The sequence below is a fragment of the Lacerta agilis genome, chromosome 17, assembly GCF_009819535.1.
Source record: "Lacerta agilis isolate rLacAgi1 chromosome 17, rLacAgi1.pri, whole genome shotgun sequence".
Classification (NCBI taxonomy): Eukaryota; Metazoa; Chordata; class Lepidosauria; order Squamata; family Lacertidae; genus Lacerta; species Lacerta agilis.
In genome coordinates this window covers 37,794,168-37,861,968 of record NC_046328.1, presented here as the reverse complement: position 1 = coordinate 37,861,968, position 67,801 = coordinate 37,794,168, and the positions used below count along the sequence as shown (strand labels likewise).

Sequence of the window (67,801 nt, the reverse complement as noted above, 5' to 3'; positions counted from 1 at the left end):
CACAGCGACACACAAGTCCCAATACTGATCCATGGGGGATCTCCACCTTTGGAATCTCTACATACAGAGAACTGTGCGCTTATTTTACTCCTATCTGCTTCTTGCAGCCTAACCAATTCCTGATCCACAAGAGGCCCTCTCCTCTTATTCCCAGCTTACTCAGGAATCTTTGGTGAGGGACTTTGTCCAACGCTTTTTCAAAGACCAAGTGAGCTTGCCCTTTCGTACTACAGTCACACCACATGTTGCGAACGCGTTTTTGGGTTGCACTCGAGCCGAACCCGAAAGTACTGGAATGGGTTACTTCCGGGTTTCAGCGCTCACGCATGTGCAGCACTAAATTACTCTTCATGGATGCGCAGAAGTGCCAAATTGCGACCCGCGCATGCGCAGAAGCAGCGTTGCAGGTTGCGAACATGCCTCCCGCATGGATCATGTTCACAACCCGAGCATCCACTGTACAGTGGTACCTCGGTTTTCGAACGTCTTGGAAGTCGGACCTTTCAGTTTTCGAACACCGAAAACCAGGAAGTAATTTGTTTGGTTTCCAAACACTTTTTCGGAAGTCGAACGTACCATGCGGCTTCCGTATTGAGTTTTCCAGAATTAAATGCTTCCGGAAGTAAATGCTTTGGTTTTCGAACGTTCCAGAAGTCGAACGGTCTTCCAGAACGGATTACGTTTGAAAACCGAGGTACCACTGTACCAGTTAGGAAAAAAGCTGGTTTTAGTTCCACAACATCTTATATATGGTCAGTTTAGAGGGAACATTCTGCTGTCCCTTGTGGCCAAAAATAGGCACAGGCTAAATTTGAAGCAAGATTTCAGGTGCTGCAAAGAAGGTTTGTTCAAACCGTATCTGCCACCCTGAAAGCGATTGGTGCGCAGGTCAGCCACTGGGGGGCGCTGCCGTGCCTACGAATCAGCCAGCCAAAGCTCTCCGTGGCAGAAAGCCAAATTCTTAAGTGCCATTTGCATTCCTGCCTAATCTGATCCAACACAAACAGTCCAGCTCACTCTGCTCTACCCAGCCTCCGGGGATTTAGGGGGGTTGCAGTCCGACGCGATGGGACTATGACCCATTCATAGGGAATGCTGGGCTCCTTTGCAAAAGGAGAACTCCCAAGGTACGCTGAGAGAATCCATGGCACTCTGCTGAGTTTCAGAGTCGCAGGGCGTGAGCTGCATTTGGGGGGGGGGGTGAAAGCAGATACCAGTTATGGCGCAGACAGGGAAGCCTCTTGCCCACCAGATGTTGCTGGACTACAGATCCCATCAGCCTCGGTAAACCAGCCTAGTCTATAGCCGGGGGAAGGATGGGATTTGGAGTCCAACAACCTATGAAGGCCCACAGGTCCACCTAGGGCGGGGCAGGGGGACGTGTGGCCCTCTGAACATTGATGGATTACAACTCCCATGTTTCTTTAGGGATGGCAGGGGGTGGGGGTTCAATTCAGGTCACATTTAATGGTGGACCTACAAAATTCACACTTTACAACACAACGTGCGAACCGAAAAGCTGCCTTCCTTCAAAACCTGCACCTCTCTGAATTTTGCGATGCAGTGTGAGCAAAGGGTATGCAAAATGTATATACTAGGGCAGGGTTCCCCCAAATGCAGCCCGAGGGACTCAGTTATTCAGCCCGTGGTGACCCCCGCTGCCCACTCTTACCGGCGCAGCTGCCCCCTTCCGGGTCAGAGGAGCACCAGAAATAGCTTGTGCACATGCGCGAACGTCATTTCCGGCGCAGTTCTGGGTCTGAGAAGGCCCCTGCGCACATGCACAAGCTATTTCCGGTGCTCCACTGACCCGGAAGTACACCAGAAATAGCGTGTGCGCACATGTATGTGTGTGCACACGCGCACCCTCCGGCCTGCCGCGCGATCGGCGCTGGAGGAACCAGCCCGAGGCCAGGTGAGTTTGTTGACCCCTGTACTAGGGTAACCAGTGCAAAAAAAAAAATGCATATATTTGTGAAAACTGCACACAAGTAAGTCATTATAGCAGTGGAAATTGCTTTGCAAAAGTGTGTGACATGGGCAAAACCGCAGAGGAAAGTTGTGCCTTTGGGGGGGGGGGGAATCCATGATAAAATGCTTCCAACACATAGCTGTCAACTTTCCCCCTTTTTAAAGGGAAATTCCCTTATTTCGAATAGGATTCCTTGCAAGAAAAGTGAAAAGTTGACAGCTATGTTCCAACAACATAAAACAAGCTTGCTGGATTGGGCCCATGGCCTGGAGTGGCTTAATGGTCAGTCCCTCTTCCCACGGAACTCTGGGAATTGTAGTTCTGGGAGGGGAATGGGGGGGTCTCCTAACACAGTGATAGCCAAACGTGGCCCTCCAGCTGTTTTGGGACTACAACTCCCATCACCCCTAGCTAACAGGACCAGCGGTCAGGGATGATGGGAACTGTAGTCCCAAAACAGCTGGAGGGCCAAGTTTGGCCATCACTGCCCTAACAGCTCCCAGCACCCTTAACAAACTACAGATCCCAGAATTCTTCGGGGGGAAGCCGTGACTGCTTGAAGTGGTATCACGGTGCTCTAAACATTTGGTGTGAAGGTGGCCAATGTTTCACAAACATCTGCTGAACCTCACACTGACTCCGGCGGTATTCATGGGCCAAGCGGGTGGTCCATGCCCCGCTCAGGATGGGTGGCTTGTTATTGCTGCTGAATAATAGCTGCGCTGCATCTTGCCAGCAGCTGGAAGAATCAGGCCCCCCCTTTCCCCCCCCAAGAGCCTGGCAAAGCTTCCCTCCAGCAGACACCCACCTCTGCCAAATCAGGTTGCAGGAACCTCCAAGTGAGGTCCACAGGGTTGCAGCCCAGCCAGAATATCATCTCCTGCTGGAAGTAGAGGCTGCAAAAGCCGGACAAGGAAAAATATCTAGCCCCGGCAGTTTGGGTGCCTTTGTTTAGTTTTAGTAAGCATTTGTTTAAAATCCGGGTTTAGTATATTTGTTTAAAGCACAGTTAAAGCAGCCGTAAACGGAAGCAGTTCTTAATCAAACAGAAAAAAAGAGGCAGCAAATTCTCTGTGCAAACAAGATAGGGCTTGATCTGGCTGAAGGAAAGTCATTAAAAACAAGCAAAGATTGGGGCTGGCCCAAGGTCTCCCAGGGGGTTCCTATGACCGAGTGGAAATTTGAACCCTGCCCTCCTAGGTCGTAATCCAGCACTCTAACCACTCCACCCCACTGGCCCCCAAAGTACTAGGATACCTCTTTAAATAATCATGGCTTCCCCTAAAGGATCCTGGGAGTTGTGGTTTGTTAAGGGTGCTCAGGGGAAGCGGGGGGCGCTGTGGGAATTTTAGCTCTTGTGAGGAGAGTGCACAACAGCTCTCAGCACCCTTAACATACTACAACTCCCAGAATCCTTTGGGGGGGGGGAAGCCATGATTCTTTAAAGGAGCACCACAGAGCTTTGAATGCATGGGTGTGGATGTGGCCTTTATCTCAACAGGGAAGACGTTACAGTTCCAAAACTAGAATTACTTGGCTCTTGTCCTAACCCTTCTCCCAAAGAATTCTGGGAGCTGTAGTTTGCTGCGGTTGCCGAGAGCTGTTCAGAGACTGCTCCCTGCATTCCCCTCACAAGAGCTAAATTTTCCAAAATGGACAAAACAAAATCGGAAATTCTTTCTAGTAGCACCTTAGAGACCAACTGAGTTTGTTCCTGGTATGAGCTTTCGTGTGCATGCACACTTCTTCAGATACACACGAAAGCTCATACCAGGAACAAACTCAGTTGGTCTCTAAGGTGCTACTAGAAAGAATTTCCGATTTTGTTTTGACTATGGCAGACCAACACGGCTACCCACCTGTAACTTTCCAAAATGGGTTAACGGTCGATCCCTTTTCCCAGGGAACTTCAGAAATTGCAGCTTCTGTGAGAAAAATGGCTTAACAATTCTCAGCATCCGAACAACAGACTGCTCCCAGAATCCTTTGCGGGGAAGCCATGCCTGTTCAAAGTGGTATCGCCCCTATGGACTTGACTGCGTTGCTTAGATCAACTCGATCTACTCTGGTCTTAGTTAGGATGCAGGTAAATCTGTAAACCCTTCCCCCCCCACACACACAAACCACATGATCTCAACTGGTCCTTTTTTATAAGGAAGGAAACTTTTCTGAGGCAACTACCCTCTGTTGATACACACCGTGTGCCGCCAACATCCTCCCGTCAGGGAACACGCAAAAACCCACAAAACTGTGCAACCAGTTCGAAGGTTGGCAACGGAAAGTTGCTTGTTTTCTCAGAAATGCCGGGGGGAGGGGCAGGAAGGTGGAGTTGTTTTTGCAAGCGTACGTGTTCTCAAATAAAGGAACTGCTCCCCAACAGGGAAGAGATCAGGAGGGGACATGTTCTACGGGCAGCATCTCCAACGGAGGACTCAGCTACGTGGCTGCAAATATAACGTTTTAAGTGTGTTTTAAGTGCATTACACAAAGGTGACACCAGATGGCGATGGTGAGCTAATGGCAAATTGCATATGTATTTTAAAACCTTAAAAAAAATTCACAGCGTTTTTTTAAAATATGTGTAGATTCAGCCTTAGAGAAGACTATTAGCCACAATGGCTATGCTCTGCCCTCCATAGCCAAAGGCAAATACGCTTCCTGAATACCAGTTGCTGAAAACCATAGCTCCAATCCTGATTTCTGGTTTCCCACAGGAACCTGGGTATCTTCTGCAGTTGCCGGAAGTAGCTCTCCGGTGTTTTACAGAATCGTAGAATTGCAGGAGGTCATCTAGCCCAACCCTCTGCAATTTCAGGCAGGGGACATTGCCAGCCCTTCCAGCACATGCTGGGGATCGAACATGGGACATTTTGCATGCAAAGTGGGCGCATGAGCCACAGCCCTTTCCCTAACAATAAACGACAATTCTAGTCCTCATGGTTATGAAGGGCTGGTTTAAAAAGTATCAGGGGAAGCTGCCTTGCAGCAACTCAGGCCATTGTCCAAGAAGCTCAGTACTGTCTACACTGACTGGCAGCGGCCCAGTATACCTGAAGGAGCGTCTCCACCCCCATCGTCCAGCCCGGACACTGAGGTCCAGCTCCGAGGGCCTTCTGGCAGTTCCTTCTCTGTGAGAAGTGAGGTTACAGGGAACCAGGCAGAGGGCCTTCTCGGTAGTGGCACTGTGGAACGCCCTCCCATCAGATGTCAAGGAAATAAACAACTACCTGACTTTTAGAAGACATCTGAAGTCAGCCCTGTTTAGGGAAGTTTTTAATGACTGAGGTTTTAATGTATTTTTAATCTTTTGTTGGAAGCTGCCCAGTGGCTGGGGAAACCCAGCCAGATGGGCGGGGTATAAGTAATAAATTATTATTACTATTACTAGCTAACCCAGCCACGCGTTGCTGCGGCTCATTTTGTGAAATTGAAGAAGTTCCCCTGTTCAACTTCCGTCTGCCCCTTCTCCCCACCCCCCTTTTCAATTACCGGTTTGCGATCTTGCAAATGGCCGATGGAGCTCTGCCAGGGGAAAGATGTATTAGCCACAGTATCAGTATAGAGGGCAATGTTTTGCTGGGGGTGTCTAATGTTTGCAACAATTGTTTTGGCGTTTATTCTTTATTTTAGGTATTACGGGTGTGGTTTTTTAAAAAATTTTATTATGCCAGATCCTTTTGCCATCGTAATGGAACGCTGTGCCCTAATTTGATGCGATTTGGTCCAGTGGTTACGCAGCAAGGGTGTTTCGGACAAACACGCAATAGGAACATTTTATATATATATAGATTGTTGTTGTTGTTATTTCTCAGCTTTCAGCCAGAGGGGTTTCCTTCCCTCAGCCCTACCTGGAGATGCTAAGGACCTGGGACTTGCTACGTGTACAGCAGTCTGTCCAGAGCAGGGGTCAGCAACCTTTTTCAGCCATGGGCCGGTCCACCATGTGGTGGGCCAGACTATATATATATATATATATATACACACACACACACACACACACACACATATATACGCACACATATATAAATATATACATATACACACACACACATATATATATATATATACACATATACATATATATATACACACATATACATATATATATATAGGAATGAACGAATTCCTATGTCCCACAAATGGATGCATTTTAAATCAAAGGGCACATTCTACTCATGTTAAAACACACAGATTCCCGAACCGTCCACGGGCCAGATTGAGAAGGGACTTGGGCCGCATCCAGCCCCCAGGCCTTAGGTTGCCTACCCCTGGTCCAGAGTGTTGGCAAAAAGCAGGGGTGCTTCCTCCAAAGCTAACTTTCCAGCGAAGTCCACCCCTCACCTTTGCTGGTCTCCTTTCCCATTGCGTGGCTCCTCCGGCCCCTCTTCCAGGTGGACTCCAATGGGCTGTCGTCAGTAAAGGCCCATTAGCCACTATCGCCCCAGCCATCGCTTCCTGCTTCCTGCTCGCTTGGCAGCCTCCCAGGGAATGCTGAGGTTTCTTCGCCTGTGGGAAACTCAGAGAACAGCTTATTCACTCTCTCCTCTCTCTCTCTCTCTCTTTCAATCTCTCTCGCTGCATTGCCTCATCTGTGCCTGGCAAGGTGTCCTACTTCGAAGGGTCGTCGCCGCTCTCTCTGAAGGTGTTCTTTGTTGGCAGAGCTATTTGGTACAAGTCTGGCTCAAGGGGGGGGGGAGAATCTTAAGAAAGGAAAGCCACAGTATGTACCGACAGCAGCTAGAATTCTCAATGCGCAAACATGGAATAAGAAGTTCCCAGCAAAGAAGAAAGGATGATTAAAGCGATGGAGTATGAGGAATTGGTGAAAGCTAACAGGCAAAATAAGAGAACCTAATGATGCTTGTTTAGTAAAAGAACAGAAGCCTTTTTCGGACTATTTAAAGAAATATTATAGTACAGTGGTACCTCGCAAGACGAATGCCTTGCTAGACGAAAAATTCACTAGACGAAAGGCATTCGCTAACAAAAGGGTGACTCGCAAGACGAATTTCCCTATGGGCTCAACTCGCAAGACGGGGAAAAATCGCTTTTTCTTTTTCTCCCCGTCAAACCACTCTTCCCCCGTTGGTGCTTCACAAGACGAAATTTTCGCTAGACGACAGCACTTGCAGAACGAATTAATTTCGTCTTGCGAGGCACCACTGTACAGTGGTACCTCGGGTTACATATGCTTCAGGTTACATACGCTTCAGGTTACAGACTCCGCTAACCCAGAAATAACCCAAGAATACCTACATAAAAAATTCCTTCCAGTAGCACCTTAGAGACAAACTAAGTTTGTACTTGGTGTGAGCTTTCGTGTGCATGCACACTTCTTCAGATACACTGAAACGGAAGTCACCAGACCCTTAAATATAGTGAGAGGGTGGGGGTGGGTATTACTCAGATGGGTGGTGGGAATGGGAGATCAGCTGATAGGTGTGGGAAACATGTAGACGACTGTTAACGACTGCAATTGGTCTTACAGGGAAAGGCAAGGGGTGAGATGGCTAAAGATAGCTTTGTCATGTATAATGAGATAAGAATCCAATGTCTTTGTTCAGACCAGGTCTCTCCATGACACTATTCCTATTTAAATCAGCCAGAGCCATGAGGATCTGCCCTGGGGGAGCTACTGCCAGTCCATGGGGCAATATTGGGATAGGTGGATCCCCCCGCCACCGGCCTGACTCAGGGTAAAGCCACTTCCTTCGTCATCTGATCTAGGGACGATCCAGTCGAACAAGCTGGGGCGGTTCCGCCAGTGTTTGGTAGGTGGGCTACTCAAGACGGCTCTCCCACTTTATTCTGTTTTTTCAGACAGAAATGGGATTAACAGGTGAGGCGCAGCCTCACCGCAGCAGCAAAACAGCAAAGGAAACATTGAACCTCTGTGTGGCAGCAGCCGCACTACGCCCTTCAGGAGAACAATGAGGCTCACATTTGGGAGGGGGGAAACACCACCGATCGCATTCTTCCCAAAGCAATTTTGCACCATAAATCAACACGCAAGAATGCAAAGCGGCAGATATCAGTTTGAAAGGCACTCCTCAACATTTCGTGGAGGGAAAGGGTACCGAAAGCTACCAGCAACCTGGCTGTGCTTCTATTTTGATAGATTTTCTGTTTTGCAATTTAAAGTACTCATTTTTACATCCTTAAAATATCAACGAATTCCCTTCTTCTTGTGCATGCACATGAAAGCTCAGACCGAGAACAAACTTAGTTGGTCTCCAAGGTGCTACTGGAAGGAATTTTATTTTATTTTATTTTGTTTCGACTGCGGCTGACCAACACGGCTACCTACCTGTAACTGTCTCTTTCCATGGTTCATTTTACATATCATAAATCCCTGCATATTTTACAGAAACTACACCATTCAGTATTCCATTGTTACATCCATCAAAACTTGTTTACACTGTTGAATTTATCTCAATGCTGCCAACGTTTCCAGCTGTACACAGTTATTTCCCATATATTCAATAAACGTTTTCCAACCTTCTCTAAATGTATGTTCATCTTGTTCTCTCATTCTATATGTTAAGTCTGCGAGCTCCACATATTCTGTCAACTTGAGTTGCCGTTCTTCTTTGGAATTTAGGGGGGAGCCTACATTCAAGACAGACACAGGCAAACTCCGGCCCTCCAGATGTTTGGGACTACAATTCCCATCATCCCTAGCTAATAGGACCAGTGGTCGGGGATGGTGGGCATCGTAGTCCCAAAAATCTGAAGGGCCGGAGTTTGCCCATGCATGATTTAAAACATCTCAAGTCATTGCATCCCAACCCATAATACTCAGCAAGGTCATGATTCTACACACACCTAGGCCCGCAGTTCCAGTCCGTTGAGGAAGACCCTCCCCACCACTGCAAAAACAAAAAGAAGAAGAAACCAACCACGTTTGAGTGGAGGCGTTTGCAAGAAGCAACACAGGGAGGGCAGCCAAAAACAACATGCAAGTCTTGTGCCGATCGTCTGCCAGTGGAATTTTAAGAGCACAGGGGAGGGGAAAGGTGGGGGGCGGGCTGGGGTTATCTATCTTGATGGAAAAAGAAACATCAGTGCAACAGGGTGGGCCGACAGCTCAGTGGGTGGGGTCCTTGCTGTGCACCCAGATGACCCCCAATTCAATCCTGGGTGGAGCCACCCTTTCCCTTTTTGCGTGCTGAAATACACTCAGAGTCAAGTGTGAATTTCATGCTCTTCATTCAGCTCATAACAAAATAGAAAATTCTTTCCAGTAGCACCTTAGAGACCAACTGAGTTTGTTCTTGGTATGAGCTTTCGTGTGCATGCACACTTCTTCAGATACACTGAAACAGATACACCTGTAACATTCAGCTCACAGTAGCAATGAATGAATCTTTTCCCAAAACGTCGTGTCGTGGGGCCGTGGAGACCTGAGGCTGCGTTTCTCGTGAGTAGGAAATGGCGACCCGTGCCGCCGTCTCGATCTAGCCAACCTTCTTGCTTCCCGGTGGCGGAGAGACCTCCTTTCAGCACTTCCGGCCGGGATGAGGAGCCAAAAGGAGACGGGATTCAGCCCTCCGGGGAGAATACGGTTTCTGGCGAGAAAAGGGGAGTTTGCAGGGTGCCGCAACCCCCTATAAACCCCAAAAGGATTGTTTTGGGGACTGGGTACCCAGCAGATGACCCCCAATTCAATCCTGGGTGGAGCCACCCTTTCCCTTTTCGCATACTGAAATACACTCGGAGTCAAGTGTGAATTTCATGCTCTTCATTCAGCTCATACGGTAGTAGCAATGAATGAATCTTTCCCCAAAACATCTGCTATATATACAGTGGTACCTCTGGTTAAGTACTTAATTCGCTTAAGTACTTAATCCGTTCTTAACCAGAAACTGTTCTTAACCTGAAGCACCGCTTTAGCTAATGGGACCTCCCGCTGCTGCTGCGCCACCAGAGCATGATTTCAGTTCTTATCCTTAAGCAAAGTTCTTCACCTGAAGCGTTATTTCTTGGTTAGCGGAGTCTGTAACCTAAAGCATCTGTAACCTGAAGTGCATGTAACCAGAGGTACCACTGAACATCATTTACACAATGGGCCCCATGTGATTGGCTAATTCCGGGCTACTCCTGTAGGCCAATCAGGTTGCAGATTCACTTCCTCCAGGAGCCTGATTGGCTGTTCTTGCAGGCCATTTCTAAGTGGCGTCCATAAAAAGCAACCCAGGCGGCAAAAGGAAACAATAAAAATTTATCGTAAAACCAAACCCTACCTTAAAATCCCTGCTGGAACAACAACAACAAAAAAGGCTTAGTCATGCTCTGAAGTTCAGCAAGGAGGGTGGCTCTCCTAATCTCAGGTGGGTGGGAGTTCCAAAGGCTTTGGCACCTATTATACTGCGTCAGTAGCAGGAACTCCCCCAGAGATCTCAGTGGAATACGAGGGATCAGGCAGTTTTGGGTTATTGTTGTGTTTTTCTTATATTTTGATTACTTACCTGCACTTCACCATAAGGTCCCAGTGTGGGCTGGAACTATTTAAAAATGCCACATTAAAATCACTTTACACAGCACTCTACAGTCAAGAGAACGAGATGAGTCCTTGAATGTAGAACTTGGTTGTCAAAATTTAAGGTAAAGAAGGGCAACTCCACCATTTGAAGGGCAGCCAGAGGACAGAAGATTACCAGCAGATCCCTGGCGTTGGATCAGGCCAAACGCCCACATCGCCCTATTAATTATCACAATGGCCCAATGCCCCAATGAATCTAAGAGCCAGTATACCTGAAAGAGCATCTCCACCCTCATTGTGGTGAGGGGGGGTGTCCCAACAAAGTCTTGCTCAGAGGAGACCCGTTGCAATTAAAATGGACCAAAATCAGCCACATTGTTTCATCGTTCTGCCCAGACACTGAGGTCCAGCACCGAGGGCCTTCTGGCGGTTCCCTCCCTACGAGAAGCGAAGTTACGGTGAACCAGGCAGAGGGCCTTCTTGGTAGTGGTGCCCGCCCTGTGGAACGCCCTCTCACCAGATGTCAAAGAAATAAACAAGTATCTGACGTTTAGAAGGCAGCCCTGTTTAGGGAAGTTTTTAATGACTGATGTTTTAATGTATTTTTAATCTTTTGTTGGAAGCCACCCAGAGTGGCTGGGGAAACCCAGCCAGATGGGCGGGATATAAGTAATATATATTTTTAAATTATTATTATTATTATTATTATTATTATTATTATTATTATAGATAGACTGTCCCTAGATCTGGAGGTGTCATCAGAATATCAGAAAAGCCCTGTGGTTAGCCAATGGCCCACCTAGTCCAGCATCCTTCCTCTCTCTCCCTCTCCCTCTCTCTGCACCTGCTGAATGTCTGCCTTGCGTTTGTTCTGGACAGGCAGAAAAGCCCTTTTGGAAAAGGGACAAAAAGCAAGAAATGTCTAATGCAGTGGTGGCCAACTCTCAAGAGACTGTGATCTACTCACAGAGTTAAAAACTGGCGATGATCTACCCCCTTTTGGGGGGTTCAGGTCAAAGTTGTAGGGCTTTTTTAGGGGGAGGAAAGCCCCGTTTCTTTGGGGTGCAGGGCAAAAATGTTGAGCTTTTTTAAGGGGAGCTAAAGTTGTTGAGCTTCTTTGGGGGGAGCCAGTGATCTACCACAGGCGTCCAGTAATCTACCGGTAGATCACGATCTACCTGTTGGATGTGCCTGGTCGAATGGATCATGTCAAACGGCGCGCTGGGCTCCTTCTGGTAACCCCACGTGGCTCCTCTCTCCAAGAGGCCGGTCCTCTCTCGCTCTCCCCCGGCGGGGCTGGAGCTGCCGGCCTCCGTCTCCGCCCCTCTTGCCCAGCCCAGCCCAGCCTGGCGAGGGTTGCGGAGGCGTTGGCCGGGAGGCCTCACTCTGCCTCTTGCCAGCCGTCGCTCCAGGCTCCTCTCGCTCGCTCTGCAGCTCCTCCGCGGTGAGTCTCTTTGGGGCGTTACAGCCGCGCGTAACGGGGACTTTTTGGAGAGGCGCAGAAAAAGACGCGCGCGTCGCTTGCGCGCTCGCTTGCTAAAAGAGGATAGAGAAATGGGGGGGATGGGGGACTGGAAGAAACATTCAGAAAAGTGGGGTTCTTCTCCCCATTGAAATGGAGCACCCTCCTCCCTACCCAAAAATATCTGCCCCCTAGGGAGGAGGGGGAAAACTGGACTGAGGTTGCTGCGCAATATTGGAAACGAAATAAGTTTGTTTTTTTGCAAGGGAACCTTTCTTTTTTCTGCAGCGGAAAAGCCTGCAGTTCTGGGAAAGGGTGTGGTCCGCCCTGAGGAATGAGAGCGGGGTGGTCTCCTCTTGAGAAAGTGTGTTGGTTGAATTGGGGCAGGGGGCCTTTTCTCCTGAATCAATCAGTCTCCGCTCAGAATTCATTTTGAGTGGCCTCGTGTGTGTCTGTGTTAATCTGGCTTGCAGAGTATAGAGGCAGGTCCATTGCCGTGAATGGGCATAGCCTAGGGGAGGGGAGGTGCCGTTGATTCCAATAGGTCTACTCTTGAACCGGACCCAGTGGATTGAAACCCTGCGTCCTTTTTCTTGCGTATGGGCTTGCAGTAAAAACAAAAAAACCCTCTGGGTCTGAAAAACATCGCTAAAATTGGGAAGGGCGTATTTATTTTTATGGGGGGGGGTTTAAAATCTGGTGTCCTGAGCAAAAAGGCTGGTTCATTTCCCCCTCCCCAGGGAGGTTGGGTTCTCCAGGAAGACTTTATTTAGGGGGAGGGGGTTGTGGAGAGGGTTAACCCCAAATTTAGTGCTTTGAAGGGGTGGAGGAGCCCACCACCAACACCCCAAAACTAAAACTAGAGGGCATGGGGGTTCCAAAGGCAGAATTTGGGGGACATGGGGCTGGGTAGGTCCTGCCATCATTGGATAGGGTGTGCTCCCAACTAGGAACGTGTCTGGAGTTCCCCACCCAGCCATGTGGCTGACTAATCCCAGTTGTGGGGAGCGGGAAAGTTCAGATCCATGAAATGGGTGCGTTTCTGAAATATGTAGGAATAGAAGAATCTGCTTTAGACCGAGTCGGGTGATTGGTCCATCCATTTCAGTGTTGTCTGCACTGACTGGCAGCGAGTCTCTGGGGTTTCAGATGGGGCGGTGGGCTTGAACCTGCCACCTTCTGGATGCAAAGCACCTGCTTTCCGACCAAGTAAGGATACTTCCACCACCGCTTTTGGGGGTGTCCTGGACCCTTAGCCGAGGGCAGCGTGGCTATTCTGCACTGAGAGAAAGAAATGAAAGAGAAATATATCCAAAATGCATGCCCTGCTCATACCGTGTTTCTCCTAAAATAAGACACCGTCTTATATTTTTTTTCGCTCAACAAAACACAGTATGGCTTATTTTCAGGGGATGTCTTATTTTAACCGTGTCGCATTGGTACGCTGCATATCCACGCCTCTCCAGGCTGTTTTAATGGGAGGTACCACGTCACTATGGCTTATTTTCGGGGTATGGCTTATTTTTGGGGAACGGCTTATATTTCGCAAATGCATAGAAATCCTGCTATGGCTTATTTTATGGCCATGTCTTATTTTAGGAGAAACAGGGTAGTAGGCTCGTTGACCTTAATAGACATGGCTGGTTCGGGGTCATTAATTCCAATGGGTCTACTCTTGAGTAGGGCCTAGCTACTTCTTTAAAAAAAGCTCTGGGACTAGATCACGCCAGTGTCAGTCTAGCGTAGCCTGTTCCTTCGGGGACTGGAATCCCTTGCATTTGCCAAGGGAGCGTGCATAAGAAGGATCCAAAGGTGTGATGGATCTGTATGAAGTTACCTGGCACTGCATTCCACACCCAGAGAGGCCCCAGCCCCTACAGTTTAGGTCAAGGTCCATCTTGCTCAGAGTTAGTCTTGGTTCCTAGGCCAGAGACTGCCAAAGCTATTGCCTTCAGGTGTTGTCAGCCTGACCCCACCTGGCTGCATACACATGCGGCATTTTTAAACACACACACACACACACACACCTCCAAAAGGGGGGGGAGGAATCCTGGAAACTGCACTTGACTCCCTCACTGAGCTACAGTTCCCAGCACCCTTGGCAAACTATGGTTCCCGGGATTCTCTGGGGTGCTGGGGAGAGAGAACGTGTTTTAGATGTACGCTGTGTGGCTCCAAAGTGGAAAGGGGCATTGCTGCCGTCTTGGAAAGAGTGGCTTCGCGAAGTTTGGGTAGCCGGCTCTAACGACAAAAATAATATCTAAGGCGAAGCACTGCAAGCGAATTCAGAAGTAAATTCAGGGAGAACTGGTTGCTCTCTTCAAGAAAATAATCACCTCCCATGAAAGCAAATCCAAGTAGGTTTCGCAGGTTCAGAAGAGATGTTTTGATTTTGCGATCAGTTGTGTTTTCTTGCGGAAGGCTGTGATCTGCAGGCGTTTTTTTCCTGGAGCAGTTTCTTGGGTTTTTGTTAATGATCGATAAATGATTGAATAAATTAAAAGTCAGGGGATGCATGGTATGTAAGTGACCATGGGCTTTGGTGTCTGATCGGAATTCGCATTGGGTGTCAGTCTGGAGTGTGGGTAGGCAAACTAAGGCCCCTCGGTGGCCAGATCCGGCCCAATCGCCTTCTAAATCCGGCCCGCGGACAGTCCGGGAATCAGCGTGTTTTTGCAGGAGTAGAATGTGTCCTTTTATTTAAAATGCATCTCTGGGTTATCTGTGGGGCCTGCCTGGTGTTTTTTTTTTTTTTACACGAGTAGAATGTGTGCTTTTATTTAAAATGCATCTCTGGGTTACTTGTGGGGCATAGGAATTCGTTCGTTTCCCCCCCTCCCCAAATATAGTCCGGCCCCCCACAAGGTCTGAGGGACAGTGGACCGACCCCCCTGCTGAAAAAGTTTGCTGACCCCTGATCTGGAGGGTCATGCTTTGTATGCATCCATTCGGAAAATTGGCCAGCAGTCCTTGATGTAGCTACAAGTTTATGGGGAGAAAGGCCGTGTTTGCTTCCCCCTGTTTCACGCTACAGCTCTCCCCCCCCCCAGGGTGTGGCATGCAGCCTGATTACCCAAGGAGCAGCCTTATTTATAGCAGGGAGGGTCTGTTACAGGACAGGACAAGGATAGAGGATTTTCTTGCTTTCTTCCTAGCTAGGGTGGGCTGGGGATTGGATTTGGGGGGCCACCACTCAGATACAGCCCTTTCCACGGAGCCCTGAATTTCAGTTCTCTGATCTTCCCACCCCTTAAAGTAACAACGAACAGTTTTTGTGTTTGGGTAAAAGGTTTGCTGTTTCGTGTGATAATGCATAGGAAACACAGGAGAGGATAATTGCGGCAACAGACTAAAATGTAAATAAAATAAAATAATAATCAATAATTAAAAAAAATGCAAAACAGGCAAGTTGAAATAAGTTCGGTTGCCTATGGGTTTGGGAACGAATGTCCAAGTCGTGAAAGAAAAGAGCGAGATGTTTTCTTCCCCTAAAGAAAGAATATTTGTGTTATTTCATGGCCATGATTTCGCGGCCTTGCGACAATGGTGGTCTTGGAAAAGGATGTTTCTGCTGTATGGGATGCCACACAGAGCCTGGCGTCGGGATTCGGCCAAAGAGGAGCTATCTCATGCAGCATCCTGTTCTCGCAGCAGCCCAAAGCCCCGAGGAGCCTAGGAATCTAGATAGACTGCCCCTGGAACTGGAGGTTCTATAGAAACATCTGGAGAGCCTGGTAGGGACCACGAGGGCCATCTAGTCCAGCCCTCTGCAGTGCAGGGATCTTTTGCCCAGCATGGGTCTAAGCGTCACCGTAGAGACAGAACAGTCACCCTATTTAAAATGTGCCTGAAGGTTCAAGGCCTGTCGAGATCTCAAACGAAGCCAGCAAACAGTTCGAAAGACTCAGTGTGCCGTTTGTGTGTTGCTGAAAGGCTCTGCCATCTCAGCGTTTTAAAGCCGCTCTTGCAGTTTCTGGGGGGCAAATTGTGGGGACTCTGGCGTTGGGGTTCAGGGTGCGCTAACTGCAACCAGACGCCCCAGTCGGAGAAGACAGACCGCTCCCCTTGTGCGTTTCTGTGACCTACTTAAGGCAGCGTCGGAGACCACATGTTGGCAGGGGGAGAATCCTCCCTGGCCGTGTCACAAGAGTTGGATCCTGGTGAAGAGAATTTCTCTTCCCAAAACTGGAGGGAGGGAGGAAAAGAGAGAGAGGTGGGTGGGGTGCCAAAGTTTCTCAAAAGGATATTTGTTTTCTCAGGGTGGCAAAGCTGTTCGCAGGGTCGTAATAAGATAAGCAGGGAGCCTGTCTGGATCAGACCAAAGGCCAGCTCCTCCTCCTCCTCCTCCTCCTCCTTCCTCGATTCCTCTTGGGAAGCCGCCTCCAAGCTGGTCGTGATACAGCCACGCCTGTCACCCCCATCTGAGCCTCCGAGGTAGACTGCCCCTGTCCCTGGAGGTTCATTTCCTCGCAGTCACAGCTCACGCTGACAAACTGTACATTTAAAGCATTTTCTGCCGCTTTTAATGGTCCTCCACACACAGGCCAAGAATCCCGGGAACCGTAGTTTCACACACACACACACGCTTTGCAGTGCCCTTCACAAACTACAGTTCCCTGGGTTATTTGGGGGGGGCATGTGACTGTAGTTTGGGAGCTGTGGTTTGCTATGGGTGCTGAGACTTGCTATTCCCCTCTCAGAGCTATAGTTCCCTGTGAAAAGGGATTGGCTGTTAAATTGCTCTGGTTTTAATTCAGGACCATGAGGACTAGAAACCTGCTTTAGTTTTTTTTTCATTCAGAAGGTCCCAGGTTCAATCCCCAGTGGCTTCTCCAGGTAGCATGGGGAAAGTGCATGGGCCGGAAACCCTGCAGAGCCGCTGCCAGTCAGTGTAGACAATATTGAGCTAAGTGGACCAATGGAACCGATCCAGGGCAAGATACCTGCCTACCATGCTGCAACAGTTAGATGAAGCATCCTCCTTGGTCCCACCCACTTGGCCCTCGGACGGCTGGCAGACTACGGATCTGGCCCTCGAGCTGGAAAGGATTCCCCAGCCCTCCTCTCCTTGCATTCCGCCGATGACGCCAGCACTCTGCTCTCTTTAAATCCACCCTGAATAAATTAACTGGTTGCCCCGTTGGAAAAGGAGAATCGACCTAGTTCAGAATGCCTGCCGGCTGTGAGCATGACATGTGGGGGAGAAGAACGCTTCCTCTTTATTTATTCCATTTATTTTTCTGCGTTTGCACCCAAGGAGCTCAAAGTAGGGCTCCGTGCTTCTCCCTCTCCTCAATCGATCCCCACAACAACCCTGTGAGGTAGGGCTGTAGGCTCAGAGGGATAGTGGTTGGCCCCCAGGGTCACGCCCAGGGGGCTTCATGTGGCCAAGTGGGGTTTCGAACCCGGGCCAGTCATGAACAAATAAACCACAGCTCCCAGAATTCCCTGGGGGAAGGCGTGTGATTCCAACGTGATTCGGGTGCGCTTTAGATCCGAATCTGAAGCCTGACGCGGTTCTTGCAGCAACTTCTGTGATTTCCCAGCAGCTGGGACTGCAGAGCATACTGCCTCCGACAGGGGAGGTAGACAGAGCCATTTCTGCTAGCAGCCATTGACAGCCTCCACGGTCTTGTCTCGCCCCCTTTTAGCAGGTTTGGCACCTGTCCCAGATCTGAATTGTGTATGAGTTGTTGTTTTTAAACCGTCTCTATGTTTATAATTGCCTCATCATTTTAAAAAACAAAAACAATTGCATGCAGTTGTTTTTTAACCGTTTTCATCTATGCGACGGCTTCCTTGTAAAAATGCTTTGAGCTGCCTCCTGGGGAAGAGATACATAAATGGAATTTAGAGTACAAATTTCAGCCCACAGTTGCAAGCTGTCAGAGGGGGACAGGGGGGGTGTCCCAACAAAGTCCTGCTCAGAGGAGACCCGCTGCAATTAAAATGGACCACAATCAGCCACATTGTTTCATCGTTCTGTCCGGACACTGAAGTCCAGCTCCGAGGGCCTTCTGGCGGTTCTCTCCCTGCGAGAAGTGAGGTTATAGGGAACCAGGCAGAGGGCCTTCTCGGTGGTGGCGCCCTCCCATCAGATGTCAAGGAAATAAACAAATATCTGAATTTTAGAAGACCTCTGAAGGCAGCTCTGTTTAGGGAAGTTTTTAATGTTTGATGTATTTATTGTGTTTTTAATATTCTATTGGGAGGCTCCCAGAGTGGCTGGGGAAACCCTGCCAGATGGGCAGGGTATAAATAATCTTTATTATTATCATTATTATTTCAGTGGGTTCACTCTGAGTAGGGCTAACATTGAATACATTATTATTAAAAAAAAATCCTAAACATATGAGAAGCGTCCCTTTCTTTAAAAACAAAACAAAAAGATCTCGAGAAGAAGGAAGGAGAGGGAATCTGCATTTATACGACAATGCTTTTTGCAAGCCAATCTTAATTGCAAAAGACACTTCACCCTGGCTTTTGGCACTTGAGATTTATATTCTGGGGTAGCTCAGTCAATGAGACTCTTCATCTCAGGGCCGTGGGTTCAAGCCCCAATCTAGTCCAGCCTCCTGCAGTGCAGCCACCTCTTGCCCAACACGAGACTCGACCCCACAACCCCGAGATTAAGACTATAGTAGTGGTTGCAGCAGTGGCAGTAGTTATTAACAACCCTGATCTAAGCATAAAACTTTGGGGTGCTTTTCGCGTAGATGCTCCTTGCATTTTAATGTGTTTTTATTCTTTTGTTGGAAGCCACCCAGAGTGGCTGGGGAAACCCAGCCAGATGGGCGGAGTAGAAATTTATTATTATTATTATTATTATTATTATTATTATTATTATTATTATTATTATTATTATTAGTTTGCTGCTCTTTGCTCCCCTTGGGAGGAAGGGGGGGCAGGTCAATCAGTCCGGCATCCAGAGCACTGAAAAGTCAGTAGCAAAGATAGATAGATAGATAGATAGATAGATAGATAGATAGATAGATAGATAGATGATAGATAGATAGATAGATAGATGATAGAAACATAGATAGATAGATAGATAGATAGATAGATAGATAGATAGATAGATAGATTATAGATAGATGATAGATTATAGGAGAGAGAGAGAGAGGAGAGAAGACAGATAGATAGATAGATAGATAGATAGATAGATAGATGATAGAAACATAGATAGATAGATACATAGATAGATAGATAGTAAAAGGCACATGATAGAAGTTTATAAAATGGTTCACGGCCTGCGGAAAGTGGGCAGGTCAGTGTTTTTCTCCCTCAATAACACTGGACATCCAAGGAAGCCAAGTGTTGGGAGATTAGGGACAGACGGAAGCAAGGACTTCTTCACACAGCATGTAGTTGAACAGTGGAACTCCCTGCCACAGGAGGCAGGGATGTCCACCAACTTGGATGGCTTAGAAAGAGGATTACACAGCCATTCCTGGAGGAGGGGGGGGGCTATCGGTGGCCACTAGTCCTGGTGGCTCTGCTCTGGACGCAGCGGTGCTTCTGAGCATCGGTTGTTGGAAACCAGAGGAGGGAGAAGCGTTCTTGTGCTTTGGAGTTTTCCAAAAAGAGACCTTTTGGTTGGCCAGAAAAGGATGCTGGGCTCGTTGGTGGGCCATTGGCCTGATTCCGGAGGTCTTCCTATGTTCTTATATCTGCACCAATGCCTTTCCATTTAAAGCTGCTATTGCTTGTCGAAACAGCTTTCCAGTGTGCTAGAAAACTAAATTCTATTGCTTGTCGAAACAGTTGCTTTGATATTGGTGGATCAAGTGTGCTGGAAAACTCTGGTGAGCCCAGTGGTTTGTGCACGTTTTGTGCGTGTGCAATGTGCACGTGTGTGCAAATATGTGCGTGTGCAAATACACAGAGAGAGAGAGAGAGAGAGAAAGCTCGCCACGAAGAAGAGCATCTGGGTCTGGCTGTCGAGATCTGAGCAGAATTCTGGGTGGAGCCTGTAAGAAAGGGATTGCTCTTTGAACAAAGGACAGCCCTCAAAATAAACAGGGTTTGGCACTGTGTGGGCGCATGAGCGCATGCCTTCGAAAGCTTCGGACCCCGTTGCCACACTTACTCAGCATGAATGGAATTCCATCTATGAGTTACTTGGGGAGAAAATGAGGCTACTCACACACCCCTCCCTAACCAAAGAGATTAACCCTGGACTCAGGGCACCATCATTCTCTTCGTCCTGTATCAAGAGGTAAGGCAGTATCGTGCAATGGCTAGAGCAGAGCCGGGGGGGGGGGGAGCCTCAGGCCCCAGAACCAGATGTAGTCCCCTGGGGCCTCTCTGACCACATCCACACCATATAATTTAAGAACACGTCTACTCCTTTAACAGTCATGGCTTCCCCCAAAGTGGTTTCCCCCACCACAGAGCTAACATTCCCAGGATCCTTTGCAGGAAGCCTTTGAATGGATGCTGTGGGAGTGGCCTCTGTCTTTTGCTAAGCCACGCCCCCATCCAGGCCACGCCTCCTCCCTGGTCCTGGTCCACACTCTTAGGGCAGGGCGGTTATCTGGTTTTCAACATCCGGATACTGTCCATCGCCAGCTAAACATTGCAATATACTGATATACCACCATGTCTGAAATAAGGATGGAGCTGTCTAGACGAGTCTGGCTTCACGGTTTTCCTTACATTGTGACTTTTGCATAGCATCACACATTTGTTAGGGCTGGGCTCAATACATTGTCAAAAATCGGTTTGAAGACCGCATCGTGGTAATGGTTTCATAATATTCAGCATGGAGAGATATCGCGAATCACGACATGTGCCTGTGCTATGTAAAAAAAACCGCGATGGAGGAAAAACCATGAAGCCAGACATTGTTTCTCTTCTTATTCCTGCCCCCCCCCGCTGCTCTGTACTATAAAATAACAGTTGCAGCAATAAAAGGTAAGGTTTTTTTTATTTAAAAAAGTGTTAGTTTTAGACCACCAAGTTAGGGTTGCGATACATCCAGACAAAATCGAAAATTCTTTCTAGTAGCACCTTAGAGACCAACTGAGTTTGTTCCTGGTATGAGCTTTCGTGTGCATGCACACTTCTTCAGATACACTGATACGTCCAGAATTTCCTAGGTGTAGCTGAGATTTGCCTGCTGGAAACTATGTCTGGGCGGAAATCACTGAAATTTCCAGGAAAATCTGGACTTACGGCAACCCATGTCGAAAGAGTAGATTTTGGCGAATTTCATTAAAAATAGCTCAAAAACATAAGCTCAACAACTTTGGAAAGCTCAGCTCTTTTTGTAACATGGCAGCCTTACCTAATTAGTAGTTCCAGTTGCCAGGGCATGACCCCATTCTCCTCTACAAAGTTACATCCTTATTTCAGCCATTGTGATATATTGGTATATCTTTCTTTCTATATTTTCTTTCTTTCTTCTGTCCTGAATTTTGCAACATTCAGCTTCGTTGTACGTCCGGGGGTTCTGGTGTTAAAATATATGTATTTGTGGGTGTGTTTAAAGAGAGGGGAGGGAAAGAGGGGCGGTTTGTGTTCTTCCCCGTATATGTTCTCTGCATTGCAGAGTCACTTCCGAGAAGCCGTTAAAAGGGTTTGCAGGACTCGGCCCCCGGCTGGCGCCTGCTTATAAATCTTTTACACTCTCTCTGCGCGGAGGCCGAGGCTCCTGGCTGCAGACGGACCTCCAAGCGCCACACCCGGGGCAGCTGGAGCCTGGAAAACCTCTCAGCACCGACCTCAAGGGACTATCTCAGAGCTGCAGAACATCAGGACTGAGATGTTGGCGTTCGTGAGATTGATTCTGGGCCAAGAAAAGGCCAGCGAAGGACAGCCAAGTTTGTGGTCAACCGAGCTCTATGTTGTGAGCACTGACCGGCAGCAGCTCTCCGGGGTTTCTGGTAGGGATTCTTTCCCAGCCCTGCCTGGAGATGCCTGGGACCTTCTGCATGCAAAGCAGCTGCTCGCCAGGCTACAGTCCGTCTCCCAAAAAGGTTGTGCAACCTGCAAATTTGAGCAGGGCATCCTAATTTCTCTTCCTCTATTTGGCGTCCTCTTGTTCTCGGGGAGTTCGTGTTCTCTGTCTCTTTTGCCCACTGCTGGAGATGCTTCCTGCCGGAGTCGCCTCCCACGAGGCCGTCTGTTGGCAAATGCCAACCAAGTCCAGGCCTCGCCCGCCCGCCTGGGACTCTGATAGGAGGGCTCTCCCGCTCCGGAGACAGCAGCAGAGCTGGGGAGTTTGCCAGGATCTCTGAAGCCCTGTTTAGTCATTGCGTTAACAGCCAAGGGATAGGGATTCGCCCCCTCCCCTCCGCCTCCCTCCTGCCCCCCTCCTAAGACAACTTCTCCTCTGCTGCCTCCAGCCAACACCCACCCAAGGGGAACACCCAGAAGGGAGCGGGCAGTGACAGGAAACGCCTGTGATTAAGCAAAATCGCTTCCCTTTTGAAAGTGTTCTGCAGCCGTAGCTTGGTGTGTGCAGCCTTCTGTGTTCCTCTTCAACCAGCCCCATGAGGACCAGAACCTTACATTCTTTTTTTAGAGAGAGGGAAGGCAGTAGTTGAGGGGCAGAGCCTTTGCCTTGCATGCCAGAGGCCTCAGGTTTGATCCCCAGCATCTGGACGAAGGGTTGGGAATCGTCCCCTGTTTCAGATCCCTTTCATTTTGGAACCACGAGGACTGGAATCTTACTTTCTTTTTAGGGTGGGGAGAGCCATAGCTAAGCCTTAAAGCTCATGCTTTGCATGCAGAGGGTCCCAAATTCAACCCCTGGCATCTCCAGATGGGGCTGGGAATCTCCCCTGCCTGAAACATTGGAGAGGCGCTGCCCGTCAGAGTCGACTTTACTTAGCAGGATGAATCTCAGCACTCTAAGTAGAAAGGCAGTCTCTGTGCTCTCCACTGTTCGTTCATCCAGTCTCTTGATGCTGTTAATAATAATAATAATAATAATAATAATAATAATAATAATAAATTTATTTATAATCCGCCCATCTGGCTAGGTTTCCCCAGCCACTCTGGGCAGCTTACAGCACATAAAAAAATTATAAAACCCTAGACATTAAAAGCTTCCCTAAACAGGGCTGCCTTCAGATGTCTTCTAAAAGTCAGGTAGTTGTTTATTTCTTTGACATCTGGTGGGAGGGCGTTCCATAGGGCAGGCGCCACCACCGAGAAGGCCCTCTCCCTAGTTCCCTGTAGCTTCACTTCTCGCAGGGAGGGAACCGCCAGAAGGCCCTCGGAGCTGGACTTCACTGAATGATGGGGGTGGAGACACTCCTTCAGGTATACTGCAATGCATCCCTAATCATAATTAATATAATAATTATTAATGTATAATCTGAGAAGGGGGCATGGCCGCGAAGAAGCTTCCCGTGTTGCTGTTTAAGTTGGCCTTTCATTCACAACCCATGAGGACTAGCAGCTTAGTTTGCTTTCCCAGCACAGCGGAAAAGCATCGGCTTGGCGATCACTGGCATCTCCACGTAAGAACATCAGAAGAGAGCTGCTGGATCAGGCCAAGGGCCCGTCCAGTCCAGCATCCTGTTCTCCCAGTGGCCGACCATATCCCCGTGGGAAACCCGCAAGCAGGATTCGAACACAAGAGCGCCCTCCCCTCTCCTGCGGTTTCCATCGGCGACTGGAATTGCAACTGTAGGGGAACCGATGCCCCGTTGGCCGTGTGGGATTCCTCCCAGAAAGCCCCAGGTGTCAGGCAAGAAGCCGCAGGTTATGAGCAGGCAAATGGGCCGGCAGCCAAGAGGAGACGGCTTAGGCCTTAAGACAGCCTGGGGGCCGCACCCTTCGGGGATTTGGGCTCCGTGACAGCTCCCCCCGACGTGCCTCTCTCACCCCACCCTGCTCTTTGCACCAAGATTTATCTCCGGCAAAGGACTTGGCTCCGTTCCTGTCTTGTGATTACTGTATTAAACCGCTGGGGCCTTACCTGAGGAAGGGAGGGGAAACTGAGGCAGAGTTGTTGGATATCGGGGAGAGAGACTCAACAATTGTGCCATGAGTCTTTCTACGCCATGACACCGGGCCTTCAAGCATTCTCTCCGCCTGAGCTCCCTCGCAGGGTTGTTGTGAGGGTAGAGGGGCTTGTGGACGCAGAGGTTGGGGGCTTGGGTGGCAGAGTGAGAAAGAGAAGGAAAGAGGTGTCATGAAATAAAAACCATTCGCAAAGTTCCGCCTCTTTGTCACGCCCCGGCGTGACCAAGATGCCATTCACGGCTGAAAATGCCAGCGAAGAAGAAGAAGAAGTCTGGATTTGATATCCCGCTTTATCACTACCCGAAGGAGTCTCCAAGCGGCTCACATTCTCCTTTCCCTTCTTCCCCCACAACAAACACTCTGTGGGGTGAGTGGGGCTGAGAGACTTCAAGAAGTGTGACTAGCCCAAGGTCACCCAGCAGCTGCATGTGGAGGAGCGGAGACGCGAACCCGGTTCACCAGATTACGAGTCCATCGCTCTTAACCACTACACCATGCTGGCTCTCTGCCTTGCATTTTAATGTTTTAATTGTTGAATTAATTCATTATCCTAATTGCACACCTGGTTACAGCAGCCAGGTTGGAACTGGTCCAGAATCGGCCGTACCTTTTCCACTTCACCTTAAAGGGACAGTGGAGTCAGGTATCACGGCTGGTAACAGACAACTTGGGGGAGTTAAATCGATGACATCAGCTACTTTGCCTCTGTTTGTTGGGTTTGTTTTGTGACAGCAGCCCTTCCCTTCCTCCCCCCCCCCCCCCGCTACCAAATCTCTGCCACCCACGATGGGTATGTGTTATATACCCACAGTTTTTCTCCTTAGCTTAGAAATCTGCAAATGATCTTTGCTGGCTCTCTGTCTTGCATTTTTTCCTTCAAGATTGTTTGGTGTTTCTGTGCATCCGCAATTTGCGCCGGGACTTGAGTTCATAGTCATCTCTTTACGGGTCTGGTCTCGTAGAATCATGTTGTTGTTCAGTCGTGTCCGACTCTTCGTGACCCCATGGACCAGAGCACGCCAGGCACGCCTATCCTTCACTGCCTCCCACAGTTTGGCCAAACTCATGCCAGTCGCTTCGAGAACACTGTCCAACCATCTCGTCCTCTGTCATCCCCTTCTCCTTGTGCCCTCCATCTTTCCCAACATCAGGGTCTTTTCCAGGGAGTCTTCTCTTCTCATGAGGTGGCCAAAGTACTGGAGCCTCAACTTCAGGATCTGCCCTTCCAGTGAGCACTCAGGGCTGATTTCTTTAAGGATGGATAGGTTTGATCTTCTTGCAGTCCATGGGACTCTCAAGAGTCTCCTCCAGCACCATAATTCATAGGCATCAATTCTTCGGCGATCAGTCTTCTTGATGGTCCAGCTCTCACTTCCGTACATTACTACTGGGAAAACCATAGCTTTAACTATACGGACCTTTGTTGGCATGGTGATGTCTTTGCTTTTTAAGATGCTGTCTTGGTTTGTCATTGCTTTTCTCCCAAGAAGCAGGCGTCTTCTAATTTCGTGACTGCTGTCACCATCTGCAGTGATCATGGAACCCAAGAAAGTGAAATCTCTCACTGCCTCCATTTCTTCCCCTTCTATTTGCCAGGAGGTGATGGGACCAGTGGCCATGATCTTAGTTTTTTTGATGTTGAGCTTCAGACCATATTTTGCGCTCTCCTCTTTCACCCTCATTAAAAGGTTCTTTAATTCCTCCTCACTTTCTGCCATCAAGTAGAATCATAGACTCATAGAATTGGAAGGGAACCCTGAAGATCCTCCAACCCAACCCCCGGCACAGCAGGAATCTTCAGCTGCCCCATAGGGAGACGGATCCTGCAACCTTGGCATTATCGGCGCCATGCTCTCACCAACTGAGCTATCTCTCTGACTCTTGACACATGCCATTTTTGCTTGCCTGTCAAATCTCAAAAGAAAATGCCCGCAAACTGGGGAGGGCGGCGTTTTGGCCGGCTGGCATGCTTGTGCAAAGGGCACAAGTTTCTTGGAAGTGCAAGTCTCCCAGCGGGAGCCTGAATCGCCGCTGCTTGTCTGGGGAGGGCTGTACCACCAGGGGAGGGCTGTGCCGTGTGCTTAAGGGAAGTCTTTGCTGGTGAAGGGTTAAGAGGCTGAGTCAGAAGGCTGATCCCGGGTCAGAGTGTGTTTCTTCCTCGTAGTGCCAGCCAAGAGGAGGAGGAGGAGGAGGAGGAAGAGGAGAGACTCTCTGGCTGGGAAGCCGGCCAACGCCTCCTGCCCCAGGCACAGCCCTCCCCAGATAGGAACCAGATGGTCTGTCCCCAATCCAGATGTTCTTGGCAGCCTGCAGGGTCCAGGGATCAAAGGAAAAAGGCTGCAGTGTTTAGTGGAAGGAATGTGAAGGGAGCGGGAAAGAGAGTGAGATAGAGAATGAACTCCACTGAGCCGCACAGAACCAGCCGGTCAGGATTGGAGTTGAGCCTCCTCTCTGTCCTTAGGGAGGAATTTCCCAAGAGGTCAGGACCTGCTCTCACCATCAAGGTTGCGCAGTGTTTGCGGGGTGCACTTTGCACATGCTCAGATGTCCTCCTGAGCACTGCGGCACACACATCCCAGAGGCTTAGCGTTTTTGTGGCATCCGCAGGGGATTTTTGCTAAGTGGAGGGCGGGGGAAAATAAGACACCGGGAAGTGGTGGGTGGGGGAAAACAGGCCAGTTTTGCACCCACAAAAAAAATAGTGCCTGTACATTTTGCCGCCTAACTCAGTTTCTGCACATGCTAGAAAGATATTCCTTTCTTAACGAACGCACAGAATATGGGGGCTGTTGTTCATCTGGGGGTATGATAGCAGAGGTAACAGAAACCAGTCACTTTCTCAAGGACAGCTGCACCGGTTGAATTTTGTCCAGTCTTCCAGTGTATTGGCCAGCAAAAGGAAGACAGACTCCGTGGCCCTGTTTCTCATGCCCATACTTGTTCTTTCGCTGTGCTTCTCTTTCTGACCATGAGGACTAGGAGCATATGCTATTTAAATTTTTTTAAAAACTTCAACAGAACCACCAAGGCCATTTTAAGAGCAGCGCAGCTGTGCTAGTACTCCACGGGAACCAGGAGTGCCAACTTGGCCCCGTGACCGTGAGTGCCCAGGGCCATGGGTGCCATCAAGTGTGCATGGCCCTGGCACCCAAATTTATGGCTGCCCAGCCCCTCCATGGGGAATTTTGTGAACCCCAGGGAGTTGGCTCCTATGAAGGGTACACAGGATGCAGCTTACTGAGAATCTTCACTCTCTTTTTTAAAAATCAAACTTTCTAGACCTAGATATTTGTGCCTCGGCTAAGTCTGCTCTGAAGCCCAAGAGGTGATGGAACAGTGGCTGAGGAATGAGCTCGGTCGTCCTGTGTTAGCTCCTCGTCCCACTGCCCGTGACCAATCAAAACTAGTACAAATTATGCAAAACAGTTAAAAATAATACACTGCGAAACATATTCCACCAAATGAAAGAAATCATGCCTGTTTTGCTCTATGCACACGATTCGCATAGCTCTGGCAGTTTGGCTCAGAGGTGGCAAACCCACAGGCTTGGGAGATTACTGTGGCCCTCCAAGCATCTCTGTTTGGCCCTCAGGAAACTCCTTATGCCGCACACTCTCCCGGCTCCACTCTGTGTGTGAGTTTTGCAAGACTGGAGCGTGTCTGTGAATTTTGATCATGCCTTTTCATTCCTTGGATGGAGGATACAGAAGGGTGTGTGTGTGTGCGCGCGCACGCGTGCTCCGCCCATTTTCCCCTCTGACCCCGCCCACCTGGCATGTGGCCCCTGAAACATTGCCCAGGAGTGAATGCGGCCCCCGGGTTCATGGCAATATGAGATCGCTTGGCCTTAGAATTTGCTTCCTTTCCTTTCCCCTGCGTTTTCTTTTTTTCAGCATCAATGCAGCAACAGAGAATTGGCCCGGCCTAGTAGTCTTCACTTTGCACGCTTCTTCCATCAACCATCAGGGGGATTTAAGACAGCAAAACTCAGCGTCTCTTTCTCTCTCTTGCCCGTTTCTCCGCAGGCTTCCTCGTGCCCCAGAAACCAGCGCCAAGATGCCATCCCAGTTAGAACACGCCATGGAGAACATCATGCTCACATTCCACAAATTTGCGGGTGACAAGAACTATCTGACGAAGGAAGATCTCCGGCAGCTGATGGAGAAGGAGGTCCCTGGGTATATGGAAGTGAGTGAGGCAGCTCTGAAAAGGGATTATTATTATTATTATTATTATTATTATTACTTTTCAGACTGCAGATGATGGCGTTGATGTCATTCTTTGCAGAGGAGGGTGTAAGAAGTCAGGGGAGCCCAACCATAGGTGGAGCCAGTGACAGGCAGAGGCAGAGCCAATAGCACATAGCTGTCAACTTTTCCCTTTTCTTGCGAGGAATCCTATTCGTAACAAGGGAATTTCCCTTTTAAAAAAGGGAAACGTCGACAGCTATGCAATAGCAGGGCCCCATTCATTCCGGATGTTGTTCCGATCATCCCTGACCAACGGTGGCTGATGACAGCAGACGTCCGCTATGGCTGGAGGGCACTGACTTTAAATTTTGCTATCTTGGACATGAAAAGGGAGCAGGTGGCGCTGTGGTCTAAACCACTGAGCCTCTTGGGCTTGCCGATCAGAAGGTCAGCGGTTCAAATCCCCACGGCGGAGTGAGCTCCCATTGTTCGGTCCCTGCTCCTGCCCACCTAGCAGTTCAAAAGTACGTCAAAGTGCAAGTAGATAAATAGGTACCGCTCCAGCAGGAAGGTAAACGGTGTTTCCGTGCGCCGCTCTGGTTCTCCAGAAGGAGCTTAGTCATGCTGGCCACATGACCCGGAAGCTGTACGTCGGCTCCCTCGGCCAGTAAAGCGAGATGAGTGCCGCAACCCCAGAGTCGTCCGCGACTGGACCTAACGCTCAGGGGTCCCTTTACCTTTAATGATAATGGCCTGTTGTTATTTTTCCCTGCCTGCCTGCTCTTTTTCTCTCAGAACCAGAAGGATCCGATGGCCATCGACCGGATCATGAAGAACCTAGAAGAGTGTCGGGATGGCAAAGTCAGCTTTGAGGGCTACCTCTCTCTCATTGCCGGCCTGACCAACGGATGCAACGAGTATTACGTGAAGAAGATGAAGCCAACGGGTGTGAAGAAGTATTGACGGGGTAGCCTGCGTGATCTCGCACCCGGAGCACTGGCGGCGCAGCTGGGCTCACGGTGCCGATAACCCCGGAAAAGCTTACCTGCCTAACCCTTCCAGAGCCGACTGTTCCTGCTTAAAAATAAAAGGTCATGTCGTGCCTCCGACCTAAATAATAACACGGCTGCGGCTGTGTACCTTTGAAGCACCGTTCATACACACGCAGACCATCTTTTCCCTCAGAGGATTCTGGGCGACGGAGTTTATTTGACGGGGGAATGTGATTCGGATGCGCTTTAAAGTTCACAGCCTTCCCATTTACGTGCGGAGTAATCCAGTCCCTAACAAACACCTCCCTGCCCATCCCTTCTGTGAAATCCCAAAGCTTTGTTGGCAGGGATGTGTCCGCCCCTTCCCTTTCCTCAGCCGTGCCCTCTCCTTGGCCGTGAAATAAAACATTTTTTCTAAAACCCAGAAGGCCTGTTTTTGTCTTTCAAGGAAAGAAAAATACCCAAAGAGCAGCGTGTTCTCTCAAGCTCATCCCATATCTGTAAGGGCGAGGGTGGAGCTGGAGGGATTTAGCTTTTGAAAGGAAGGAGAACGGGTTCCGTCAACCCGAGGTCAAAGCTGACGGATGTCAGGACTCGAATCCGGGGGCTCAGCCCAGGTGTTGGTTTGTCGCTCGTTCCTTTAGAATTCTTCCGATTGCAGGCTTCCTTGGAAAATATGCGCATTCCCCCACATTGATGAATGTCAGGCATCTGTTAAAAACAGTTACAGTGGGACCTCGTGTTACGGACAGGATCCGTTCCGGAGGCCCGTCCATAACACAGAACTGACGCAAGCCAAAGCGCCGCATCTGCGCATGCATGCGGCGCGATTTAGTGCTTCTTCACATGCGTGAGCGGCGAAACCCGGAAGTAACGCGTTCCGGTACTTCCGTGTTGCCGCGGGACGCGACACGAAAAGACGTAACCAGAAGCGGACGCAACGTGAGGTATGACTGTATATACCGGTCACTGCCTCCACCGACTGACAGCAGCTCTCCAGGTTCTTAGGCGGGATCTTTCCCTGCCTTGCAAGGAGATTCCAAGGATTGAACCTGGGATCTTCTGCATGGAAAGCAGAGGCTCCACCACTGAGCTGCAGCTTTTTCACGAATGCCCCAGAGATGGAGCAGTGCTAGTATGGCCATTGTATTATTGGGAGAGGGAAGGCTGTTGACATAATGTTGTGTCTCATGCAAATACCAATACTCGAGAGAAATAGCTGCCAATCGTAGTGTACCTCACATTTAGCATTTAGGGACCAGCAAAACAGTAACCATAATATTAGAAACAAAATAAAAAATTAAAAAATTCCTTCCAATAGCACCTTAGAGACCAACTAAGTTTGTTCTTGGTATGAGCTTTCGTTGGTCTCTAAGGTGCTACTGGAAGGAATTTTTTATTTTTTTATTTTGTTTTGACTACGGCAGACCAACACAGCTACCTACCTGTAACTCGTAATATTTGGATCCACCCTTCCTTGAAAGTTCCAAGCTGCTAGTCCTCTGTGTCTTCCATATTTTTGCATTTATGGGCCAGGGAGGGAAGATGCCTGGAAGGTAGGCAGGGTGTTTCTGTACAGAGGTGCTGACTTGCGCCCAAATTTGAGGGGGCCCAGCGCGCACGTGACCCCAGGTGCGTGACGCATGTAGGTGACATCATGCTAGCATTGTGTGTGCGATGTTGCAACGCCGGGAGGAGGCCGAGTGTGGAGCCCAGCTTCAATGGCCGGCGGCTCCTCTCTCGGACTCCTCCATCCCTCAGCGTTAAGGTAGTCGAAGACATCTCGGCCCCATAGAGTGGGCCCCCTTGTTTTTGTTATGTGTTCCAGGCTACATTTAGGAGCACAATTCCTGGGGAGCAAGAGGCTGAACCTAACTTCTGGTCCAAACATGAACCTAACTTTGACCTGACATGGGCTCACACAGTGCCAGATTTATGTATAAACTAAACAAGCTAAAGTTTAGGGCCCCACTCTCTTTGGGGCCTAAAAAAAAATTAAAGTGGAAAAAACTGGGTGTACATTTCCAACTATATAAGATAAAAAACAAATAAAATAAAACCTACATACAGCAACACTATTTTGTGTTGTGTAGGTTCCTATGGTGTAAGTGATGGGCCCCGCCTGCTAGCCTGCTCCCTCAAATATCCCTGGTTTGCTCCTTTCTATATATAGGGTGCCTGCATTCTGCATGGACTGGTTGCATGGCAATACGTGCAAATGGCTTTAGATACCCTATCAGGTCCATAAATTACCATACAGCATATATTCAACACAAAAAACTGATGATTTGCTGTTGACCAAGGACAGCTGGACATATAAAGGGCCCCATTACCTTCAGTAGTTTAGGGCCTGAACATATATTATTAAATGGAAAATAAATAAAAATTACATATAAAAAAGAAAGATGCTCAAAGGTAGTTGGACTCTCAGACCGTTGCACGAGAGGCAGTGGGCACTGAAAGAGAAATCTTTAGGGGACACTTTCAAGCTGAGGGTGTTTCTGAGGACAATTCAACCGGCCTCCGTTCAGTATACCCGAAGCAGCGTCTCCATCCCCATCGTTCTGCCCGGACACAGATCCAGCGCCGAGGGCCTTCTGGCGGTTCCCTCCCTGCGAGAAGCGAAGTGACAGGGAACCAGGCAGAGGGCCTTCTCGGTGGTGGCACCTGCCCTGTGGAACGCCCTCCCACTAGATGTCAAAGAGAACAACAACTACCAGACTTTTAGAAGACATCTGAAGGCAGCTCTGTTTAAGGAAGCTTTTAATGTTTAATAGATTATTGTATTTTAACATTCTGTTGGAAGCTGCCCAGAGTGGCTGGGGAAACTCAGCCAGATGGGCGGGGTATAAATAAATAAATAAATGAATAAAATTATTATTAGGCCACAAGTCAGTGGAAAGCAAGAACCAGTGGGAGAAATGTGTTTTCTCCCTCCGTCCCATTCTGTATATCAGTGAGACTCATCGGGAGGCGGTTAAAGTGACCCTCTGGCAAATCCTGCAGCTGAGCAGAGCAATACTGGAACATCTGCTGGCCTTGCAAAACTGCATGCATATGCAATGACAATTCTTCCTTTCTCTTTGCCCAGCTGTGAATTCTTAACAACCCACCTGTTCCTGTGGAATTCATTCCAGGGAGTTATTTCTGGACTGCTCCGCCTCAACCAACCCTGCACTGTCCTGCCTCAGTCATGCCTCCGGTATTTCTGTATCCCAGCCCAACCCCGGGGGGCTATCCTGCTAGCCTCTCAAGCTGGCCGGTGACAACATCTTGAGGCGTGAATCGGGGTGTGTGTGTGTGTGGACACACCAAGGAATCTCGAAGGTGTCTACAAATGCCACGAAATGTCCGTTCTGCACTGGAAAGGAAACAGATCCTTTTGTGTGGAGGCACCTACTCTTTGGAACTGCCTGCCCATTGAAGTTAGGCACTTGCTGTTTTCTATTCTCGGTGCCTGCTGATGAAGCAAGCCTACCTGTAAAAATCGGATGTGCGTTTCATATGTGTTTTTATAATGCATATTATAGAGTGCTTTACCGGTCAATACATCTTCCCAAGGAACTCTGGGAGTTGTAGTTCTGTGAGGGGAATAGGGGGGGGGTCTCCTAACATCCACAGCAAACTACAGCTCCCAGAATTCTTTGCGGGAAGCCATGACTGTTCAAAGTAGTATGAAACCGCTTTAAATACAAAGGGAAATTGAGGACTTAAAATGTATCAATGGATATTGATGCATTGATGGTCCTTGTTTCAGTAAAGTTGACTGGTGTTTTCTTTCTCCTTCTCTTATTTTATTTTTCCCCCCCAAAAAATTATTGATTTATAACAAAACACAAACAAACTACACATACAACACACACACAAAAATTTACAACAAAATACAAAACAAATGAAATTAATAAAAACACTTCTTTAAATCTATCTAACCCTCTTTTAAAACATTGTAAGTTGACTTCCTCTCCTTCCCTTATTTTTAAATCGCTCTTAAAACATAAAGCGATCCCTGATAATGATGAGCTTGGGTGTGGAAGTTGAGAGGCTGGGAGCATTTTGTTTTTCATATTTTGCCTCGGTTCCAGGAGTTTCCACGATAAAATTCCTCTGAGCTAAGGCAGGTTGTTTTGCGCTGGCTCGAGACACACATTCCTATGCCGAATGAACAGGGGTGATCTGGAAGCGGCCTGTTTCCTGGAGATGAAAAGCCCATCAGGATTGTGCAGTGTTCGGGGCTGTAATTACGCCAATCCGCCCTAGCCACACATTAATCCGCCGAGGATTCCATCTTTGCCATCTCTGGTAATACCATTGCAGACTAAAAGCGAGAGAGAGGTGGGGGGTGATGGCCGTCAACAGTTGAGGCAAAACGAAATCGATGGGTTGTGATGTGGATTGCCACACAACACACAGTTAAGCTGTGGAACTCATTGCCACTGGAGTGGGGAGGTGTACCACTTTAAACAGCCACGGCTCCCCCCCCACAAGATTTCTGGGAACTGCAGTTTGCTAAGGATTCTGAGCGTTGTTAGGAGACCCCTGTTCCCCTCACGGAGCTACAATCCCCAGAGTCCCCTGGGAAGAGAAATTGTTAATCCACGCTGGGAATTGTAGCTCTGGGACGCCCAGACCGGGAGGACAAGGATAAGGAATCTCCTCTTAGCAACTTTCAGCCCCCTTAACAAATAAAAGCTCCCATCATGCTTTGTTCAGAGTGGTACCGCCCATTCAGGATGGCGTGAAGGCTGCATCTACACCATACATTTAAAGCACATCAGCTCCCCCCAAGCATTCTGGGAGCTGTCATTTGCCCCGTGTCGAGCTACAACTCCCAGCACCCTCAACAAAAGACAGTTCTCAGGATCCTTTGGGGGGAAGCTGTGAGCTTTAAACACACGGCTGGGAACGTCCCAAGTGCCCTCAACGTTTTGGGTGGGGAAAATCCACATGAACTTTGTGGAGAATTTCAACCCTAGCCTGGTGCATATTAAGGTCAATTTATAGGGCATGTGATACGGGAAGTGGTCTGTGTTGATGGATGTCGGAAAAAAATATCCCTGGTGAGGAACCGTGCCCAACCTGGGTGCTGTGAAGCGTTTCTCTTCCTTTCCATCAGCAACTTCCAACCATGTATTTAAAGGTAAAGGGACCCCTGACCGTTTGGTCCAGTCGCGGACGACTCTGGGGTTGCGGCGCTCATCTCACTTAACTGGCCGAGGGATCAGGCACACAGCTTCCGGGTCATGTGGCCAGCATGACTAAGCCGCTTCTGGCAAACCAGAGCAGCGCACGGAAATGCCATTTACCTTCCCGCCGGAGTGGTCCCTATTTATCTACTTGCACTTTGACATGCTTTCCAACTGCTAGGTGGGCAGGAGCAGGGACCGAGCAACGGGAGCTCACCCCGTCACGGGGATTCGAACCACCGACCTTCTGATCAGCAAGCCCTAGGCTCAGTGGTTTAACCCACAGCGCCACAGTTATTAGGCGGCTCTAAACTGCAGCCTTCGCAGAGAGCTACAATTCCCAGAGTACCCTGGGATTGATTCTCAGGCCCCTCTGGGAATTGTAGCTCTGCGAGGGGGACCAGGGGGGTCTCTGAACAATCCCCAGAGGGGTTTAACAATCTGAGCAGCTGCATGCATGTTCAGCCCGCCGTCTTCGGTTTCCCCCCGTTAACTGGGATCTTCTCCGCGGAAGACGAAAAGTCAGTCCGCCCCTCCGTAGGCCTGGCACAAGCGAGCTTCTCTGCTGAATGAGAAGCAGCTCACTATCAAGACTTGAACCACAAACACACAAACTCCACACTACGGCGGCTGTGAGTCACCCGCCACGGTTCCTGTCCCGGGTGCGTGTTTTGCCAAAAATATTTGACGTTGCCAGGGCGACGGGGCTGAATTCCTGCCACAGCACCACCAGCGACAGCAGTTGCCGTGTGGGGTTTCTTGTTTTCGCTCTTGTTTTCTCACAACTGCTTAGCTCACTTTGAACGGTTAGCGCTGGCGCAGGAAGTGGGTTTGCCTCGCCTGTGGAATTCCGGGTATATGGGCCTCTCCAGGGATGAGGCAATAGATAACTTTTCTTTTTGCAAATCATGTTTATTCTTAATTTATTATGCAGATGACCCTTGGGGTCCCTTCCAACTCATGGTTCTTTAAGCAAGCAACACAACCACAGGTGCATAATACAGTCGAACCTCGGGTTACAGACGCTTCAGGTTACAGACTCCACTAACCCAGAAATAACGCTTCAGGTTAAGAACTTTGCTTCAGGATAAGAACAGAAATCGTGCTCTGGCACGGGAGGCCCCATTAGCTGAAGTGGTGCTTCAGGTCAAGAACAGTTTCAGGTTAAGAACGGACCTCTGGAGCGAATTAAGTACATAACCAGAGGTACCACTGTAGCTTGGAAAATAAGACTTAGGGCTGCAAGGTGGGCACCAGTAAACTACAGTTCCCAGGATCCCGTGGGGGCAGGGAAGTAATAGTACCACTATATTCTGCTCTGGTCAGACCTCACCTGGAATACTGTGTCCAGTTCTGGGCACCACAGTTCAAGAAGGATACTGACAAGCTGGAACGTGTCCAGAGGAGGGCAACCAAAATGGTCAAAGGCCTGGAAACGATGCCTTATGAGGAACGGCTTAGGGAGCTGGGTATGTTTAGCCTGGAGAAGAGAAGGTGAAGGAGTGACATGATAGCCATGTTCAAATATATAAAAGGATGTCATGTAGAGGAGGGAGAAAGGTTGTTTTCTGCTGCTCCAGAGAAGCGGACATGGGGCAATGGATTCAAACTACAAGAAAGAAGATTCCACCTAAACATGAGGAAGAACTTCCTGACAGTGAGAGCTGTTCGACAGTGGAATTTGCTACCAAGGAGTGTGGTGGAGTCTCCTTCTTTGGAGGTCTTTAAGTGGAGGCTTGACAGCCATCTGTCAGGAATGCTTTGATGGTGTTTCCTGCTTGGCAGGGGGTTGGACTGGATGGCCCTTGGGGTCTCTTCCAACTCTAGGATTTTATGATTCTATGTGCTTTCCATGTGGTTTCAGTGTCGGCTGTGTGAGCTCACCCAGAGAACAGGTGAACGAAAAGCAGTAGCAAGGACTCAGCTAGAGTTTTCATAAAATACTTTTTTTTAATCTCATTGGGGGAGCTTTGCACTTTCCAATTCCAGCAGTCAGCCAAGGGGGAAGAGCCGCTTGCTCTCAGAACAGGATCCGTAATCAAGTTACTTGTTTGGGGGGGGGGGGAATGAGGGGGAAAAGACGCCCTTCCTGTGCCTAAGCCCCTGACTCATTCTTGCCGAACAGCAAACCACAGAGGCTCGTAAAGGGAATGAAACAGTCACTCCGTGAACCAGCCTTGTAGTGGGGAAGAGAGAGCTGGGGGCATGCGCAATGACGACTCAGACTTTCACATGCATCAAATGCTGAACAGCAAGACCTGGGAGTTTCAGGGCGCACTAGCCAGAGCAGGGTTGCCGTTAACGGCTCATCTGATCGCTACAGGCGACCAGGAACCCCACAGAGGGCGAGTGGGAGGACTGAGGGAGGAGAGGGCCATGTTTCTCCCACCCTCTACAACCCAGCCTGCTTGGTTTCTGGGCTGGCCATCGCTTAGCTCCGTCCCTCGTAACCACTTCTTTATGGCATTTGTAACCCCACCATTTATTCAAAAACAGCCCCTGCCCTCGAGCTTTCATTCTGAGAAGGCATGGCACACAAGGAAAGAGGAACAGGAGGGAGGAGGGGAAAACATGCTCAAGCACAAGCTCCTGGTGTTGCGCTGGAGTTGTCGTAGCTGCCTTTTGGCAGCGTGATGACAGTCTTACAATTTTATTATATAGTAGTGATGCTGTTATCACTGTGGGTCACTTTGAGCTCACAATGCCATTGCAGCAAAAGTGGAGTGCAAATATTAAATCAGAGGTGATCAAATCAAAATCAAGGGTGAAATTTGCACCCAGTGCCCCACCCACTAGTCCCTTGTGCCTCGCCCGCTGCCGGCAAGGGGTCCCCAGAAATTTGCCCAGAACGGTCTGAAAAAAGGCTCATGGGAAGGTGGCAAAATGTCTCTGACAATGTGCAGTGGTGTAAAGGGAGGGTGAAGCCTACGGAGCAATCCTTGGAATGAGACGTGGAGCAGATACAGCCTTGAGCATTATCAGCACACCTCATGGACAGAGGCCAGACTGAAGTGGACGCTCCCAGGCACGGGAGCTGAATTCCAATCTAAGGTGGAAGTCAGGCCAGAATTTTTTTTAACATGCACATTCCACATGCACTCAACTCCCCCAGTTCTCTGCTCCACCCATGATACATTATTTCCCCCAAGCAGCCCCCCAAGAGGATCTGCCACACCAGGGTTGGTGGTCAGCATTTTCTAGCAGGGAAAGGGAGGCCTCTCCTGGATTGGGAACCAGCCTCGCCTTACAGCATAACTGAATCAGGAGCACCCACTGGAGAGATTCGGTCCGTCGGTGAGCAGTGCGCCAGCCTTACTCCTAAACAGTGGTCTTACCTAAAATGCACACCTGCCATTTTATTGTTTACTTATTGCGTTGATATCCCACCTTTACTTCTGCAAGAAGCCTTTCTATATTGCAGGCGTGATCCCCGGCGGCCGCCCCTCCTCTCGGTGCCACAATTTGCAGATGACACCAAATTAGGAGGGGTGGCTAATACCCCAGAGGACAGGATCACACTTCAAAATGACCTTAACAGACTAGAGAACTGGGCCAAAGCAAACAAGATGAATTTTAACAGGGAGAAATGTAAAGTACTACACTTGGGCAAAAAAAATGAAAGGCACAAATACAGGATGGGTGACACCAGGCTTGAGAGAAGTGCGTGTGAAAAGGATCTAGGAGTCTTGGTAGACCACAAACTTGTCATGAGTCAACAGTGTGATGCAGCAGCTAAAAAAGCCAATGTAATTCTGGGCTGCATTAATAGGAGTATAGCGTCTAGATCAAGGGAGGTAATAGTACCACTATATTCTGCTCTGGTCAGACCTCACCTGGAATACTGTGTCCAGTTCTGGGCACCACAGTTCAAGAAGGATACTGACAAGCTGGAACATGTCCAGAGGAGGGCAACCAAAATGGTCAAAGGCCTGGAAACGATGCCTTATGAGGAATGGCTTAGGGAGCTGGGTATGTTTAGCCTGGAGAAGAGAAGGTTAAGGGGTGATATGATAGCCATGTTCAAATATATCAAAGGATGTCATCTAGAGGAGGGAGAAAGGTTGTTTTCTGCTGCTCCAGAGAAGCGGACACGGAGCAATGGATTCAAACTACAAGAAAGAAGATTCCGCCGAAACATTAGGAAGAACTTCCTGACAGTAAGAGCTATTCAACAGTGGAATTTGCCGCCAAGGAGTGTGGTGGAGTCTCCTTCTTTGGAGGTCCTTAAGCGGAGGCTTGACAGCCATCTGTCAGGAATGCTTTGATGGTGTTTCCTGCTTGGCAGGGGGTTGGACTGGATGGCCCTTGGGGTCTCTTCCAACTCTAGGATTCTATGATTCTATAATTGGTCACCGGGTCGCTTCTCCAGCCTGCCGCTGTGCAGGACTGGAGGAGGGTGTGGGGCGGCCGGGAAGGAGCCCAAGGGATCCACGCGGAACGCCCACCTTTCCCCGGAGGGAAAGGTGAGTGTGGGGGGCGCCGGAGGGATCCCTGCACCACAGCGCCAGATAGGCCATTTAGCTCCTAGCTTTCATATCTCAGTTTCTAACACTGCATATTTCCCCCTGCAATCCCTGAAGCACCACAGCCCAGACGGGGTTTCCGAGGGACGCAGTGTGGATTTAATGCCAGGGCTGCAGGCAGGATAAGTTGCCAAATGAAGCATTAAGAATATAAAAAATATATTTACTGGTATCCCTGTTACACAGTGTTCTAGTACTTTTTTTTTTGTTTTGTTCTCTCCCCCACCCGCCAGTACAGTATTTGATCACGTTCCCGTTGCTTAGCAGAGACAGCGATTTCTTGCCATCCGCCCTGGAAGCCCTGCAAATAAACGCCAGGATCAGAGCTGGCAAGAGCACCATTGTTAGGCTGTCTGGAGATAGCAGAACAGGCCATGCGCAGTTTAGCCCAATGGCTCCCTCTTGCGTCTGGAAAAGCATAAGATTCAGGGCAGGTAAAAGAAAGGACTTGTTCACGCAGCACGTAGTTCAACTGTGGAACTCCCTGCCACAAGAGACAGGGATGGTACCCAACTTGGACGGCTTTTAAAAGAGGAGAAGCCAAATTCAATTTCCATTCCCTTTCACTTTTGAATTTGTATATACCGGTTTGCATGCGGACGAAGCAACAAAACACAGCAACAAGAGAACTTCCTCTAGGGCAGAACCCGATCCGTAGAAGTCCTAGAACTGTAGAGTGGGAAGGGACCCCGAGGGCCATCTAGTCCAACCCCCTGCAAGGCAGGAATCAAGCATTCAGGGCAGACGGCCCCCAAAACTCTGCTTAAAAACCTCCGAGGAAGGAGAGGGAGACCGTTCCACCGTCAAACAGCTCTTACTGCCAGAAAGATTTCTCTGTACAGTATGTTTAGTCGGAATCTCCAGTGTAACTTGAAGCCATGGGTTCGAGTCCTACCCTCGGGAGCAGGAGAAAACAAGCTTGCTCCATCTTCTTTTATTATTACTGCTCAGAGTGGGTAGGGTATAAATTATAAATGATAGAATTCTTCTTATTATTTATTATTATTCTATCTGAAGGTGCCTATCCTCTGGGTCTCCTCTTCAGGTTAAACACCCCCAGCTCCTTCAACCGTTCCTCATCGGGTTTGGTTTCCAGAACCTTTGATCATCCGGGTCTCCCTCCTCTGCCCAATGAAATCTAACCAATGAAAAATAGGAATCTCTCAGAAATTAGCATAAAATACATGAACTGGCGCGCCAATCAGCACCAGGTATCAGATGGAAGGGCGGGCAAAGTGGAACAACCGCTCAGTTAGGAGCCTCGGATGTAAAGATGGAGGCCCCTTATTGGCTTTTACACGTTGATTGACAGGACCCAGAGCCAATGAAGGATTGTGCGTAGCGTCAGACATCTCTCTCTCTCCCCCCCCCACCCCGGGCGCCTCTCTCCGCGTTGTCATAGCGACGAGCGGACGGGCGGGAATCGCGCGAGCTTCTCGCGCACGCGTAGTGCCGCAGAGCGTGGCGCAGCCTCGCAGCGGGCTCCGCTTGGATTCCTCTCGCCAGGAGAAAGAGCGAGAGAAGCACGCGGGCGCATGCGCAGAAGCACAGCCTGGCTTCCTCTCCCCCCCCCACCCTCGGGGGAGGGAGGGGTGGGCGGAAGTGACGTTAACGGAAATCAGCTGCCGGTTCCTGATACTGACTGAGGAAGGAGAAGGTGAGAGCGGAGAAGGAGGGAAGAGGTAAATTCTTCTACACCCGGAATTTATTTATTTATGGGGGGGGGGATATGGGTCAATGGTCAGAGGACGGGCAGTGGTGACCGTGGAGTTTCCTGGGGTCAAAGGGGAAATCAATATCCATGAGGTAATGTTTACCAGAATATATGTTTTATTTTTATTTTATTTTATATTTGGTTTTATGAATGCTTTATTGGTTGAAAACTGTATAACAGAAATAATAAATAATAAATGTTAAAGACAAAATAGAAACAATCGTTCATTCCTTAAGTGATACTTGTTTTGTACATAGTTTTGTAATTAAGTTTAACATGACCTCCCATCTTCCCGAATTGAATTCCTTAACTGTTCACTTATCTTCCCCCCCTCCATGTTATTTAACTTTAAATCTTGTAAGGTTATCCTATTTACACACAGAATTTCAATCAAAACCAGCCAACGGATTGATATTTTGACAATGTTCTTTTACATAAACTCTGTATATTACCCCACTCTCTGATAACCTTTTCGCCTGTAACGTCTCGTGACTTTGCTGATAGCCCCGCCAGTTCAGCGTACTCTCTTAATTTATTTTGCCAGTCTGATATGGACAGTTGTATCCATTAGAATTAGAATTCTGGCAGCAACTTTAGCATACATAAAGACTGCCCTGAACTTTTTTAGAATTATATGTTATGTATGTCTTTATGGTGATATGTGGATTTAATTGAAGCACCAAATGCCGCCTGCTGTGATGACGTTTGTGACTTATTTGTGTTAAGGTTCCTAAATTGACCTAATTAAAAGCAGCGCCATGAGGACTGGGATCTTAAATCCTCTCGAAAGTCCTCCAGGAAGGGCTCCGTGGTGGCAGAGCAGCCAGAAAGGCCCCCGGCTCAGTACCTGGCAGACCCTCCAGGGAGGGCTGGGACAGGCCCTGCCACTCACAAACCCCGGAGGAGCGGCTGCCAGACAGTGTAGGTAGCGCTAACCCAGATGCATAAATTGTCCCATTTATTTCCTGGCAGTTAATAAAAAATTGCTGGGTGGGGAGCTGTGTTGGTGGGGAATGCAATTATGAGCAAGTTTTTGCTCCTTGCTCGCAATGCTTTGCCACCCAACAAAGCTGAATAAGTTTCAGGATGGGCAGAAGGGAGCGTAGTTAAAGTTGGAATCTGCTCCCAGACGGTGACGGCCACCCGCTTGGATGGCTTCCAAAGAGGACGGGACAAAATCTTAAGAGGGTGAGGCTGCCAAGTCCTCTGCTCTCCCTCCCTAGTCGGAATCCAGCATCCTTCCGAAGGCCAGATGCCGGGAGAACCTGCGAGGTTTGCATTTCTCTTGCCAAAGCGTGACTGGGCCAATCTCCCTTGGCAGGTGTCGTCCCCTCCGACCACATCTTGATCAGCAAGAAGAGCGACTGGAGCTTATCCCCAAGACGCGTACGAGTCGGTCATGCTGAGGAGCTTCGCCCGGCTGGCTAAGGGGCTCACTCGCTGGACGGGCCCCAGATGTGGTCCCCCAGCAGCAGAAGCAGCATCTCGAGGAGTCTTGCCTTCTTCCCAGTTGTGGAAAGCCGCAGTGAGTATAGGATCATAGAGCTGTGGATTCGGAAGGGATCCCAAGGGACATCTAGTCCAACCCCCTGCAGTCACTGTGTACACGAGGTGGACGTTCTTTGTGGCTCTGGGACACTGACGTTTTAAGCCATCATCTAAATGAGATCCACCAAATGAGGTCAGATTTGGGATCATTTAGATGACAGCTTAAAGCTTGGCCTTTTTCCTGTGCTTTTGGACACAGAGACTGCTTCCCAGCTGTTTGATTTGATGTGTGTTTATTGATTTTCTTTTAAATCTGATTTTTATGATTTTATTGATACTACTCCCCTACCCTGCAATGACACCTAACATCCTTCTTTCACTCTGAGGAGAAGCACTTTTTATCTGTCACAAACATATCACCCTTTATACTCTTGTCACAAAGTCTGGCTGTGCTAATAGCACTGTGCTGGTAGCAGGATAGGTGCTCGGACTCGCTAAGTGCAGATTTCAACAGCTCGGGGCTGTGTACACAACCTACTCTTGAAGCTCACATCTTCCCTTGACATAATATTTCCTGCCCCATTAACAAGCTGCAGTTTCCTGCATTCTTTGGGGAAAGTCAGGTGCTTTAAACATATGGTGCGTATTCAGACACGGTATCGGTTTTGAGCACCAGCGAGGCCAGTTTCTCAGAAAACGGAAGTTAATTAGGGGAGCTGAGGTTTTGCCAGTTCTTTCGTAACTTTCATGTTCCCTAACCTTCGGCAGTGTTGGCTGGGGCTGACAGGAATCCAGCAACATCTGTAGAGCCAAAGATTCTCCACCCCTGTTGTAAATGAAGGCATTGTGCTCTTGTGAAAGATAGGTGCCGTATCGAGTGCAAAGCACATGTCACGTTATTGCGCACTGATGTGACTATAAGAGTAATCTCTGAACACTCTTGCCCGCTTGCTCTCAGGCTTTCCTAATGAGAGCAGGTCAAACTAGGACCTTCACTTTAGTCATGTTGGTGTCTGCTAAAAACAGTGTTGTTTAGACCAGGGTTTCCCAAACTTGGGTCTCCAGCTGTTTTGGGGCTACAATTCCCATCATCCCTGGCCACTGGTCCTGCTAGCTAGGGATGATGGGAGCTGTAGTCCAACAACAGCTGGAGACCCAAGTTTGAGAAACCCTGGTTTAGACAAGCCTATCCAAATGTTTGGGACACGGGTGGCGCTGTGGGTTAAACCACAGAGCCTAGTGCTTGCTGATCAAAAGGTCGGCGGTTCAAATCCCCGCGACGGGGTGAGCTCCCATTGCTCGCCCCTGAACTGTGCCGCCTGCTTGGCGAGTCCCCGTGCGCTATGCTAAACCAGCGTGGTGCAGGGACTCGCTGCCAGAAATCATGTCTGTACATGCTTAGACGCCGAAAATCGCTTTTGCGCAGACACAGACGCCGGAAATTGCAGTCGCGCTTACTCATGCACAATCCAGCCCACAGAGGGATCTCCACTGGAGTGAACTGGCCCAGGCGAGGTAAATCTTGTTAACCTCTGGGTTAGACTGATGAGGCGTATGTACGTTTTACACACACACACACACACACAAATTGAAAGGAGGTCTTGAACAGGAAATCATGGGGAAAAACTTTGATAAATGTTTTGGTGTTGTTTTTTGTTTTCTCATGCTTAGGGGGCCCCCCACTTTTGGCCTCTGCCCCCCCCCCCAGAACCTTAGCCCTGGAAGATTCAAGGAGTTTGAATGCATCCCTCAAGATGAAAGTGGTTCCCTACCCCTATATTAAATGCATTCAGCAGCTGATGGTAGTGTCAGGGGCAAAAACTGGAGCTGGACCTATACTTAGGAGCTTTGAAGGGTGGGAGAGCAGAGCAGGATGGGAAGAAAGCTGTGTGAGTCACTGCTGGAAAATGCAGTAAATCACAGGTTATGCGTTTGCTGTGCTACAACTTGGATCCTTATCCCCTCTTTTCTATGCACCTTCACTTCCCTGGCTTACGTACATTCCCTTTCTTTTCAGGCACTATTCCATGAGTCTGAGCAGGCAAAGGACTATGCCATCCCCAACGCCAGCTGGAGTCCAGAGATGGTGAATCAGTTCAACAGGTTCATGGCGATGGCAAAAGAAGGAACGTGGAAAAAGCTGCCTTCTTATAGGAATATGATAGAACACGTTCCAGGCAAGGACCTCTTTTTCATTCCCTTCTCTCTCTCCTTGCTAAAACCTTTGCAACCAGCCTCTGTTTCATTCGGAATACCAGGGGTGGCAAACTGGTAGTCCTCTGGGTGTTGTTCGATTCCAACTCCAGTTGTTCTCGTTCCGTTCTGTCCAATGTCAGATTTGGGCTTCTAGTGTTGTATCTCCTTTCCCTTGGAATCAACCTCCTCTTAAACACTATACAGGCACCCACTGAGGACCTCCCGTTTCCAAGAAGCCATGTAAGTAGAGATCTTTCCCAGTCTGCATCTCTGCTGGAATTGATTTTAAATAGTTGTAAAGATGTTTTTGTTTGTTTTATTCATTGCATTTGTGGACGCCAATTGTTCTCGTTCTGTTCTGCGGAATGTCGGAATTGGGCTTCTAGTGTTGTGGCTGAAAGGGTGGTGGTTGTTGTTGTGTATTTGTGTTTTCATTTTGTATTATGTTGTATACCTCCCTATGATTTTGGGGTGAAGGTTGGCATATCCATTTAATAACTTAAAAAATTGAGTGGGCGCCTTAAAAATCATTCATAAGGTGCCTGTCTGAGCAGGCCGGTGACAGGAGCGAGCTGGGAAGACACCTAAAAGATAATTGATAAAAGCCCACCCTGGTCCCTACCTCTTCCTCTTTCCCAAGCACCAAGTATGTGTGGGTGCTTCTATGCCTGCGTCAATTTGCTTGTTCTTTTGGATATCTGCCTGCAAGGAAGAGAGTGTGCAGATTTGAGTGGCGCTGCTTGATGACTGGCTGAGTGGATACAGTGCTGTGTGCGGCCCAGATCCCGCAGCAGCAGACTGTGGCACATGTGGTGGTTGGACCACTGGGGCGCCCTCCACCCTAGCCACATGGAGTTGAAGGTCAGGCACTGCAGGAAACAGGCCTGTGACTCTTGCCCAGCATGCGAATCTGTGGGAGGGGAAGCTTCTCTTAGTGAGCGAGGGCCAGAGAGAGGGCATAGGTAGTGAAACTACCACCTCACACCGGGCAGTGTGAGGTACACCTGCCTTTGGACCTTTGTGGCCCTAGTCTCCCAGCTGTATAGTGTGAGATTGGATGTTGGTGCTAGGAAGTGCCTGAGTGGGCAGGTAGTCGGGAAGATGCTGCCCCAATTCCATCAAGGTGGCGTGGATAGCCTGACCACCAACTGGGGCGCAGAGGCCTAGGTGCAGTGCTGGTTTTATGTATAAGCTAAACAAGCTATAGCTTAGGGCCCCATTCTCTTGGGGGCCCCAAAAAATTTTAAGGGGATAAAAAACTATGTACATTTCCAAAATATAGGATAAAAAACAAAATAAAACCTACATACAGCAACAGTGTTTTGTGTTGTGTAGGCTCCTATGATGTAAGTAATGGGCCCCCAATCATTTTAAGTTAGAGCTTAATAATTATTTCACTATTAATATACTTCTCAATTGTATTTCACTGTTAATATGCTTCTTAATTGTATTTCATTTCACAATTACTTTGATAAAATACATATTTTGTTATGTGCAAATGGCTTTAGATACCTATTAGGTCCATAAATTACCATATAGCAGATATTCAACGCAAAAAACAGCAACAATTTGTTGTTGACAAAGGACAGCTGGACATATAAAGGGCCCCATTGCCTTCTGTAGCTTAGGGCATCATCAAACCTACATCCGGCCCTGCCTAGGTGTTGTGTCCCTGCCCCCCATGCCAGCCCTCTCGCTCCTCCAGAAATGACTGGTAGATTATCCAATGAGCCCTCTGGTTCAGTGGTGCTGTTACTGCATGCAGGTGAGTCCATAATAAGACCGTGCTCACTCACGACTTGATGCTGCTCCCACAGAAAGGATGAGGGAAGGGAACGAGCTAAAGGACGGAACCAGCCGTCTCTTCCTCAGGAACCTCGACAAGGAAGGCATGGGCTTTGAATACGCGATGTTTCTCAACCCGTCAGAGAAAAGGATGGTTTCCGTGTTCCAGCTTGGTCCCTACCTCGAGGGGCCTCCAGGGTAAGGACTAAACCAGGAACCATTTTCTAAACCATGGGCCCTTGGAGGTGTTTGAGTGAGTTTGAGTGGGCACCACCCACCTGGCCATTTTTCTGTGCCCTTCTCTGGATCAGCGCTCCCAGTCCACCCCCAAGATAGAGAAACTGCACGTATATACACATCACTTTCCCAAGGGATGTGGGTAAAAGCAGGATCCAGTGGAATTAATTTGAGCTTGCAGAGGTTCAGGGGCGTGGTGGCCTGTGAGAGGGCCTTCCTAAGTTGTGGAACTTCCTCCCCACAGAGGTGTACCTGGACCCCTCATTACACTGCTTTTGGCAAATTCTGAAGACCCACCTCTTCAACCTGGCCTTTGGCACCTGAGAGGTGTGTTTTAATGGGCCCACCGGCCTATTCCTGTGGCCGTGATCTGTTTTAAATGTTTTGAATTGCGAATCTTGCATTGTTGTAACCACGTTCTGGGACCTGTTGCTTAAGGGTAGGTAATAAATTCAGTAATAATTATTCCAACGATAATGGCAATATCCCTTCTCCCGTAACAGTGGGCAAATGTAGTGCCTCTTTAAACAGGCAGTCCAAGAGTACCTGGTATCTCCACTTCTGTTCTGGGACCTCATGTCTCCCTCAATCCACGCTCTCCTGCCTCCAGTCCCATGCGTGGAAGTCATCTTTGCACATCATCTTTGTTTCCACAAAGGTGGTGTGATTTTTATTTTTAAATTAACTTTCTATTTTTACAGGTTTGCACATGGCGGCTCCATCGCCACCATCCTCGACAGCGTCCTTGGGGCATGTGCCATCTTCGTCGCTGGCAGGGTGTTTACCGCAAACCTCACCATAAACTACAGGAGGTGAGCAAACCTGCCTTTGTGGAACTAAGAACTTAGGAAATTGGCACATGATCAGCATAGCTCATGGGTTTGGTTTTAAGCACTCTGCAAATCTTTCGACACATTTGGCAAAGCAAGAGCCGATTCAGTAATAAGAATTCTGGACATCTGAATAGAACACATACTCTCCTAGGTTGTTACTTAAATTTCTCCAAGGGTCTGTCTAATTTAAAGTTGACTCAGCTACAAGACATACTAGTACAGAAGTCAGCCTATGCTACTCTGAATTTTTTCTATTCTAAAGGTGGCAGGCTGGTAATTCCAGCCCTAAATGTCTATCTAGGGGAAGTAGTAGCTCAAATGGAGTGTGGTATTGAGACCTGAGGGATAAATCACAACAACCGAGAGGTCTGGAGGGTGGCAACACGAGAACGGGCCTTCTCTGCAGTGGCTCCCCGTCTGTGGAATGTTCTACCCAGGGAAGTTTGCCTGGCACCTTCATTATGCACCTTTAGGCAACAAGCAAAAACACTCCTTTTAAACCAGGCCTTTGGTTGATTTGATTGACACCCTATGCCCTTTTAAAATGGGGGGAGTTGGGAGAGGGATTATCGGGTTGTTGCTTTTATTTCGATTATGTTTTTGTGGTTTTATATTTTGATTTTGTTCTGTGAACTGCCCTGAGGACTCTGAGTATAGTAAATAATAAATAGTAATAACCTGAAAGACCTTGAAGTCTGCCAGAATAAGTTCCTAAGGTATCTGCTGGCAGTACCTCCGGGTGCCCCAGCTGCTTTTCCTAGGACGGAGACAGGTGTGGTGTCTGTAAAAGCTAGGGTGGAGATGGCTGCTCTTTTGTACTATAAAAGGGTCCTGGATGTGCAAGAGGACCGTTTGCCTAGACTCTGCCTGGAGAAACAGTGGAAGAAGGGTGGTTGGGCCTAGCTAGTATAAGACTTGCTAGCCTCAAAAAACCTGACAACAGACATTTTTGTTTCCCCTGGAGTTAAAAGACTGCTCAGGGACTGGATATATAAGCAGGATAACGGGCAAGACTTATCTTTAATCTATATCTCAAAATTTTCCCGTTGGTACCATTTGCTGAAATGTAACCACACCAGAGCCCAATATTTGCAGACACTTAAGCTTTGCCTCCCTGAGAACTGCTTTTACAGCTCTCCGCTTTCAAACAATGCCCACGTCAGTCTTAGGTGGAAGATACAAGAAAGTTCCAAGGCATCTAAGATTCTGTATTTGTGGGGCAGGTGAAGTAAAAGTCCTTTCCCATTACATACTCCATTGTCAGCTTCATCAAAATCCCAGAAAGATATTTATTTATTTTTTAACAGATGTTGGCACCGCTACAGGGACAGAACCCTGGAGTGAAAATACCTTGGCTATTATCTGACTGTGACCCGCTTGTCACATATAAAACAGACTTATTTGCAAAAGCCACTAAAAGTATTTGTGATAGTCGCATAAAAGACAATGCTGTAGATTGTGCAGAGGATTTATTGTAAATTGGATTTATTGTAAATGGTTGTTTCTTTCTGGATCTTCCTTAATAGGTTTTATTGGAGTTTCTCGTTTTGTAGCTGGATCTGTAATGGCATTTAGTCAAATACAATAAATGATTGCTTGATTAAAGGTTATGGGTTTTTTAAAAAATCCCAGTCTGTTTTGGCTGTGGATTTGAATTTTAATAGATATAGAATGGTTTTATATATGGTTTTTATTGCTGTTTTATTGTTGTTAACCATTTTGGGATAAAATAACATCTCCCCCTGTTAGTCCTATCCCGCTGGGCTCCGTAGTCTTGGTGGAGAGCAAGCTGGACCGGATAGAGGGCCGGAAGGTGTTTGTCACTGGGCATGTGCAGAGTGCCGATGGGCAGACGGTTCACACAGAGGCCACAGGTAACGGCTTGGTTCTTGCTATCGTTTGCTGCTGTCGTTGGTGCTACATCAAAGCTTTCACATAGCATTTTATTTTATTTCCCCACTCCTGTTTCTGTTTTAGCTCTCTTCATCCAGTTCCAGTTAAAGGACTCCATCCAACAGCAAGCCTCTTCCAAGTAGCCCACCAGAAGAAGTCCAGTCTTTCCCCCTGAAAGCTGGTCATCCTGAACAGGTCCAGTCGAATGCCCAGCCTTAAGCACTTTCTCCTGGGGAGACTGACCTCCACAAATGCGTTTTGGCTCCCTCCTGAACCAAATCTGCACACTTTGGCAAGTGTGCATTTCCTCTTCACACATTTGACTGCAGAGTGTGCCCTGTCTTCTTGGCCAGTATCTCCTCGATGGGCTGTTCCTGTTACACAGAGCTCTCAGAGCTGAACCGTGGCAGCTCTTTCAGAGGCCGTTCTCCGCGATGCAGTGTTGAACTTTGAAGCAGTGTTTCCCCGGCCTTTGCCAAGCCAAGCTTGCCTTCTATCAACAATGGGTTTCCACTTCCTCCGCTGTTCACCTGTCGGCCTTCGGTTGCCAACAACCCTCCTCAACTTGTCCAGAAACCACACCACCTCTTTCAGGAAGGAACCTTGCCTCTTTACCTTTTGGGGAAATGCTACAATCCTAGAAACTGGTTCCTGGGAAATCTGGATCTCTTTTGTACATAAAAGGCGGCTGTTTCTTCTGGAGAAAAGGATTTAGGCCAAACAGTGTTGTCATTGCTACTTAACCAGACTCTTGCCACTTCTAGGGCACATAGGAAGGGGTTTTTTTGTATATAGGGCAAGATTATTATATTATATTATATTATATTATATTATATTATATTATATTATATATAACAGAGTAATATATTTGCAGGGAGGAAGGGGATGTGTGAGCCTAACTTAACTCATAGCACCATGGAAAGTATTTTCTGTAAAACAGCTTATCCAGCAAACTCAGGCCAACCTCTCACTATGCTGTCTGTAGCAGACCTTGCCCTTTTTCAAACACCCACTGATGAGCTCCACTCGTACCCATGTGCCATTCTGGTCACTTACCAGGAGGTCTAACTATTGGCGGAAAAACCTCGCCAGATATGTGCCATTTTTGAACCAGAGTAAACAGAGGTGTTCTCTGGAGTCCAGACATGTAGGGTGGTATCCCAGCATTAGCCCTACCCAAGGTAGGCCCATTGAACTCAATGGATGTGGCCAACGCAGGTCTATTAATTTCATTGGGCCTACTCTGAGTAAAACTTAGTTGAGTGCAATCCATGCTTACCTTTACATCAGAGGTGTTGGCGTCCTACAAGAAGAGGAGCATTGACTGCTATTCTCTCCCTCTTTCTTACACTCACAGAGAGATAGATAATCTTAGCTGGTGGAAAGCAAACACTCCTCATACAAATCAAGGCCCAGTACGAATCATAAAAATCTGTAGTGTCAACACACCCATCTTTCATAATAGCATTTCACTGGAAATTGCTGGGTCGTACATGCCTTGTGTGTTTTCATGTAGTGCCATGTTTTCCCAAAGAGGCATATTCCCTTTTAGTTCCACAAATACTCAAACTGAGCTGATGGCTTCCAGAAATCACAGCAGGTGTGCCCTCCCAGTGCACTTTTTATGCCACCGGGCTAAGCGTCACACATACAAACCCTCGGCCGGTCTTTAGCTGGTGAACACACCTTCAGAGCTTCCCTTTGAGCCTGTTGATACAAACAAAAAGTGCCTATAAAGCTTCCATGTAAGCTGATATTTCATATTGAAGCTTCTTCCTCTACGTTTTTGATGGGTGCGGCCAAGGGAGCTCTTCTGTTGGCCTTCTAATAAGGCAGGTGTGGGGAGCCTGTGGCCCTCCAGTTATTGCTGAACTCCCATCATCCCTAGCTATGGGCTATATTTGCTGGGGCTGATGGAAGTTGTGGTTCAGCAACATCTGTAGGACCAAAGGTTCCCCACTCCTGATATAAAGGAGACCTGTGCTTCCTCTCCCAATCCCTCCCTCTAAACCCTAAGAGCTTGTGTAGATCAAATATATTTAAGCTCCCGCCAGGGTGTTTGGTGGGGCCTGGTTCTTCCATAGCATTCTAGCAGTGGTGGAAATGCATGAGTGTTTTTTACCATTTAAGTATGCAATAAGGGTCAGTTTGCAGTCAGTCAGGGGGCCTCTCAAGTGTCATTGCACTTCACCTCCCTGTGCATGATGGGAGTTGGAGTCCACCGCCACCTGCAGGGCCTTGTGTTGGCTGCCCCTGACTCACAAGACATTCTTTGAACGGAATTTGCGCCACATGGGGAGAGATGCTCTTGAGATCCTTCTCTCTCCTTAGAAGTGCACTGTTGTCTCTCCTCTCCTGCCAGCTGCGTAGGAAAATGGTGGTGTAGCAAATGCTAGTGCTACTCAGAGTAGACCCATTGTAGTCAATGGACGTGGCTACCTTAAGAGTCACCCTCAGTGGGTCTACTCTGAAAATAACTTCGTTAGATGCAACTGTAGTTTGGAGCAGAGAAAGAAACATTCAGTGGTTTTTAGTGAGTGACATTGGGGAGCATTTAAATGGCTACAAAACATGGAAGGTTGCTTCCTCCTTACGCAGCCTTAGGTGTATGCTGGGTTGGACTAGAGACCCCGTCTGCATGTGTTGTATTTTGGTGTTGTGGAGCACCATCCAAAGGCTTCAAGCTGGGACACAGCTCTCTGGCATCCGCAGCATTTGTGATAGGGAGTGTTGTCTATATACTCCACTTCTCCCACCACCTGAAAAATGCTTCTGCGGCAGCATTGTAGGAGCCTTGGGTTGTGTAATTTTCCCAGGGAACCCAACTTGCCATAATGAGGGTATTGGGGATCATGGGGAAATTCATTTCCCTAGTACCTTTTGAATGGAATTCTATACGTTGTTTGACTGGGGACAGAAACCTCACTTCCAACCACTAGTGGCAGAGCAGCCAGGCAGAAGGTTTGAGAGCTCAAACCTGGATTATGGGGGAGAGATTAGACTTCTTTGTTCTGCTGCTGGTGTCACTTGGGCTTGTCAGGGAATGAATTTGGTTCATAGCTGAGGTTGGCAAAAACTATTCTACTTTGTTGGGAAGCTGTGCGGTCTGTCAAGCTCAATTAAAAATAAAAGGGGGGGCAGATTCACCCATAACTACTTGGTTATCTGCTAACTCTTGTGGCACTTGGCTGAGTGTTCTGGAAAACAGTGTTTGCCAAAATAAAGGAATAAAAATTTTGATGTGTGTGTGTGTGTGTTTCTTAGAAGGAAAATTTCCCTTGCTTGCTCTCAGTCTGCCAAAGATCGATCTACCCGGACGCTGAGGTCCAATGCTGAGGGCCTTATTATTACCGGTATTATTAGGTCAATTGTGTTTCAATCAGACCAACAGTCCATCTTAACAGAGTCCCCAGTGTTAAGAAATCACCACCAGCTTAGTGGAAATGTGCCCAGTTTCTTTCAACGTTTCTTGGGTGTCTCTCCCAACTCAGAGCTTCTGGATTGGCTTACACTTTCCAAGTTGTTCGAGTGGGGAGATTATGTGGCAATGCTAGTCTTTGCATTTTCAGTACATGCAGTTTCCAGTGGAGGCACATTGGGTCAAAGCAAAAGTCAGAGAAGAGCAGGACCTTGGACAGGTCCCAAGAGGATCCAACATCTCCATGGTTTCTCTGCAGAGAGCCAATGAAATCCTACTATGGGGTGATGAGATCTGGGTAGGCTCTGCTTCCCTGGAGGAATTGGCCTGGTTGGTTTAGGAAAGGCATTATGAGATAGGAGATGCCACCACCAAGGAACAAGTCTAGCTTCCTTGGCGAGTCATGCAACAATTGCCCCAAATCTTAAGACAACATACCAAAAAATGGCAATGGGAGGCGGCTATCTTTGCACCCTGGCATGCTCCAGGAATGACACTATGTCGTGACTAGGGCCTGAGGAGAAATTCAATGAAGTTCACATTTAATGGCAAACCTACCTAATTCGCTAACATAAGAACGGAGCAAGGCTCCTGCTTGGATCAGATCAAAACATGAAGTGCTCAGACTGACCATTTAGTTATCTGTTCTAGGACCTTCCCTAGTATCGATGTCAAGCTCACTGTAGTTACCTGGGTCTTCTCCCCCCCCCCTTTTTTTAGTAGATGGGGATGACATTTGCCTGCCTCCAGGCTGCAGGGACCTCACCTGTCGTAGGCAAAGGCTCTGTGATTACACCCACAAGCTCCTTTAGTACCCTTGGATGCAGCTCATCAGGCCTCAGAGATTTGAATTCATTTAAATCAGGCAGGTGTTCCCTTACCACCTCTTTTCCTTTCTTGGGCTGCTGCTACCTTTCCGCCCATCATTTAGTCTGTTATCTCCAGGTTGGACACTGTTTTCCTTTTGGGACAGAGACAAAGCAGGTGCTGTGCAGTTCCACCTTCTCTCTGTCACCCAATAGCGTTTCTCCGTGTTTCCCACGCAGAGGACCTACCACTTGCTTGTTCTTCCTCTTGCTTTGAACATAGCTGAATAAACCTTTGCTGTTACTTTTACCCTCTCTTGCAAGCCTGAGCTCATTCCGAGCTTTGGCCTGCCAGACCATCTCTCCGCAAGTGCTGGCTACTCATGTATGCTCTCCTTCCTTCCCTTTCTTATACACGCTCTTCTGAAATCTCAGCTCATCTGTAAGCTCCTTATGCAGCTGCACCAGTTTATTTAGATGCCTCCCACTTTTCTTTCTCGTTGCAATTGTCTGCATGTGTGCCTTCAATATTTCACCTCTAAGAAACTCCCATCCATCTTGGACTTCGTTCTCTTTGGGTATTTCTGACCATGGGATCTCACCCAGTAGTTCTTTAAGCTTTTTGAAATCAGTCTTCTTAAAGTCCAGAGTGCATGTCCGAATACACTCAGTTTTCCCTGGCCTCTGTATCGTGAAACCCAGGAGGACATAATCACTTCCTCCTAACGTTCCCATTACTTCCACTTTGCCAATAAGTTGCTCCCTGTCGGTGAGGACCAGTTCCAAGATAGATGAACCTCTTGTTGCTTCTTCCACTTTCTGGGAAATAAAGGATGGAAAACGAGGCGTCAAGGAGGCTTAGATAAGCCCTGCTTTCTGTGAGTAAATGGTTGGCTGTGTTTGGAAAAAAAAAGCATGAATTAAATTGCATGGTTGTTAAATCCTCACCCATGCTAAGCCTCATTTACAGAATGACTTGAATGAATTTCCACATTCCTCCTCCCTTTAATTCTTGCTTGCTTGCAAAAAAAAGGACATGAGTAAGACTGTGCTGCAGACACTGGCGCTAGACTCCACGTTTGGACTAATTACACCCTTGACCCTTTGGATAATGACATCTTAAGCGAGCTGGTCATTCAGTTTGGATCATCCTCTTCTCACAAGCTAGAACATTGCAAAATGGAACAAAAAGAGCCACTTTTACCATTATTATTTTGTAGTTTCCAAAGTTAGTCATACTCAGAGCAGACCCACGAAAATTAATGGATGTGACTAACTTAGGTCTCTCTTTTCTTCAGTAAGTAGAACTGAACCATTAGTATTATTCTTATGTGTAACAAATGTACAAAAGGTTATTTAAATGCAACTAAATGCAGTGCTTTTTTCTAAAAAAATATATATGTTTAGGGGTACTCTCATTTTGACTCAACACCATTTTATAATTCAAATCAGGAAAAATATACAGTAAATGGACAAAAGTACAAAGATTCACAAAATGTTTAGGGGTATGCGTACCCCCAGAAAACAGCACTGACTAAATGCACAATTATGTGAATGAAATGGTCTAAGTGGACATTGGCTTTTGGTCCTGCCTGCTATTGGCATGTGGCTCCACAGAAAGGTATAGGCTAAAAAGGCTTCCCAGCTCCCGTATGATAAGATGCTCATAGAATCATAGAATTGTAGAGTTGGAAGGGACCCTAAGGGTCATCTAGTCCAACCCCATGCAAGGCAGGAATCACAGCTGAAGAATCCCTGGTAGATTGCCACTAAACCTCTGCTTTAAAACCTCCAGTGCAGGAAAGTCCACTTCCTTCTAAGGAAGTCTGTTCCAATGTCAATCAGCTCTTACCATCAGGAAGTTATTCCTACATCGGTTCTTGTAACTTGAATCCATTGGTACGTGTCCTATCTTCCAGAGCAGCAGAAAACAACTTTGCTCCAACTTCCAGCTGACAACTCTTCGGATATTTGAAGATGGCTATTTTATCTCCTCTCTATCTCCTCTTTGGGACGTGCGTGGCACTATGGTCTAAACCACAGAGTCTAGGGCTTGCTGATCGGAAGGTCGGTGGTTCGAATCCCTGTGACGGGGGTGAGCCCCCGTTGCTCAGTCCCTGCTCCTGCCCACCTAGCAGTTTGAAAGCGCATCAAAGTGCAAGTAGATAAATAGGTACCGCTCTGGCAGGAAGGTAAACGGTGTTTCCGTGTGCTGCTCTGGTTCGCCAGAAGCAGCTTAGTCATGCTGGCCATATGACCAAGAACTGTCTGCGGACAAACGCCAGCTCCCTCGGCCTATAGAGCGAGATGAGCGTGCAACCCCAGAGTCGTCCGTAACTGGACCTAACAGTCAGGGGTACCTTTACCTTTACCTATCTCCCCTTTACCCGAAACATCTCCAACTCCCCCAACCATCCCTCATAAAGCTTGGTTGGTTTCCAAGCCCTTTGTCATCTTGGTCAACCTCCTCTGTGGACATTCCAGCTCGTGAATATCCTTCTCAAATATTAAACACCTGCTTAAACATTTTATTTTATTAAATTTATATACCACCCTTCACCCAAAGATCCCCGGGTGGTTCACAAGATAAAAAATGCAGGAGAAAAGCACAAATAAATAGTTTAAACAGACATGTTTTGCCAGAAGCACCATTTCACTGAATTTGTCTCTTCCTTCCTTTCCCCCCACCAGCAGCAGGAAAGGAGGAGGAGCCAGGACAAGAGCAGTGCAGGCGAAACCCTGGCCATCTTCCTGTTCTGCTTTGGCTGCTGCTCTCCCTGATAGGAGAGGAAAGATCCTGGAACATCCTTGGAGGACCCAGGACCCACCAGTGAGTTACAGCAGCTGCCCTTGATGCCAGACTTTGGGGTGGGATGGAGAGCTTAGGGAATAAAGGGAAACTTGTTGTTGTTGTTGTTTAGTCGTTTAGTCGTGTCTGACTCTTTATGACCCCGTGGACCAGAGCACGCCAGGCACTCCTGTCTTCCACTGCCTCCCGCAGTTTGGTCAGACTCACGTTGGTAGCCTCAAGAACACCGTCCAACCATCTCGTCTTCTGTCACCCCCTTCTCCTTGTGCCCTCCATCTTTCCCAACGTCAGGGTCTTTTCTAGGGAGTCTTCTCTTCTCATGAGGTGGCCAAAGTATTGGAGCCTCAGCTTCAGGATCTGTCCTTCCAGTGAGCACTCAGGGCTGATTTCCTTCAGAATGGAGAGGTTTGATCTTCTTGCAGTCCATGGGACTCTCAAGAGTCTCCTCCAGCACCATAATTCAAAAGCATCCATTCTTCGACGACCAGCCTTCTTTAAGGTCCAGCTCTCACTTCCTTACATCACTACTGGGAAAACCATACCTTTAACTATACGGAACTTTGTTGGCAAAGGAAACTACTAGGTTGATATGAATGGGTTTGGGGCTCTGGAGAGGGGTGTCAGTGTTGAGTTTTTTACGTTCATCTGCTGGTGAGTGGATGAAAGTATTGCTTTGCTCAGTGCTATTTTTTCAAGAAAATGAGGTGCTGGAACTCACCATGAAAACCTCCCTTATAACAGCAATGGCACCTGCCTGAGAGAAGCCGGAATTGAGTTCGAGCTGGGAAGAAAAGCCCTGCATTTATTTATTAGTTTTATCTATTAGTTTTATTTATTTATTTATTAGTTTTATTTATTAGTTTTATTTGTTTGTTTGTTTTATTTTTTATTTTTATTTTTAAATTACTGTTATGGGGTGCTGGAGTGTGGTTTTTTGTTTTCCCAATACATTGCATGGAATATTAATTCTCTTCATTTCTATGGTATAATGTATTTATGCATACACACACACACACAAACACACACGTAAGTAAATGCTGTGATTCCTGCATTGCAGGGGGTTGGACCAGATGACCCTCTGAGTCCCATCCAACTCTATGATTCTAGAAGCAGCTTGGAGACCCTTGGGTGACATGCAACTAACAAGTTTAATAAATGAATAAAACAAAATAGCCATTGCTTTTTCTTATCTCTGCAGATACAGCTGTGCTGAGACCAGTAACTAACCAGGGAAGATGTGATTCTATCAGCTGTTAGAGTTGTCACGTAGAAAATGATACCAATTCAAGACAAGGGAGGGAGGGAGGGTAAAACACTAAGGTAAAGGCCCAGGAAATGATTTAAACAACCCATTTGGAGGAGACAACGGTATAACGGGGCTGAGCTGGGCTGGGCTAGAGATGAATCAAACCATCATCAAAGGAGGGTGTTGCCTTCCACAGGTACAATTAAGAACCATATAAAAAGGGACAGTGCCAGGGTATTCTCTATCCTGCTTCTCCAAAGCCGGCAAGCAGTTGCCATTTCTGACTTAGGTGAGTTGGTATCTTATGGTGTTTTATAACTTGTAGGATGGGGGTAGGGGTATGCCAGGAGGTGATTGGGGATAAGTCTAGAAGGAGCCTTGGGGGGTTTCTTTTGTGGGGGGGGGGACGGATGTTATTGATGTTGAAGAAGGGAAAGGACAAAAATATTTCTCCGCAATGTTGGAGAAATTGTGGGAATGAAGGAACATTTATGCACATGTGGTGGAAATGCCCATTAATTTCAAACTTCTGATTAAAAGTATTTCAGGAAATGGAACAGATTACATCTCAATCAATCAATTTAGATCCCAAAATAGCATTGCTTTCTATGTTTGCAGATGAAGCACAAAATCTTAGAGACAAAGATTAATTGTGCATCATCTTATAAGTGCAGCACGTCTTGCTGTTGCTAGACACTGGAGGACATTAAATGTGAACCTATATGATGTCTGGTATGCTTATGTCTGGGAATTAATTTTGATGGAAAAATTAACAGAAAGGGTACGTGAAAGAAAACAACGCAAGAAACTACATAACTTTTACATAACGTGGTCTTCCTTTATTACATATGCATCAAAGAAAGAACATGCATTTAAACTACCTAAGACACATGGGAGCATGTGGAATGATATTTTTTAAACCAGCAAATGTAGAAATAATTTTTTATTTGACTATATTACTAATGTAATTACCTGGACGTAGTTGGGGCTGTTTTTTTTTGGGGGGGGGGGAGTTGGAAGGGGAAATAAATAAAGGGGAAATAAATTCATATGGGGAAATATTGCAGTGATTTATGAAGTTATGAATGGTATGGAGTGATGGACACTCCTGGGATCATCCATTTAAAGCTTACTAGGAGGAGGTTCATGACTTGGAATGAACATTTGGAATTCAAACAATGTTACAATGGCTTAGAAGGGTTTAAAACAGATTAATGGAACGGGAGAGTTCCTTGATGACTGTTAGTCATGATAGCCAAACGGAGCATTTTCATCGACCAAGGCAACCTACCTCTGAATATTAAATGATGGGCACAATCGACAGCAAGCAATGTCACGTGCTTAATGAAATGTTACAAATAGCCTAGATGAGTTGATGTCAAGGCTTTCATTGATTAACGTCTCTCAGTTAAATACAGTCGTACCTTAGTTTTTGAACAGAATGCGTTCTGGAAGTCCGTTTGACTTCCAAAACGTTCAGAAACCAAGGCGCGGCTTCCGATTGGCTTTCGATTGCGCAGGTAAGCTGAAAACAATGGCAGAAGCCGCATCGAAGGTGCAGCTTCCAAAAAAACATTCGGAAACCGGAACACTCACTTCCGGGTTTCGATCGTTCAGGAGCTGAAACATATGAGTACCAAGGAGTTCGACAACCAAGGTACGACTGTATGTGTTGTATGAAAGTATTTCCTTTTGATTGTCCTAAAAGTGACAGCCATCTATTTCACTTGAGTGACCACATATTCTCACATTATTTCTTCTCTCCCATTTATCCACATCTTTCAAAACATTATCAGCTACTGCCACAACCCTCTGTATTTTATTTTATTGGTAAACTGGAAAGTCGTGAATGCTTTCAATAATTGCCTGAAAACTTACATCTGCAGAACATTCTAGAAGATGGCTTACCTTCTGGACAGCATCCATGACATCAGCAGGGTCTTTTACAAGCATGCCTTGCGTCACGGGGATGGCTTCACCTTGAGCCGGAGGGAGATGAAGAGGATGATCCAGGAGGAGTTTTCTGAGATCATCAGGGTGAGATGGAACTGAACACTATGTACCTCTGCAGCTTGTGTCTTGGAAATATATTTCATGATGTGGTTTCCTAGTGGAGACTTTCTTCGTGGTGCCACCACCTTCTTCCTTGGGTCTGGAAGATGTGAGATTTCTTAGTTGGAGGGCAGATTCCTGAGTTCACATATGTATAAATGCATGTGCATGAACACTAAGGCACCATGACATGTACAACCTGCCGTTTCACATTCCATAGGTGGAGAGGTTCATTTTGAACACTCTTATAGCTTAGTTACAGTGTTCCTAGAAGATGTTTACAAAAAAAAAGTCTAGAGGGGATTTGGAGCAGAGCAAACTAGGTGATTGTTAAAGGAACATGAATAGTTGAGATATGGGGATCCCTAAAGGATAGCAAAGAACTGATGGTGTATCTGGTGTCGTGATGAGACAGCCTACTCTCCACTCCTGCCGTTGGGTGTCCCAATCCACACTGACTCTGTATGTGTGAACAAAAGGTCTACTTGTGCAAAAAAATGCGCACTCTTCCTTCCCACTCTTCCTTCCCCTACACACAATGACTTTGAAAAGTTAAAAAATGTCATTAGTACCACTAAGAATAATTTAGAAGACAAGGGAGAAAAGGAGACTGGTGTGTTTTGGAGTACTGAGTTTGCAGGAATGGTTACAAAACTAATCTCTAACCTAAAAACCGAGTGCACTAAGTCCTTTTCTCCCCACCTTTCAGTACCCTTGTGATCCCCAGACCCTGGAGCTGGTCTTCCAACAGCTGGAGCACAACAAGGAAGGCTTGGTTGACTTCAATGGGTACCTGCGTCTCCTCTTCAACATGGCCAAGGCCTGTCTCTATCACTGGGAGCCCAGAGGAGACATCAGAAGAGCTCTGTGCAAAGGAGAACTTCAGAGGAATGAAACCATCCCCCGCCAGCTCCGCAGTGTGGAACGGAAAGGAAGTGATGACTCTGAGATTGGAAATTCTGACTGGGTGGGTCTTCGTCCATTTGATGGTTCCAGGAGAACAGAGGGGAGGAGAGATAGCCTTCTACGTGAGTCTGTGACACGAATAGATGAGAGAAGCTGCTATAGACATGATCTTGAGTTGGAAAGTGATTCTGAGAGTTCATCAAGCAGTTCATCCAGCAGTTCATCCAGCAGTTCATCAAGTGAATATCTAGAAAAGGAAGATGTGGATAGTCATCGACAACTGGACAAACAAGACCTGCGAAGGGATGAAGCTGGCAGCCGAGATTTTGTGAAGAGAGACAACCTTGAGAGACGTCATCGTTCTCAACTACAGGGAGGTGATGAAAGGGAGCAAGGTTCCACACAAAGAGGAGATGATCGGAGGCAATGTCGGCCACAAGAGTGCTATGTGGAGGATGAGGAGGAGAACTTGAGGAGACCACGGCAGCGTGGACCCCGAGAAGGTGAGAGGAGGAGGACACAGCCACGAAGAGAAGGTGATGAAGAGAGCAAGGAGGGTTGTGAAACGAAAACCCTGCAAAGAGATGGTGGAAGGCGAAGGTTTCTGATATTGGAAGCACTGAGAGACGATGTTGAGAGGAAGGAGCCACTGGAAAAAGGGCTTGAAGGTAGAAGGTCCCAACAGGTATACTGCGCAGATTCCAGGGAATGTGAGAGGAGAAGGTCTCAATCCTCTGAGCCAGCACTGTGTGACAAGGTTCAGAGAAATCAACAATATTATGTACGTGAACACCTGGAAAATGAGAGTGACAGGAGAAGGTATCAAGCCTGCAGGCCAGGAGTATGTGAGGATAATCAAAAGAAGGAGCAGCATCCAGATCTTGGAGGGTTCAAAGGAGGAGAGGAGAGGAGGAGGTCTCTACGGCGCGAAGTTGCTTCCCAAGAAGCTATTCAGCGGAGGCAGCAATGTTATCCCGAGACCCTAGAAAGGGATGCTGAGCGGAGAAGATCTCATGTTTGTAAACAAGGACCTTGTGAAAATATTCAGAAGAAGGAGCAGCATTGTGAAATTGGATCCTTCGAATGGGTTGCTGAGAAGAGGAGGTCTTTGCGATGCAAACCAGGAGTCCATGAGGAGGGCCTGAAGAACCAACAGCGCTGTGAGTCTGGTGCCTTCGAAAGGGAAGCTGAGAGGAGGAGGTCTCTTCGAGGTCAACCAGGACCATGTGCAGGTAGCCTGAAGCAGCACTGTGAGGTTGGACGCTTTGAAAGAGGTGCTGAGAGGAAGAGGTCTGTACGGCGTGAAGGCCAAGAGGATAGCAACGGGAGACGGGAGCGTTATGAGCGTGAACCCCTGGAAAGTGATGAAGAGAGGAGGTGGCCGGCAAGAGGTTGAGAGGAGGAGAGCAATCGCCCAACATTGCCAAGGAGTCCTGTAGTTTAGCCAAGGAACCAGAGCAGCGCATGCCTTTCTCCTGCTATGGCAGAGTCAATCTATAGACGGAATTAGGAATCCCCAAAGAAGAACAGGGTCCAAGCCACTAAATGCTGAAGGGGCCTCCACTAGCTCTAACCCAACTCAGAGGGAGACCAGCAAGAGCATATATCTATCAAAGCATCTCCCAAGCCTTTAATGTATTCAGACGTCTGAGATAGCAGATCGAGCTCTGCCCCAACAACCGCTTGAGCCTTCATAAGCACATAGAGTGAAATAAATGCTTTTCCCCACCCCGTTCTTCTGCCTTGCTTCTGCATGAAAGAATAAAGAGATTGCAAATGAGAATGTGATTGCATGTCCTTTCTCCATACAACCCCATTGTTTTCCTATTAAGAGACAGCGAGCTTCCACATGAACAGTTCAGATCTCTATAATGGCTTTCAGTGCCATGGGTGTGGAATCTCAGGCCCAGGAGTCTAATATCACACACACCCAGGCTTCTCTTTTTGGTCCTTGGCTCACACACCCCAGGCCCACTTGCCCCTCTCCAGGCTAGAGGTCCACCGTATTGCTATTCGGAGGCGGGGAATTTCCTTATAAATGAGTCAGATCCCTGGTCTCTGTCGGGAGCAGGCTTGGGGACTTAACCATGATTGCTGCTTGAGATTGCTTTTGCTGGAGACACCAGGGGTTGAAATGGGACCTCCTGCATGCAAATTGTGTGCATCATCCTTGAAGTGCATGGTGCCCCCAGCTTAAAAGGAAGGTGAGGGGCATATAAAGTTTGGCTACCCGTCCATCAAGCCCATTGCACTTTCCTCCGATGTGGAACAGACTCTCTCTGGTGTCTTTCTGGGCACTGGTTCCAGTCCGAAAGCACTATGATCCCACTTTAAACAGACATTGCTCTCCTCCCCCTGAGAATTCTGGGAACTATAGTTAACGTTAAAGGTGCTAAGATTTGTTAGGAGACCTGTATTCCCCTCACAGAGCAAAATTACTTAAACTAAGATGTCACCGACTTTAACATAGTAGTACAGCTTTTCTTAAACTTCAGTTGCTCAGAAATCAGTTGTTACACTTCAGTCTCTGGGTCCTTTAGGGAAGTTTTTAATTTCTGATGTTTTATTGTATTTTTAATATTTTGTTGGAAGCCACCCAGAGTGGCTGGGGAAACCCAGCCAGATGGGCGGGGTATAAATATATTATTATTATTATTATTATTATTATTATTATTATTATTATTATATCCTTAGTTCGCTTTGTTCAGTGCTTTTGACACAGCACAGCTTCCTTCACGGTTTCTTAATTCACGAGCGAAGGGCACTTTTTCGCAATTACCCAGCCTCTTAGCAATCCCACTCCTGAGGTATTTCCAAATAGTATAATGGACCCTGGGGGTCACCACATCCCATTTAACTGGTCTGAGAGTCTTCTTTTTCTAGAACATCTCTCCCCTCCTGACTGGAATGAGACCTAAGTAGTCTGTTTCCTCACAACTTCTCCCTTTCCCAGCTCAGCCATGTCTGATATTCATAGCTGTCAACCCTCCCTGCTGTTTCCCGATGCTATAATAAGGGAATTTCCGGCAAAAAAAAGAAAGAAAAAGGTTGACAGCTATGGTCCGAATACTCTCCCAAAACTCTCAACACCATTCTTACTATCTAAGCCATGGGTAGGCAAACTAAGGCCCAGGGGCCAGATCCGGCCCAATCGCCTTCTCAATCCGGCCCCCGGACAGTCCAGGAATCAGCGTGTTTTTACATCAGGAGAATGTGTCCTTTTATTTAAAATGCATCTCTGGGTTATTTGTGGGGCATAGGAATTTGTTCACCCCCCACCAAAAAAATTAGTCCGGCCCCTCACAAGGTCTGAAGGACAGTGGACCGGCTCCCTGCTGAAAAAGTTTGCTGACCCCTGATCTAAGCTACGAGGCTCCTTCCTCTAGCTATAGATATTCTCCTCAGAGCGGATGTTCCAACTCAAATCTGAACCAAGTTTTCCCTCAGGCAAACGCTGCCCTGATCCCTTTCTCCCACCTCAGATCAAACCCTATCTAAAAACTCCCTCATTTTTTTGTGTGTGTATATGAAGGTATGCAAGTTTATATATAGAGGTGTTTTTCCCCTTTTTTCTTCCTCCCCCCCTTCTTTCCCCCCCCTTCTTAGTTGAAAGGGGATTAATTAAGATACCAAAGACAAAATACAGACAAGATAACGTATGTAAAATTTTATTTTGGAACGTCATATAATAACAATTGGACTAAGATGTTTTTCCCTGTGTTAAATTATAATAATTAATAAAAATTAATTAAAAAAAAAACTCCCTCAGAAACCGGTTCTTTTAGATTCCCGCCTAAAGTGCTGGCTCCACCCCCTCTGTCTTGGCAGCCAATCAGAGAGAGAGAGAAGCTCCAGCCCTCTGGTGGAATTCTGAGGCCCTGCATCCCCAGATTCCAGTCTTTCACACCTGCATTGCAGGGGATTTGGACCAGATGACACACACACACCCGGGGTACCTTCTAACTTTAAAATCCTATGTGATTCTGTGTCTTAACTCTGGACATGCAAGAAATCAAACTAGGTCCTTATCTGCTGAGCCATTCGCTGCAACTGGTATGGCCGGAGAATCTGATGCCCTGCCCTCTGTCAACTTCAGGGACCTGTGGGGACCCTTTGGTTGAGCAAGAGGATAACTGTTGAAGTCCCTTGGTTTAACACCCAGTAAGTTACTGGGACGCAGGTGGCGCTGTGGGTTAAACCACAGAGCCTAGGGCTTGTCGATTGGAAGGTCGGTGGTTCGAATCCCCGTGATGGGGTGAGCTCCCGTCGGTCCCTGCTCCTGCCCACCTAGCAGTTCGAAAGCATGTAGTTCAAAGTGCAAGTAGATAAATAGGTACCGCTCCAGCGGGAAGGTAATCAGCGTTTCTGTGCGCTGCTCTGGTTTCGCCAGAAGCGGCTTAGTCCTGCTGGCCACATGACCCAGAAGCTGTACGCTGGCTCCCTCAGCCAGTAAAGCGAGATGACCACTGCAACCCCAGAGTTGTCTGCGACTGGACCTAATGGTCAGGGGTCCCTTTACCTTTAAGTTAGCAAAAGAGCTAACCATAAAGAAAGAGCTGGACCATAAAGATAGTGGATCGCCAAAGAATGGATGCTTTTGAATTCTGGTGCTGGAGGAGACTCTTGAGAGTCCCATGGACTGCAAGAAGATCAAACTTATCCATTCTGAAGGAAATCAACCCTGAGTGTTCACTGGAAGGACAGATCCTGAAGTTGAGGCTCCAATACTTTGGCCACCTCATAAGAAGAGAAGACTCCCTGGAAAAGACCCTGATGTTGGGAAAGATGGAGGGCACAAGGAGAAGGGGGCGACAGAGGATGAGATGGTTGGACAGTGTTCTCAAAGCGACTGGCATGAGTTTGGCCAAACTGCAGGAGGGAGTGGAGGATAGGGGTGAATGGCGTGCTCTGGTCCATGGGCTCTGGTCCATATGGTTTGCGGGGCGCAGCTTCCAGCCTAAGCTTCTGCGGGGATCACTCTCCTCCTGGGGAGGCTTGGGAGGGAAGCTGCACACCCGGCAACCATATGATTGGCGGGGCGCAGCTGGCAGGCGTGCAAGGAAAGGGGAGGCTGTCAGCAAAGCCGTGCAGCTCCCCCACTCGCTGGGGCACTCCTAAGAGGCCGGTGCCCTGGTGCGACGCACCGCTAAGCCCTATCGGAAAGACGGCTCTGTGTATATCATTTCCCAGTAAGCTTTAACCTTACTACAAGACCACCGTGAAAGTACAGCACTGAGCAACTTGGGGGGGGGGAGCACTTTATTACATCAGGCTAAAGCATTTGGACTTTTCAGTTTACTGTATACACAAAATACTACGTGTTATGTATTGAAGTTCTCACCCTAGGCCACCCGGGGTGTGTGTGTGTGTGTGTATATAGTTCATTCTGCTGCAGTTTTCACTCAGGTCCGCACATGCAAATGAGGGATTGAAAGTGACATTCAGGGATTGGGTAACTACAGAAAGTTGTTACTGTTGCTTGTAGCTGAGTTCTATATAAGCAGGCTGCTGAGCCCTTCAGCTCACTTCTGTCCCAGCCTGAGAATAAACAGAGCTGCTTGAAGAATCACTGTGTCATCTGCTATGTCCACCCACTATTTAATACTATGGGTGTGGCAGTATTTGGAGAAAGGGGAGAGGAGAAATGATATGAGAATTTGGGGGATAAGAGCACACTAGTTTGCAACAGAATTGGGTAACCTTTCCTTCCTGACGAGGGCTGCATTCCCCCAGGGGTAACCTGTCAGGGGTTGAATGCCAACTGGGGTTGAGGCCAAAACCCCATAGTGAGTGGATGCGGGAGAAAGTTTTAGCACACTTAGACCCTACAGAAAGATTGGCTGAGCTCCCCACACAAAAATTGATGCATGGGAAGTTCGATCCTGATTGGTCACTGTCTCCGGCCGCCTATTCCATCCATGTCATTATGTCACCAGATATTTGACAAGCGGTGGGTGGTCCCATCTACCTGTCAAACTTGGTCTACAAAGTGGACAGGTGGAGATCTGCCGAGTTGGGCCACAACGCTGCTTCACCTTTGACAAAGACGATGAAGGAGCAACTTTGTTCTCCGTAGCTCCAGAGGGTGAGATCCAAGCCAACGGGTGCAAATGGCAACAAAAAAGGATTGAGAAACAAAATTAAGAAGAGCATATTGGTGATATGAGCTGTTTGGCACTCAAACAGGCTGGCTTGGAACGTGTTGGGCTGTCCTTCTTTAGAAGTTTTTTAGCAGATGGCCCGACCTATTGGGGATGCTGTAGTAGCAGAATTCCTGCATCAGCATGTTTGTGTGAGGCAGGGGGGTTGGACTAGATGACCACTGAGTTCACACCCAACTCAGCCGTTCAATGACATCTTTTTTTATATTAGGCAAACACAACGGTATCAAGGTAATATGTGAAGTTATTCAGATTTCTCCAGGTAAAGTCCCAGAAGAATAACCCACATAGGATATTGAATGATCCATTGCTTTTGTGTTTGAGTGAGTGGGTTGGTGTTTACGAAGCGCTGGGGAAAACGTTGCATGAACATCTTGGCTTCTTGGGGAAAGGGCTTGGTCAATTGAATCATTATTGGCTTCCCAACTGGATGAAGGGGTTCTGCCTAGTTTGGATTATGTTTTTGCTTTAAATATATCTGCAGTTTTTTGTGTCTTGATTTTTTTTAGCCGTTTTATTGTATTTACTAGTGGTTTAAACCCGTTAAATTAACGGGCGCTAGAATGGTGCGTTCCCCTCAGTGTGGCCGCCCCCAGCGGTCTCACCTCAGCCGACCGGCCTCCCTCCCTCGCTGCCGGCTCTCCTCCTCCTCCGCCAGCTGCCTGGGCGAGACCCGAAAAGAGGAGGGGGGGCAGCAGCAGCAGTGGGAGGGTGTCGGTTGCGCACGGCCGGTTGCAGCGCTTTTTGCCCAGCGAACAGCGAGCGAAGCGTGCCTCTTTAACCCCCTCGGGGGTGGGCATGTCCGCGCCGCCGCTGCTTCCCTCGCTGTTCGCTGGGCAAAAAGCGCTGCGTCTTTTTGCTTCTTCAGCTCTCCGATTTGGAGCCGGCGAGCAGGAAGCAGCGGCAGCGGCGCGGACACGCCCACCCCTGAGGGGGTTAAAGAGGCACGCTTCCCTCGCTCGCTCGCTGTTTGCTGGGCAAAAGGCGCTGGGTCTTGCCGGCGGGGCGGCTGCTTCCTGCTCACCGGCTCTGAATCGGAGAGCTGAAGAAGCAAAAAGATGCCGGCACGGAACGCCAGCGCTCCGCGGGGAGGGCTGTTCTGGGCCACTCCCAGGCCACTAGGCCTCGGGGCTCTGGTTGGAGCGGCAGCGTGGCCTCCCTTCTCGGCCTCTCCTCAGCCTCTGGAGTGCCGGTGTTCTGCTTCAACCGCCAATTCAACTGCCACCGCTGCTCCCGGCCCGATGTCTCTCCGATCCAATCCCTGTGTCCGTGGGGCACATGCGCAGTAGCACAAACCCAGAGACACAGGGACTGGACGCAGAGACACTTGGGTTTTATATATATAGATACACACTTTGAGATGTGTGTATAAAAGGTACTAGATAAACAAATAATCAGGTCATAAAGGACATCTTGCTTTATGGTGGAAGGGTGACAGCCAAAAGACTCTTCCGCAGGGAAGCACCAAAATTCA

At 48.0% G+C, this 67,801-nt stretch overlaps 2 protein-coding genes across 2 annotated transcripts; both read left to right on the top strand.

The window, feature by feature from the left end:
* Positions 1–11,773: 11,773 nt before the first annotated feature.
* S100A10 (S100 calcium binding protein A10) lies at positions 11,774–29,497 on the top strand. Its single transcript, XM_033136051.1, has 3 exons — positions 11,774–11,898; positions 27,921–28,083; positions 28,881–29,497. Exons 2-3 carry the CDS (start codon positions 27,952–27,954, stop codon positions 29,046–29,048), a joined length of 300 nt encoding a protein of 99 aa, XP_032991942.1. The 5' UTR covers positions 11,774–11,898; positions 27,921–27,951; the 3' UTR covers positions 29,049–29,497.
* Positions 29,498–40,400: 10,903 nt separating this feature from the next.
* THEM4 (thioesterase superfamily member 4) lies at positions 40,401–49,720 on the top strand. The gene is made up of 7 exons (XM_033136322.1): positions 40,401–40,465; positions 41,819–42,022; positions 44,003–44,162; positions 45,999–46,164; positions 46,905–47,015; positions 48,786–48,910; positions 49,014–49,720. Exons 2-7 carry the CDS (start codon positions 41,897–41,899, stop codon positions 49,070–49,072), a joined length of 747 nt encoding a protein of 248 aa, XP_032992213.1. The 5' UTR covers positions 40,401–40,465; positions 41,819–41,896; the 3' UTR covers positions 49,073–49,720.
* Positions 49,721–67,801: the final 18,081 nt, after the last annotated feature.

Bases quoted from the DNA above. Each gene is read 5' to 3' on its own strand.
- S100A10 (XM_033136051.1), top strand. From the start codon at position 27,952: ATGCCATCCCAGTTAGAACACGCCATGGAGAACATCATGCTCACATTC. The intron at 28,084-28,880 runs GTGAGTGAGGCA...TTTTTCTCTCAG, and splicing joins AGGTCCCTGGGTATATGGAA to AACCAGAAGGATCCGATGGC.
- THEM4 (XM_033136322.1), top strand. From the start codon at position 41,897: ATGCTGAGGAGCTTCGCCCGGCTGGCTAAGGGGCTCACTCGCTGGACG. The intron at 42,023-44,002 runs GTGAGTATAGGA...CTTTCTTTTCAG, and splicing joins CCCAGTTGTGGAAAGCCGCA to GCACTATTCCATGAGTCTGA. The intron at 48,911-49,013 runs GTAACGGCTTGG...TTTCTGTTTTAG, and splicing joins GGTTCACACAGAGGCCACAG to CTCTCTTCATCCAGTTCCAG.